This window comes from Sceloporus occidentalis, unplaced genomic scaffold (assembly GCF_023333645.1).
Source record: "Sceloporus occidentalis isolate IW3139 unplaced genomic scaffold, rSceOcc1.0.p SCAF_302, whole genome shotgun sequence".
Taxonomy (NCBI): domain Eukaryota; kingdom Metazoa; phylum Chordata; class Lepidosauria; order Squamata; family Phrynosomatidae; genus Sceloporus; species Sceloporus occidentalis.
In genome coordinates, this window is record NW_028317282.1 from 670,559 (window position 1) to 742,647 (window position 72,089).

At 41.5% G+C, this 72,089-nt stretch overlaps 2 protein-coding genes across 2 annotated transcripts; one reads left to right on the top strand and one right to left on the bottom strand.

Moving 5' to 3' along the window:
• Positions 1–6,723: 6,723 nt before the first annotated feature.
• LOC149275031 (serine protease hepsin-like) lies at positions 6,724–43,695 on the top strand. Its single transcript, XM_089504980.1, has 19 exons — positions 6,724–6,785; positions 9,240–9,344; positions 15,792–15,930; positions 19,237–19,361; positions 19,926–20,048; positions 20,207–20,247; positions 20,514–20,679; positions 20,841–21,031; positions 21,896–21,991; positions 22,419–22,561; positions 22,751–22,915; positions 36,582–36,602; positions 36,923–36,992; positions 37,096–37,170; positions 37,513–37,549; positions 37,677–37,717; positions 40,721–40,763; positions 41,767–41,841; positions 43,572–43,695. The coding sequence occupies exons 1-19, from the start codon at positions 6,724–6,726 to the stop codon at positions 43,693–43,695; spliced, it is 1,842 nt and encodes a 613-aa protein (XP_089361106.1).
• A 581-nt stretch (positions 43,696–44,276) lies between these two features.
• Positions 44,277–48,436, bottom strand: LOC149275032 (leucine-rich glioma-inactivated protein 1-like). The gene is made up of 8 exons (XM_089504981.1): positions 48,246–48,436; positions 47,398–47,469; positions 47,209–47,280; positions 46,641–46,712; positions 46,418–46,489; positions 45,724–45,902; positions 45,289–45,453; positions 44,277–45,139 (listed from the first exon to the last, which is right to left on the bottom strand). Exons 1-8 carry the CDS (start codon positions 48,434–48,436, stop codon positions 44,277–44,279), a joined length of 1,686 nt encoding a protein of 561 aa, XP_089361107.1.
• Between the last annotated feature and the right edge of the window lie 23,653 nt (positions 48,437–72,089).

Genomic DNA, 72,089 nt, shown 5'->3' on the forward strand with positions numbered 1-72,089 from the left:
TTCTTTCAGTTCTCCCCCAGAAGAGTCCAGATGATTTTTGTTTAAAACAATTTTTTACCCTAAAGTATTTAAAGATATTAGAATTAGAGAGGTTATAATATTGATTCAATATAGGAAAGGGTAAAGTCTTTCCGTTTGTTTCCAATCAGTAAATACAAGGTCAGGGATTATAGATTCAAGAGATTGAAAGTTCAAAGACTTAATTTCCCAAGAATCCTATTCTCTGGCATGTAGCTTCCCATACTGATCATTGGAACTGGGACGTTGTTTGGGCTTTTGGAGAAATTATTTTTCTCAAGGATTTTTTTGTTCTTCATTTTTTCGGCAAAACCGGATGGTCCGCGATGTGATTTGTTTTCCGGGCTTTTAGCCAAATCATCTCCCCAGTAGACGTTCTACGCTGCTCATTCTAACGGGGGTCTTCTTTGTAATTGAGGAGGAGTCATTTCCTAAAGGTTTAGTGTATTTAAAAAACAAAAACAGTAAGCACCACATTGTATATTTATTCAGTTAGAAAATATATCGAAGCCAAAGTGAAGGGGGGCGATAATGGGGCGTTACTTGCTTTATTGGGTGTTTCTTACAGATTACATAATTAAATCACATAAACACAGTAGTTATTCTGGGTACAGACAGAAGTTTGATGACATCATTACGTTTGATTAATACGAAAAGGATTGCTGTAATCTCAACTTGATTTCTTATGATACGGACAACGCATTCCACCAAGACTCCGCTTAACGTGCTTTTCAAGTGACCTTACAGGGTTGGAGACCCCAACACATTTTATTATTCATTACACCGAACCTACTGGCATACGATACCCTCTCTCGACAGGGAGGCTGACCGGTTCACCTTCCGAGCCGCCCTTCCAGGAGAGATTTGTTTGGGGAGGGAAAAACAATACGAAAAACTACTAATTGGGTTTAATTAAATTGGTCAATTTGTTAGTCCATCCTCATCCACCAGAAGCATCTCAGAGAACAGCTACACAAGGGTATATTTTATAGCAAGAATGTCTCCTACATCCACTATATTAGACATTCAAAGTAACAGCCTAAAATGTTAGGGTCCCTGCACTGTACTGACCCCCATCAGTGTAGCCCACTCAGCGATATTAATCGGTCGCACAGCACAGTCACGTAATACATTCACTGTATTGATCGCTCCCAATGACAGCAAAAGACCACATTCCGTAGCCTTCGGATCATGAAGTGCTCTGGTCTCACGAGACAGCGTGGAGAATGGGGGTTATTCTAGGAAAATGACTACTTTGTTGCCCTAAGCCAACTCCATTGGACCATCGGGAAACAGACACATGGGGCAGCTAGTCTTAAGAGGGCACAGCCGCGGCTGGTGACGTAGCCACAAGGAGGACGTTTCCACGTCACATCCATATGACATCATATTGACCTTGAAGTTGTCCGCGTCTAAACACAGATGCGCCAAACCTCGAAGGAGCCTCCACTACTTTCTAAACTACAGAATCAAAACGCCACAGAGAAGATCATCGCGTAACATCGGAGGAAAGGTCGCCTCCCCAACAGTGTTCTGTAGGCTGCTTTATGTGTTATTTCCAAGCTTGGCTGCGATGAAGGGTTAATGTAGGGTTTTCATGACAAAAGCCACACTTCATACACTCCCCAGCATCAGTGTTTTGAATCTAGGAAACTTTTTGGAATCGGTCCATGCTCGGCCCACACCTTTAAACCATCTTGGTCATTTTTTCTCTAATCTACGCGTATTTACTACGTCTGAATTGGTGGAATGGCCTCTGTATCATAAGACTTTCTGGAGAAGGTGCGGTTGATGCTATAATTCAGAGCCGTCTATCTGGAGCGCGGTGGGTCGGATTTACCACTCGAGGGTTTTCCATCAGGGGTCAGTTGTCAAGACCGTCGGTAAGCGAGATGGAACAAGTTCTAAACTATAAACCTCATAAGTTATTGTCCTGTTGGGTGGGACAGGAGAATAGCAAGAGGACCAAAAATGTGGGCAGTCCGACCATCTCCGCTGACTCCGACACCCAGCTCTGAGTTATAGGCGTATGACCAGCCACCTTACACAGCATTTTCTAGGCTGAGGAACGCTCTGCCTTTTTCCCAAACTTTTTCAGTCTTCGGTTTCCCTTCCTCTTCCTCTTCACTAAAATGTTCTTCCAACGTTTCTTGACGATGAGAGGTTTTAATCTTTTTCCTGAAACACAAAGAGAAACATCAATGAAATATTCAAATGTCTTCGAAACGGGAACTAGAAGCCATTTCGGGCCAAGTTGTCACCTGATTCTTATCTGCCTCCGTTTAGGTCAAGGCAAAAACATCAATTAGGAAAATACGGAAATGATTGATCCTCTGCGGGAGCCACAAGTCAAGGAACCCATGTGCTTCCCTTTCTCACCTCAACAGATAGATAATCAGCCCTACAAATAGTAGGGCTAAAAGTAGTAGTGAAGAGATCACTGCCGGTGTATGTGTTCTGCCGATTAGATGACCGGTTGGTTTGGTAACTGATGAATTTGAACAAACTAAAAAAAAAAAACAAGTCTTAGTGTTGATCACTCATTTTTTTTTTATTATAATGTTTATTATATATATATATATTTAGAATTAAGTAATTAAGTGAAGAGCTAGAAACTAAAAGACCTAAATCAACAAAACAAATTTATAATATGATTTTTTAAATTTTTAAAAAGATATTGAAATAAAAATGTACTGGAGCATTTAAAAAAAATAAAAAAAATAAACATTTTTAAGAGCACAGATTATAGACACAAAAGGGCACCTAATAATTATAATAATAATAATACACAGAATTTAGTTGAACAAATAAAAATGATATAAAACATTTGTTTGAACACAGGGAGAAAATAAAAGTCACAATACACCGGAGGCTGGCAAACATTGGTAAAAACTATTTTATTTTCTTTGTGGATGCCCAAAATAAATATTTGTATTTTGCATATTATTTGGAAATTTTGTGGCAAATCTCCTTGAGGGCATGAACCACTTTCTTTAGCTATATGTCTATTTGTTTTCTTCGTTCTGTTGTTCCGTTCTCATTTTCTGACATTTTGTACGAATGCTCGAATTAGGCGAAATTGGTCAAAATGAAAATTCACGTGAATCTTAGTGCACACGTGTAATAACAGAACATCGATGCCACTTTAAGAACAGCGAAGGACTTTATCATTGGGGTTTAGTAATCTAAGGAAAAACAGAGCTTGTTGTGGTTTTGTGGATTATGAAAAAAAAGTTGTTTGAATCTGATTCATTCAACCTAAAAATTCAACGTATGAAAAAAAAAAGGCTATCGGAAGATACAGTTCTTTTTTTTTTTTGTACTAGAACCTCAACAGGGTGTTCTCGAGTTGCGATATTTGTTATTAGATTATTTATATGGATTTAGACTTGGGTTAAAGAGTTGACTCAACTTGACCAATTTATGGGTCACCATTATCGGACTCAAACATAATAGGTCTAGAAGTAACGTGACTCTCGGCTCTACTCATCGGGTACTCTACTCCATTGGCTATGGAGACCATCTCAAAAAGATACTCACAATGCTTCTCCAACTTTGAGCTTTCACCGCGGCCCCTTCTGCCGTATTCCAGAAGGCAGTCTTTTTCTGGCCATTCCTTCATTTTGATTTTCATGCAGGTGTTGTTCAGTATATGGGCCGTTATGTTGTCTCCACAACGGTAGGTTTTTGGGGTGTCGGCCGTGCTTTTGAATGAACAGTAAACGTCGTGGTCATTCCGAATGATCAGGGTTTGATTTAGAAGATCCGACGCGAGGAACCATCCCTCACAATGGCTGAGCACACCTGTGAAGCGAACCAAATGAAATCCCAGCACGTTCCAGGTATATCTACCCTACCACCTAGAACCCAAACTAGAGACAACCATCATTAAATTATGATTTTTATATCTATAGTAAAGCATCAGTGACTCAGTATTCAGCTGTCTTTAACTCTTCTGTATGCGATACAAAGTTTCAAACCAGGTTTCTGTCCAGTTTCTATAATTATATCATATTTACCGCACGGATTTACTTACAGGGGAAATTCAAGAAAAGGTATGCGGCAAATACGAATCTACCAAGTTCGATCAGTTTGAAGAAATAATCTGTAAAATAAATAATAATTATGAATTATATATTAATGCCTTCTGATGTCTGTCTCGGGGGGGGGGGTTACTTACTAGTTACTTGCTGTACATAATCTACATTTATATTTTATTACTTATTTCTTTACTGACTTAAATGACGAAATAAACTCACTTGGCATCTTCAGTCTCCCAGAGGTCAGAACGAGCGCATACGCAAGGAACTGGCCAGCAAGTAACAGGACTCTGAGAAGAACAAGTAAGATGCCATGAAGACATCGTGGGATCTTCTTGAGAACCTCCCAAATCTCCTCAACTTTGTCACAGATGTTCTGGGCTGTCTTCTTCATCTCAGACAGCAGATATTCCTGCGCGTTCCGCTCCTCCACTTTCTCAGTTAGGTCCTCATTCCACGAATCCTGGTCTTCTTCATCCTTCAAACCGGAGTTTTTATCCGGTCCATTGTGCCATTTTTTTTCCGCATCATCCGAGGTACGATGGCTCGTCTCGGCGACGGACGTTGTCTCCTGAACGCTGAGTCGCACATTCCTGCAAAAGACAACAAGGAAAGAAAAAAAAATGTGCAGAACATCTGATTTCAGTTAAAACTATTTTACCTGGATCACCACAACTAGGGCCATCAAGCTTACGACGGAACTATGAGAGCTTAAAGCGTACATGACAAGTGTCTGAGGTCTATAGTTTAGATACAAAGCCTTGGTCTTGGATGAGTCCCACGACACCCCTGTTTGTGCTACGGAAACCTTCACAATCATGGCCCTTGAAAATGTCCCCCCCCCTTATTTCTACATTTTGCGAGTTACACATTAAAAGGGTTTTCCCGGGCTGCCATCGTCGCCACGTCCGTAACCATAGAAAATCCCTGTTTAAAATGTCTATAACTAACAAAGACGGGCATTAGAAGAGATAATATATAATTACATAATAAAAGTTGTTTTTAGGATTATGACATAATATGGAGGCTGTTTGCAATATCTCATAAGAGGGCACTTCCTTTGCAGCATAATTAGATGAGGGTGAGGGTGAGGATGGGATGGAATGAATGGCGGTTGTAGACTGTTTAGTGATACCTGTGAAAATCTAGTCTGCGTTTTCATAATTTAGGTCTAAGCTTTTTTTGGCATTTTCTAATTTTATTCTGAGTCAGCTCATAATTGGGATATTTGGCAGCAGGTACATATAATAAAGACATTATTGTTTTGTGGACAGATGGGGGGGGCGATAAATCATTCTGATAATGCAGGCAGGAAACATGCAGTTTCATAATCTGGGATCTCAGCTCTTCTCTTCTACTGTTTCCCCCTCAACCACCGACTAGATTGTAAGCTCCTGGGAGCCGAGCCCCTCTTCTCCTTTTGTACCAGTTTGTACCACTGATTGTAAAAGCGCTACAGTATCTGCTGGCGCTATATAAACATTCCCGCAGTTAATCAGGAATACTGAATCTCGGACATTCTTCCCGGGCATTATTCCTTAAATATATAAAAATCTGTTATATATATATATATATATATATATAAACCATGTTTAATATAAGATTTTATCGAAAAATAATGATATTTAAAAAAAAAAAATCACAAAAATATTAATTGATTTTGGGTGGGAATCAGGGATTAAAATTGGAGCATTTTCATATGATTTAGGTAAAGGATTGTCACAAAGCTATGTACGGTATATATATATATATATATATTTATATAGATTATATATCAAATTACATATTAAAATTAAAATAAAATATGTAAATTGTTTTAAAAATGGTCACTTACTCTACGACTCTAAAGTTTCGCCAGGAAGCCGCCATCGTCGCGTTGGGGACCAGGAAAAATTCCTACAGATAAACAGAAATTACAATAAATAAATATACATTTTTACCATTTTTTTTTTATATATTGTTGATAATTTACATTGCCCAGAATATCAAATAAATTCCTATTTAAGATGCCGTTCCACCTACTCTGCCCAATGGAACATTTTTGGTTAGCGTTGAATGACATGAACCTACTTTAATCGTATTATTACTGTTTATTTTTCCAGAGAAGGAGGCTCCGTTGTCAAATAAATTGTAAAATAGGTTTGTTTGATCTTCTTTGCGGGGAAATCATAACTCCGACCTGATAAGGTTTATTTGCTTAACACACAAGCGAGTGCCGTAATTGTTCCGATTACATTGATTTTGCACCCAAAGTGTTTGCACGATCCTTACGACTGTTTGTACAAAAAATATGATTTATCTAACCTCAGATAATGCATTATTTAATAAATTAATATATAAATAAATAAATATATTAGACTTGGGCGTCGGCGGAAAGTTTGTATTAGTTTTCGGGGTGGGGGGGACTCTTCCTGTTCGTTGAAATTCGGCCAACATTTTTCGTTTTCCGGAATCCTGTTCGTCCGTCTGGTTGCCGTGGAAACAAGATATAAACGCGTAGAAGAAGTTGAATTAAAATGGCGTGATTCGCCCCCTCTTAGTGGAGCTAAAATGGCGGCCGTGGTGGTGAACAAAGATTTTTGTATTGCGTGCATTTGTTTTTCGTTTCTTGGACGAAACGGTAAAAAAAAAATTGAGGGGGGGCTAATGTGCAAGTCTATACTATATGGATAACAGTATTGGGGTACCTGACTATAACATCAACACTGACTTTGATGACATCACATTGTAAATACATAGATATTAATATGAAGTCGGCCCCCCCTTTGCAGATATAACGGCTTCCGCTCTTCTGGGAAGGATTTCCACCGGATTTTGGGGGAGTTCCGGTGGGCTTTTTGCCCGTTCATCCAGTAGAGCGTCTGTGAGGTCAGGCGCTGATGTTGGACGAGACGCCTGGCTTGCCTGGCTTGCAATCTCCGTTCCGGTTCATCCCGTTGGGGTTCGATGGGGCTGAGGTCGGGGCTCCTTGGCCGGTCAAGTTCTTCCCACCCCAAACCCATCCAACCATGCCTTTACGGACCTTGCTTTGTGAGCTGGAGCGCAGCCACGCGCCCAAACTGTCCTCACAAAGCTGGAGGCCGAGCAGCGTCCAAAATGTCTTGGGATGTCCCCTTCAGGTCACCGTACAGAACCCGAGCTGATGACAGACCGTAGACTCCACCAAACGTTTGCTTAACCCCCTTAACCCTACAGCCTAAGCATGTGTATCTGTGTAAATCATTATTTAACCTCTTCAGTGCTGAAGGGCAAAGCCTCCCTGGTGGAGGGAATAAAAGAGCCGCTGAAGGATGCGTATATGAATGACTTAAGTCAGTATGAAGTCTTTTCACGGTTACGATAAGGGTGTATGAGCATGATTGTTGGATAGTTAGTATCCGGGGCTTAATATAAAAGAATTTAGGTCTAGAACCTCACAAACATGAATATTGCATTATAATATCCGGGGGGGGGGAGAGAACTTTTTACTCCCAGTCCGACCCCGAAGACATCACAGAAGTGAAATTCGAGTTGATGCTCCAATTCCTCTACCTCCTATTCATCCCGTATATCATATGTACTTTTAATACACGGGTAATATTCCGCGTATTACGTCTACATTACATCAATCAGCTTCGGAGGGCAGATATCTCCAAAACAAACAGATTGTAAAAGAAAAAAAGGAGTTTAAACTCTAAAAAAAAACAAAAAAAAGGTTTTATCAGCAGAGGCGGCTTTTCTGTCCACCTGGAAGCTCCGCATTGTATTTGTTTTTATCTTTTTTATTCTTCTTTAAACGTCTATTTACAAGTGTAAGTTCATTTATAACGTTTACAAACAAACCAAGGTATTAATCAGATGTCTCGTAAAGCGTCTTTATTGGGAGCGCAGAAAGGAAATGTGGTTTTTTTTTGTTCCCTAAGGGATGAAAGTAAAGTAAAACTTCATTAACCCCCTCTGAGCCTCTTGTTTTTTTATTATTGTTCTCCTCTCGGTGAGGAGCCGATCCCAGCCATGTACAGATCTGTCTCTGTTTCTGTAACTTGAGCTGGCATTAAGTGTGAACGACACAGTAAAAGCACATAGTGGTTTTTTTGACAGTAATATGTCAATTTGTGTCGCTCTAAGCAGAACTGGCCTTTATTTCTTGTTTATTTAAATTTTATGTCAGATCTTCAGTCCCGTTGGCCGACATTGCAGAAGGAGATGTGTTTTTTTCCCCGTAAGGGATGAAAAAAAAGTTATCTGTGTAACTTTGTTATTTTTGTATCATTATCCAGCGATCAAATGTGACACCGCGTGCCAAAACAGGGCTGGGCAGGGGCTCGTTCTGACACGGCCCCCGTCTAGTTGCCCGTTTCTCCTGCTGTAAAGACTCAAACCTTAATCAGTCGTTGGTCTCGTCTTAGATTCAGGAGCCGTATGTCTGTCCCATGCGTGTTTAATACCCTCACTGTATTACCCTCTAACCCTTCTACTGGGAGGCTGTTCCACTCATCTACCACCCTCTCAGTAAAGTAAAAGGTATGCCTATTCTGTGTATGTTCAGAAGGAGGGAGGGGAGAAAGCTTGCCTTTTTTTTTTTTTTTAATTGGCTCTGGAGAGAAGGGGAATTCCAGTGGTGTGATATATCAGGAGATCTGCTGATGGGTTACCACAGGCCATAACACCTATTCTCATTGGTTACCATGGTCATTTTTACATTACGTTTGTTTCCTGACCTTACTAGTAATAATGACCTTAAAATCGAAGAGAAGAGGATGAAAGTTTTCCCAAAACGTTGAAGAATGAGGAAGTCTTCATTAAATCCTAATCTATATGCTCTTATTATTATTATAATTATTGATTTTATTTTTACTATTATTGTTTTTATTATAATTTTTAGCATTATAAGTAGTATTAGTAGTATAGAATGTATTATTATTTTTAGCATTATTATTATTGATTGTATTATTATTTTTAGCATTATGATTACTATTATAATTATTGATTTTGTTGTTATTATTGTTTTTATTATAATTTTTAGGATTATTAGTGGTTCAGGGGGGTCTACAGGTTTTTAGCGCCCCCTAGTGTAGAGTAACATATTCCAGTTACATAATTACGCCCTTGGGACTCGTCTTTTCATTTCAGTTTGGGATACTATGCTTTGTTTTGATGTAATGACATTTAAACTGCAATTGGTCATTTTTATTTTGACAGGTTCCCGGGTCGCCGGCGGAGGATCCGGGCGCTCTGCGGTCTGATGTCTGCCGAGGAGCCCACAGGCTGGATTACCAAGCAGAGGCGAAACGCGTTGTCCACAACGTAGTTGGAGCGTTCTGTTTTGGATCCGGATCTTTACTGCTATACGGACTTTTATTAACTTATTTACTGTGTTATTTAATAACGTTTCAAGTTAACTCTGCTATTGGGGGCCAATAAATTATACTTTTTTTACGGTATTACGCTATGTCCGTTTCTCCCGTGATTTCGTTTTGACGCTTATTTATCCCGCTCAGTTGCTTGACTATTATCTGAAGGTTTCTATTTGAGAGATTTTTTGGATGGCATGCACCCTCACCATATTAGCCTCTACCACTTCAGCTGGGAGGCGTTTCCACTAATCTACCACCCTCTCAATAAATTCTGCCTACCGTGTGTTTTTATTCAGCATGCTTAGAATAAAGACACCTAGCTTCATGTCATGAGTAGTGTTGCTCAATGTACATGAGATTAACATGTCTACAAAAAACGGCATTTTAGAGATTCTTTGTCTTTCTCCGTAATCACGTGTTTTTTAAAAGATTGATAGAAGATTCACCAAGCAACATGACCCACAGTGCCACCTTTGCCCCAAACAGTTTGTGAGTGACAAGCATCCTATCAGTGCCATCCTAACCTCCCACACAGCTTATTTGGGTCATTTTTGCCCCATCTTATCAATGCCCCCAAACAGCTTATCTGTGCCATCTTTGCCCCAAACAGCTTGTTTTACCATCATTACCCCAAACACCTTGTCTGTGCCTTCTTTGCCGCTTACCCCCTTTTAAAATGCACGCTAGTACACATATGTAAACACACTTACATTCATTCTAAGACACACTCCATCTCACCCCACTTACACATACATGCTCAGAAACACAAATACACATTCATGCTCACAAACACATAATTACACATCCATGTCACACACACACAATCATACATCCATGTTCACAAACACATAATTACACATCCATGTCACACACACAATCATACATCCATGTTCACAAACACATAATTACACATGCATGTCACACACAACTACACATTCATGCTCATGTTCATATATATCACATGTTCTGGGCTCATTGCATCACGTCTGAGAATCAGCTTGTGAGTGCATGAGAGAGAAGCAAGTTGCTCCCTCGGCTGTTTTTAGAGGCTCAAAAAGTTCTGGGGTTGCTGCGTCCTCCAAACCAATATTTTGGGTCATTCGCCTTCATTGATTCTTAAGTAAAAAAATGCACTTAAGTCAACTTTTACTTACTTTTCAGTTCCGTAAACTTGGATCCCAGAAGACCTCGACCTCTTTTACGTCCGGGTTTTTAGTTGTGGGGGTCACACCTGACAGCGGAGTCGGACAGCTTGCTTTAGAGATACTTTGTAGATAACTGCGAGTGATATTTAGCAATAATCAGCGAGGTCTGCAGCACCAACATGCGTTGTGTTGACGCTGAGCTCGACGCTCGACGGCAGCCCTTCCCGTGCTCGCGCACAGCCCCTTCCTCCTCCCTTCTGGGATGACGACATTCTTTCAGTGCCGGTTTTTAATACATAGCTCAAAAAAACATTTATGCTGATTGGGACTTGAAAATCTAAAGCTGTAACTTTAATTAACCCCTTAATGACAAAGCCTGTACATGTACAGGCTCAAAATGCATTGTTTTCAATGGGTTTAGGGACCTTCCATTGTCCTAGTTTACTAATAGCAATAATAATAATAATAATAATAATAAACTATACAGAGGGACAAAGATATATAATCTATAAACACTTTCTTGTGGTTAGTGTTCAAAATACTGACAAGATTTATAAAACGGCTACAATGTTTTCAATTATCGTATAGTGTATGAAGAACCACTAATTGCCCCCCGCATTGTGTGAAGAACCACTAATTGCCCCCCGCATTGCGTGGAGAACCACTAATTGCCCCCCGCATTGTGTGAATTCCCAGTGCTGAAAGATCGAGGGTTAATCCAGGATTAATGACGAAATAAATGTATTTCACCGAAATGTTGATACATCACGCCACGTGCCGAACAGGGCTGGGCGAGGGTGCGTTCCATCACGCCTGAGGCCATGTAACCAGGTGTTCAGAACTTGGCGCGTGTATGAAGGTCCGCTGATTGGCCCCCCCCATGGTGTGAAAGATCGAGGGTTTATCCAGGATTAACGATGAAATAAACGTATCCTTCTCTTTAATCTCATTACTTCCACCCGTAAGCAAACAGAGTTTAGTCTTGATCTCTGATGGTCGAGTCTGGTTGGGCCACCCCAAAGTAAATTGGGTACTTACATGGAGGCTGGGGGCTGAAGTGCCCCTCTCGTCTGCTCGGATTGAAATTTTTGGACTCATGCCTTGTCTTTGGTACTAATAATGTCCCCGGGGCATCTAGAGTCAGCAGGATTATGAGGCAGATCCTTTCTCGTGCAAATATAGTGACACATTGTGGCCATTTGCTACAATTTCATCACTGCTTCCCGCTTCTTCCTTAAAGGGACAGTTTTAAAAGAAGAATATGTGTTAAAGTACTTTATCAGCCAGGGCCGGCCCAAGACAAAATGCAGCCGTCCTGCGGCGAGTCTCCCTGCTCGGTCTCGGTGCCGGCTTGTAATGCTGAGCGCCGGAAATTACTCCATCTTCCGGCGCTCAGCATTACAAGCCGGCACCGAGACCGAGCTAGAGGGCTCGCAGAGCAGTTGCCCCACTCGGCTCCATTGTCGGGCCGGCCCTGTTATCAGCACATTAACATGTATTCTCACCTGCGGAAATGACCTTGTCATAAATACACCACGTGCCAGAAGATGTCTTCGGCTGATATATAGGGGGTGGGGAAAGGGACAAAAGCATTTGGGGGCTTCTACGGAATCCATCCATTCATTTGCAAGGAGGACACGACAAACATTTAAAGGACCCTCTCAGCTCACATTTGCATTAAAGTGCATGCGATGGCTGGAGACTCCCTTAAACAAGACGTGCACCAGTCCATTGTGCCAATAAAATGAGGTCATCATCATCATATCCCTTCCAGCCCTCGCTCCAGTATGCATATCTCCAGTACAGATTTCTTCCAGGACCTCTAATTTATCTTCATCTTTCACGTTCTTGCTCTGCGGTCTGTGGGTAGTCTCATTCACCTCCACTGCGGTTCTCTTATCAGTCATGACACATTATCTTCCGCTTTGTTGGGCTTTTTTTGGCTGTAAAATTCATTTGATGAAACAACGTTGAGTCATAGTTGAATCATATAAGCTCCTCCAGACCTCAAACTTGATTCTTGAAATGGCTGTTACATTGTATCTCGTGCCCATTCCTCATATGTGGACCAGACCACAACCAGCCCCATTGAGATCAAGAAATTTAAAATAAAAGAAAGAATTAAACTCTTCCACCTATCCATCATTAGCTGCATGATATCACAACTAAAGGTTTCAGGTCGTTATCTGACGACAGCAATGAGCGTCTGATCAGTTTGTCCCTGAATGTGGATCTCTGGCCACGTGCCTGTTGAGTTAATCAGTGACCGACAGTCCAGTTGAAGGGTCACTGCTGACTGCCCATCATATCCACCAAGTTCCCACACGGAACGGGAGGCACATACGCATTTTTAATCCGAAATCCCCCCCACCTTCTGAACATAAAGACTGGAGGCTCAGAAGGTAAGTGACCCTTATTCGCATTATTGAACGCCGTTAGGAAGAAATTCCAAATAAGAACCAACTTAAAAAAATAATGCCATCAGATTGTAGATGGACTTTGAGTTTCTGGACTAGCCGTTAACACTTTCATCTACAAAAAGTGGAAAGTGTTCTTCTGCGGCACAAAAGGAAACAAAAATCGATTGATTAGATTGTTGGTAGTTGGAAAGTTCAAGTACCCCTGGCAACTAGTCCTTAAAACTCAATGCCGAAGAACAATATGCATTAGAGTCCGATCTTCTCCATATCTGTTCCACGGACATGGAGAATCTACACAGCAAACAAGTGACTTCATTTTTCTTTCCGGTGGGGGAAGAATTTTTTATGTACACACTCCACTTCCTAACGTTTCTTCCAATTTCCTGAAAACATACTCAAGTATTAAGTGCCGCGATAAATTACTTCCCCCATGACACTGTTTGAAAAGAAGTTCCTTTTTCTAGAAAACACTTCTTGAAACACTCTCGATGTTAGACAGATCTTAAATCAGCGTATTGTATTTGGACCAAACCCTTGTAATGGTATCAAATTAATTTTTCCCAGTGTTTATGGAATAGAGGTAAGTTCCTGGTGCCTCTAGCACAAAGCCTACCAGCTCCACCAGATAGTCCAAGACCTTTCTTGAGTAGGCCGGAGCATAGATGGGAACTCGGTGCCATATGCAGGTGTGGATTGTAGTCAGAGATGACTAAGTTGGGTAGATACGTTCTAGAGCTCTACTGGATCCACCAGTAGAAATCTAGAACACGACAGCTCTGCCCTATAGGAAATCCAGACCATATGTACAACCTGCTTAGTTAAATCCACTTCAAACCCGAGAAGCAAAGAAAGGGTTAAAGGCTGTGTTGCCCCGTATCAGAGCTTGGCTTGGAGGCATGACATCATTAAAACACATCACTGAGGAACTGAGCCGGCCAAAAAGTTGATTTGGGGGGGGTTTAATTTTAAAAAATCACTGGGGATTCTTAATTTAAAAAAATAAAAATTGAATAATTTGGCAGTTAATGAAGTTAAGTCGACGTCGTATTTTTTTATTTGTCGTATAATTTTTTTGACACTCGTCAGTCATCTTTCCTGTTATCTGCCGCAGACGGAACATCGCTGTTTGCTTATTAGTCTTTATTAGGACTTCTTGTGCATCTGTTTCGGGTACGGGAGGTTTATCACAGGTTCATTTACTTAACAAACCGCAAATTTATTTGAAATGCAAAGTCATCAATATTTTATTTTTGCTCTTTTGCAACGTATTAGTCAATGAAGCAACTTTTTCAATACAATTGCACAAATCAGGGGTAAAAACCTGCATTTTAGTGTGTATTTTTTTTCTCTCCATTTTTATTCTGCTTGGCTAATTAATACATTTATATGTAAATATTTTTTTAAATTCAGTGTTTATATATATATATATATAAAATCATATAATATTAATAATAATATAGTTAACCCTTTTTTAACTAAATGCAGCATTGGAAACGCCGTTCTTCATGCTATTCCCAGTGATAATTATATAATAATGGAAAGAAATTGTCAGGGAATATATAATTGTCATGTGATATAGCAAAATTTGAAAAGTTGATTTTTAAGAAAATACTTCTTAAAAGTTTCTGTATTGTATTTTGAAGATTTGATATGACCCACTTAATTGATTAATGGGGTGACGGGTCGTGTTTCTATGATGTGCTGTTAGAAAAGGAAATTGCCATTAATAGAGCGCCACTTCGATGGTATCTGACGATACAAAGGGTTCCTTGTAATTCCTCCCCTAAGGAGACCTGAGCTGGTCCTTGGTGGTGAATAATTAGTTCACTAACTTTCTGCTCCCGTTCTGAGATGTTTCAATAACCTCTGGTTGGCTTCTTACTGTCTCCTTCTCAGCACACCACCTGTCTTGGTGGCTGTATGAGGAATACGTCCCACGGCCCGTGTGGTGTGTCGTGTTTTGGCAGTGTGTGTGTGTGTGTGTGTGTCTGTGCGCAGGTGGCATCATGACCGCAGATTAAAGGATAAAGTCCTCTTAGAAACAGACATTTAGTTCTAGGCTAATCATTACCCACAGCTCGCACTGTAACATTGGGTTGCTTGGTGTTTGAGTAATCTGCCAAAGGCTTAGTTGCCCCAATTACACCATGGGGTTAATATTCTAGAGTAATAATGAATGGTATCCTTAGGTGGTCCAGGGCAGTATTAATTAATGTCGGGAGAAGACATTCTCTAGGCTCTTGGAGCCATCTGCTCTTAAGTAAGATGGACCTAAGATGAGACTGGTACCCAAGATAAGGAGACTATAGATCAGCCTTGGAAGATCATATAGTAGAACCAAAAAACGTCTAATTTCTTCATCTTATTTCTATTCCTGCAGGTGTCAATAATAATTGACACCTGCAGGAATAGAAATAAGATGAAGAAATTAGATGTTTTTTGGTTCTACTAGATGATCTTCCAATGCTGATCTTCTAATGCTGATAATAGGCATCAATTATCCACTTCATAGTAGGTGGTTGTTTTGGTCTGAGGTTGGTTTCTGCTCCATTTAGTTTGGTTTTAACGAACAGTAGAATAATAATAAGCTCAAGTTCTTCCAGTAATCGTTTTCCTGTGTTAAGTGACAAACGTTTAGAGAGAGGTAGATAAATAGAACAGCCTTCTAGCTGAAGTGGTAGAGGCAAGTAGAGCAAAGGAGTTTCAACATGCATGGGATAGGCAAATGACCAGGGCTACCATCATACATTTTGAGGCCCCTTACAGAACTAAAGGTCTGGACCACACACCACCAGGGTGTTTCATTTGACTCATCTTTTTTGGCACAAACAGGCTGTTCAGGGCACTCTCAACCTGTTTGGTGGCAAAAGATGAAACAGACAATCTGTTTGGGGGCACTAGCAAGCTGTTTGAGGACAAAAAGGCAAGGGCAGCTGTTTGGTACAAAGATGGCACAGGCATGCTGTTTGAGGTAAAGATGGAACAGACAAGCTGTTTGGGGTAAAGGTGGCACTCTGTCTATTAAATTAGAGATATGTTATGCACAATGTAAATGTCTGTATACATCAGAAAGAATGCAAAACATACCTGTTATTTTTTTAATGAAACCCCTGTCTGTGTGCTCCCTGCTGCCTGCGCAGCCACATGCTACTCACAGAGATTATCCAGAATCAGCCATTCTCTTTGTGACCTCCTCTCAGTTGCTATAATGTATCAGAGAGGGTGTCTGAGACTTCACTGTGTGTACGGGGGATGGGGCCAGGTGTTTTCAGGTCTATGTATTTCCTCCTCCCTTTCCCCTGACAGTCCTGCCCCTCTACTCCCCCCCTTACCTGCCCCCCCCCAAGGCATGCATACCTTCCTCCCCTGATCTCTCCTGGACACAGACATTTCTCTTCTTCTCTCCTTTACTTTGGGTTTCTGTTATATCTCCTTTTCTTCTAATTTAGCTATGTTTGTCTTCTTCCTCTAATCTACCCCTCGCCTGGGGCAATCTGCCCCTTCAACAGACTGTCAATTTCAAAGTTCTTTTGTTGGTTATTACCAGTCTTACCTTTCCTATCAAGTTTGTCACCAGTTAACCTCCTCTCGCCGCTTGTCGTTCTTGTCTTTAGTGGAATGGTTGCCCGTGACCCCTGGCCTCCTCGGCTGAGATTTCGAGGGGAGCTTTGCCCCCTCTCCTAAAGTACACAGCACTGACCCTGCAAGGTAAGGAAACATCTTACCCATCGTAGACACCTCATTTAGACACTTTGTTCTTTTCTTTACCTGTAAAGTGCCAACACATTTCAGTGCAGGGTAACCTCCACCTGCACCAACCAATGAGAAAAAGAAGGGTAATGGAGACCCCCAATTATATTCCTAACTAGACATTATTATGTAATCTTAATTGGCGGTCGTTCAAAGATTCAGAGGTCTCTAGATACCTCTCTCCGTACGGCTGAGAAGAAGACTTGGTAACATCAACAGACACAAAAATAATTTGTGACAATGTATCAAACAATGTTTGAGATAAGGGTGACTTCTGGGTTTCACAAGGTATTTGTGGGCAGAAAGGGGATGTATGTTATACATTTTTATTGATTGCTTTTTTTTATTTCTTAGAGATTTTTAACCTTCTGAATCTTGCTAGATTTTAATTCTTTGAAGTATAAGGGCTGGAGGCTCCCCTCTTGTCGGCCATCCCCGTCTTAGAAGTTAGTGGCTCGGGCTTTTACCTCTTTGTCTGACTTGATAAGGAAGTCGAGCCTCACCCTCCCTGTTTCCATCGCTGAAAGAGCTTTGAGACAGAGAACTTATTTAAGCGATTCTTGAAGACCAGTGTTTAGGGTGTGACTCACAGGTTCCCCATGGCCATGGTCGGCCCCTCTAAAGCACACCAGTTCTTCTACATTTCTTATTTGGAATGACCTGAATATCCCCAGGTTCTTTAGGTGATTAACATGTTCAGAGTCCCGTGTGTTTGACCCGTGTGCTTGATTCGCAGTATCCGACAGACGCCTGATCTAAACTCATAGTCCGGTGATGTTACATGTCCCATCCTCAGACATGGTAGAAAAGGAGGGTACGTCTCTACCTACTACCTACTTTCTCTTCTACCTACTTTATCTTCTGTTTCTTTAATATCTTCTCGGAAGCCAAAGCAACCACTTAATCACTCGGGCATATAATAAGGTGCGTTAACCCTTTGTAAACTAGAAAAAGCTCCACAAATCAAAGCTTTAGTAGCTGTATGGCCGAGGGTCCCCACCTGCAAGCCAAGTTAGATGAATCTTGAGTAAGTTAAGCTGCTTTGAGAATCTGAAACGATATATATAAGTATCTTATGACATTCCGTGTCCTGCCTCATAATGTGTTCTTTTTCTTTTTTTCCCCTTGTGTAATTTTATCTGCGCTAACATTCAGTTTCTTCTCTTGAACTTCTCCTCTTTCTAATCCTCACCTTCTCGTAATAATTATCGGGCAACCTGACCTCTGTTCCTCGAAAGGAGCTGGAGGAGGTTTTTGGGCCACGCGGTCCTGGATAACATCATGTTTTTGTATTCTTAGGAGTAGGTAAAGGCTGCCAATGGACCCCGCTGAGGATTCTGGGAGTGATTTTGTGTGTTTTGGTCTCCTTGGCTGGGATCGGGGTCACAACCTGGGTATTAGGTAAGGGCTTGCAAACATCCTGCAAGGTAACACATCGCTAATCATGTTATCTCTTTATGAGAGATGTCTATTAAGATGGAGACCATAATTATCTTCATCGCTGGTGGAAAATGTCTTCAGTCTTTCCTTATTCCACTCGATCGTTACGTAATCTTTGGTTGTAACGTCTCATGGCTTCTAAGAATTATTGTTCCGTTCAAAAGAGTTGAAACTGGATACCAATGAGTGCCTGTGAGCCTAGTTCCAGCCTCATTCAGAGTGATCTAAAACATTTCTAGAACCTTGGCTAATACTACAGTAACATTTTTATCTCCAGGTTAAAGATTTAGCCAAAAAACAATACTAGGTATAGAAATTAGAGTCCATAAACCACCGCATTCCATGACAAACCTTGGATTCTGTGATATTGTCCTCCAAATGCTCCCCTTTTCCATGAAAACTGCCAACGTCCGATCTACCACAGCATGAGATCATGGGAAAGCTGTTTGTATGTAACAAAGTAACCCTGTTAATGAATACATTTATAAACGTCTAATTGGCCAGGAACAATAATACATCTTACAACCTTTTTTTATTTTTTTTCAGTGAAGTACATTTGGAAGAATGAAATCTCAAATTTATATATAGGTAATAAATCATTGGGTGAAGCTGTTGGAATGTGAATAAAACGGGCATGAAAAGCTAATGAACAAATGATACAATAGGAGGAGCGATGCGTACTTTGTTGTTTGGTGCAATTTTTTCCCCCTACTTGAGTTCTACCAAGCTTCTTGATTTCTGATTGGTTATGTATTTCGACCAATCAGGATAACAAGAAATGAGACATTACTCTGCCATTGCGTTGGGTAAAAAAAAAGCTGATTTTAGTTAGTTTTGTCTTCTTTTCTCAATATTTTCTTCCTTTCTTCTTTCCTTCCTCTCTTGTATTTACTGCTTTTTGGTCTCCTTAACAAGTGCACCTATCCGAAAGTTTAGGAGTATCATTGCTTCTTTTCCTTGCCTGTCCCCATGACGTCATCCAAAAATCAAGTGGATCCACTCTTTCCTCTGGCACAAACATCTATTAGAAGATGACCATGCGCGTCTTCCTTCCACCTCTAATTGTCTTCATGTTGTCTCAGTCCAGGTGAACTCTCCAGATCAACGCATTTCTGTATACGATGAGGGAGAGAGAGTATGGCGTCTCATATGTTCATCTTCATCCAACTCCCGAGTCGCGACGTTGAGCTGCGAGGAAATGGGCTTCATCAGGTAACGGGGATCCCCGTCTTTCCCGCGGGAGGCAGGAAGCCTTTTTTACATAACCTTCTTGACCTTTTATACTAAGATGTGTAAATAATTCACCAATTATAATGAAAGTCACCAGGTTCAGCTGTAGCTAATTTGGAACATAAATCATGACTCCTTCTGCAACACGCTGGAGGCCAAGGTCTGTGACCTTTAGTCGCGTTTCATCAGCTTCCACACACACGGCTTGTCAGCAGAGATTTAATTAAACATACATTAGAGAGAATTAGAAGCTACGGCCATTTGGTTTTACGGGCTCAGATTTAATTATCCAGCTAACACGCCTGTCGGGAAGAGAAACCTAGAAACCCAAAACCCGCCAGCAGATCGGCCCCATTCGGCCCCCGTGTAGTCTGCTCGTTTCTTCTGCTGTCCTAGATTCAGTAGCCGTATGCCTATCCCATGCATGGTTACATTCCCACGCTGCACTGCTGGAAGAAGGTTCTATGTATCTACCATCCTTTGCTTCTCTATATTTTAGATAATTCCTGGGGTAACATTTCATGTTTTTGTGTCCCCCATTCCCAGGTCCATGTCTCATACAGAACTCCGAGTGGAGACGGCTGGAACCAACGGCACCTCGGGGTACTACTGCGTGCAGGAGTCTCAGATAAGCAGCGCCAAGAGATTGTTGGACGTCCTCTCCGTGTGGTGAGTCTCTGTGTCCACCAGGCCGCGACTACAAGATGGATCCATCCTCTACTTCACGCTTCCTTCTTCTTTGTGAATTTACAGCAAACGTTTATATTGATTCTTAATGCCGAATATTTTATTCTCATTTTAATTCTGGCTTCTGCTTTCATTCCCAGTGATTGTCCAAGAGGACGGTTTCTTTCTACCCAATGTCAAGGTAAACATAATACCTTCACTAAGAGTTTTAAGTTATTACACGGAAGCAAATGTAATATATATTCATGTAAATTAATTGTACTTAATCTTATTATGTCATGTGCTCATGTTCCAGATTAATAAAAGATAATAATAATAATAATTAAGAGAAATCGACTCATTATAATTATTAATACATTCTCTATCGCTATGATAGAAGTTGAGGGCTATGTATAAATCCTATACGATATCATGATTCGTACACTGTTTTTCTCGATGGTCCTTCAGAATGCGGCCGCCGGAAGCTGGCGGTGGATAGGATCGTTGGAGGACAGGACGCTACCCTGGGCCGCTGGCCGTGGCAAGTGAGCCTGCAGTACGAAGGTGCCCACCTCTGTGGGGGCTCTTTAATCTCCAGTGAATGGGTCCTGACGGCGGCGCACTGCTTCCCCGAGTGAGTAGCTTGAGCCCCGTTACCGCTAACTATTATACAAGGTCCATCAGATGCGCGTCCATCGACCCCGATGGACTAGATCCGCCAGGTTTGGAATTGGAAATAATGCAATTCTTCTGCTTTCTTAACCCAAAGCGACCCTTTCCCCTTTATTTCTATAGGAGGAATCGGGCAGTTAGTCAGTGGCGAGTGTTCGCCGGGGCAGTATCCCGACTATCTCCAGGGAGATCCCTGCAGGCTGTGAAGGGGATCATTTACCATGCTGGGTATTTCCCCTTCCTGTTTCCAGATAGTGATGAGAACAGCAATGATATCGCCCTGGTGCACCTACAGACACCACTTACCCTCACAGGTATCAACATCATTTTCCGTGCTCAATTACTTTATCTTCCATAAAGTGGACTCTCTTTGTTAAATGCAGAGTTTGTCCGACTCATGTGTGGTCCACATGTTCTCTCAGTGTCTCCCTTCCTTCTCCACTTCTTTGTCTGCTTCTATGCAGGTCCGCTTCTCCTTCTCAGATGTTCCTCTTCTCTTTCTCTACTGATCTGTCTGCATTATTATCTCCTTTTTTTCTGAGTACTTCTGCAACAAGGGACAACCTTTCCACCATTCCTCCAACTATGGTGTACAAGGAGGCTCCATCATGTTGCGGAAGTACTCAGAAGAGAGGAGAATAAAGCAGGGGGATCAGCGGAGAGGAAGAGCATCAGAGAAGGAGATGAGAAGCGGAGAAGGAGATATGGAAATGGTTGTCAGAAATGGTAGGGATAGATTGACAGAGAGTGAATGGGGTGCATAAGACGTAGAAGAACATTGCTACACATGAACCTTCTCTTCCCTTTTCCCACCCTCCCCATGTTCTCTGGTCGTTGGACCACGTGTGTCTATGGGTGCCTGGTTAGCAGAGGAATCCGGAACCATATAATCCAGTTTCTTCTGAGATATTTAACCACAGCTGCTACTTTGATAAAACAACGTTCTCTCCACCGCCACCTAGTTGTGTAAGAGCTTAGTCATTTCAGACTAGCGTTCTCTACGCCGTGTGGGTGTATAACGCCCAAGAGACTTAATGTGGCTTTTCATGGTTTAGTTTTTTTTCTGTTCGTGATAATATTTGAGTACTAGTACTTGAGTACTAGATTGGCCAGCATTTTTTTTTTATTGCTTGCTTTTGTGTTTCTCACTCACACAATATGTATCTCTGTTCTGGTAGAATACGTGCAGCCCGTCTGTCTACCGGCTCTGGGTCAACAGATTGTGGACGGGAAGATTTGTACCGTAACTGGATGGGGTAACACGGAATATTACGGTCAGTTAAACATCCAAAGACGTTCATTAAAGCGCCAAATCTTTCTTTTCTTAAACAATGGATTCTTTGAGTAGAACCCTTTGATGTCAACATTATTATCAGATCTTATTTCTCCAGCCAATCTCTGCGAAACCTAAATAATTATTAATCTGGAATGTTCTAATCTAACTAGGTGTTAAGGTTTTAAAAGACAGAGTAGCAGCTAAATTCATGTTAAATGGTTCCTACATTTTTTTTATTGGTGGCCGGTTGTGGCACCAAGTGGACAATTAGCTACTGAGGTTTTCTGTCCTTGTATTATTCTATGCAATTTTATCTTTGCTGTTGGGAGCCAGTTGGGGTTGGGTCCATTTTGTTCTCCTTCCCAGGACTTTCTTTACAGTCCCATTCTGGTTTGGTGTCGATTCAATGTCTTTGTACCCCGTAGGTCATCAGTCCGACGTCCTACAGGAAGCTTCGGTGCCAATCATCAGCAGCTCCGTCTGTAACCAGCCGGAATATTATCTCAATCAGATTACTGGGAAAATGTTCTGCGCGGGATACGCAGAGGGCGGGATCGACGCCTGCCAGGTAATTAAAAAAATAATTGGCGAATCAAGAAGCCATTACGATCCAGAGCGCTGGAAATCAAGAAAAAGAAGAAAATGTCTTTTTTATGAACGCAGTCATTATTGTTAACGGTCTTTGCCCCCCCCATTGTGATAGCGCTAGGGAATGTGTCGGCTCTCTAATGTGATATTTTTCACGTGTGTTGTATAGGGGGACAGCGGCGGTCCCTTTGTGTGTGAGGACACCCTTTCGCGCACTCCACGCTGGCGTCTATGTGGCATTGTGAGCTGGGGAATAGGATGTGCCCTTCCCAACAAGCCTGGAGTATACGCCAAAGTCGATCAATATCAGCACTGGATTTACAGGGTCATGAAGGTGAGTGAGGATCAAGCGAAATGCGTTGCGTACGCCATCTTACTTCTGGATTGTACAAGCTTGAGGCATCACTTTCTATGGCGTTAGCTCCGATGGACCCCTTTGACTTTTAGTTGAAATTTTCCATTATTTATATTATTATTATTTTTCCAGGCAAAATCTGAGTTCACTGGCATCACAGAGATGATATGAAGAAATACCGCCTTCCATCAAGATATGGATACAGACTTAAATCACGTAGCCGGGGCTTAACAGAGCATCCGAACACCTGGAACGAAAAACCATTCGGGACTGTGATGTACATTTAAATCTTGTAATTAGTGTTATACATAGTATACAATGTCACTGCAATGAGCTGCTACTATGTTACCGCCAGGACAATGAATCTCAGGAGCCGAAGTTCTATAAACCAATTTAGTACCTATAATCCACGGGGGGTGTTGGGAATCACAAATATGCAAATATCTCTTTAACCCCTTAAGGACAATGGGCGGTCCCTAAACCCATTGAAAACCCATTTTGTCATTAAGGGGTTAAAAAATCTCTTAATTTTGCAATAAACAAAAATGCATGGGCGTTGGGTGACCACAACCAGTCTTTATGGAGATATATGGAATTTCAATATGTAAAAGTCAAGGGTGGAGGTCAATTTGCAGGATTTAATGGATATGTTTTAAAAATACATGTAAAAAAGAGAAAAAAGAGCATGTTCACCAACTATAGTTCCAGTACATCTCAGCTATATGGTGGAGCCAAAGCTATTTCCACCCTCTGTTGTAAGGTCCTCCTTTTTTCTTAGTTCATCTAATAGCAGGTCGATACAATAAATAAAATCGAATCGATAACACAATTTATAGAATTGTATCTCTGTTTAACTTCTAACACCCGTACTCCAATAATATAATATAGAAGGAATACTTGAAAGATGGAACCTATTGTTATTTCCCCTCCAGAGTTCTCAAAGCCGTTCTAAGTTCTAAGTTATGCGCTCCTCAAGAACCTAAAGCAAGTGCTGTCTGATTGTATTAAAGGATCATGTTCAATATTCTGGTCCAGATTTAAGTAGTAGATTCCCCAATACGGTCCACTTTTAGGCGATGGAGAGAAGAAGATGGTCCAGACAGGACAAGTGGTTGAGGTTTGAGTGAAGTATCACCATGAGTGAATGATGCTTCCCTCTTGTCGGATCCTCAGAAAAGTTTAATCACATATTGTCTAGGTGATACCTTAATTGGCTGAATAGAAAAGGCTAAGAATGTTGACATCTTCAATATTGGGACTCCAGACCTTCTTAAGTCCAGAAGACACATCACAGAAGTCCACGTCCATAGAAGGTCCATGTCTACTTTTATTGGTTCCCCGTGTGTCCCTTCTCTCAACCTTCCATTTGTATGTTTAGGACTTTGTATTATTTCAATTAACCAATTTCTCAAAGAATAATAAATATTTTTTAGAATATTTCTTAATCCAATATTGGAAAAAAAAATTCTAGAGATCTAAGTCACCATAGAAACCAATGGGCGCCATATGCACCACCTTGTTGCAGACTAGCCTTTTCCAAACATAAACAATTGTTCTTGAAAAAAAAAATGAAATCTCAAGTTATGGTAAAATTTACATGTAACATCAATATGTAAAAAAGGAATAATTTCACGAGAACATATTTGCCTGGGATGGAATCGATGGACGACATTGGATGCCAAGCGGGTTTCCTTTGTTTTCTGCACACATGGTCATGTAATATCAAGGCATGTTCGCTTATGTCAATAAAGTATTATTACTTTGAACAATGAAAAAAATTGCAGTGTTTTTTTTTTTTTACTGCTGTAAAAGTACAGTCCGTAGCACGGGGGGGTTTACAATCCATTACAAAATGGCTGCCCGCGGAATAAAATCTGAAAAATTCAGAAGAACTTGCCGGGATGAACCACTGTTTCCTTTAAACTGACAATTTCATGATTTATTTCTTACAATTAAATATTGTAGCATTTTCTTATTTTATGGGAAAAACTTATGTTGTAATCTAAAAAAAACAAAACAACAACAATTAGCTGAAATATGTTACTAAAATGAATTTATCAGCTTTACACCCAAAATGCTGTTCTATTAAAATTATCACTGGTTTTAAAATCATGTTATTTACTCGATATACAAGTTTTTTTTCGGAACATTATTTTTCTTTTAATGCACATAAACGATTAAAAAAAATATATTATTGCATACAGGTTGTAGCGGTACATGGCCACAAGGGGGTGCTATAGAACATAGAAAAGAGACGGAGACCGTGTTAAGAAATATTCAACGAGTTTGGGTTCATACTAAATAAAGCACTGATTATTTATTCAAATCATGTGTCTTTTGCTTACACGGATGTTTTTATACATGCGCTGAGTGGAATTCTAACGTAACCATGGAATAAAACTCATTTAATCTCCTGAAAACTGAGATCGGTGGCAGTCTGTGGCACAGCCAGCATTACTTAATCACGTTTCTTATCCTGAAGATCTCTCCCTGACAAAGACTGCCTGAACCAATGAACACCTGGGGAGATTTAAATTAACGGGGAGGAATAATCATGTACAGATTTCCCAGCTATAATATACCGTTTATTTTAATCTATAAATATGTTTTTTTGGTATAATGATCTTCAAATGTGCGCTTTGGGAACGGTGACAGCTTTTATATGTTACAACGCATGGGCCCTGGAGCGATTGCTCCAATGTTAATCCAATCTGACGTATGTATCCATTTTATGTGCATACTATCGAAGCAGCCATCTTAACTTCCTGTTTACAGGGTGCAGACTTCCTGTCTTCAGAAAACCTCTTCCCATTAACTATTTCTTTTTAAAAAATAAATTCTATCTTTCTCCGGACACGAAACAAATTGTCTTAGTTTTATTTTTAAACCAGATGTCCCCAAAATAACTAAATTAACCGAAAAATGGCAGGTTTCACTTTTTACACAATAACATGAAGAACGAAAGCGTTCTCTGTGTCGCTAAATGACTCGAGTGGTTAGACGAGTTCTCACCAGCCGGACGGAACTCTCCTGCTACAAAAACACTTCTTTTCAGTAATGTTCTAAAGACAAATGAAATACTCCAAAAATGGGTGGCTCTAGATTATTACCTCCATGCTTACCCCCCCTCCTCCTTCTTTGAACTGTCATGGCTGACCATTTTTACATTTTATACAATCCCATAGGCCCTGGAACTGTGATTTTTACTCTCCAGGGTCCAAAAGACATAGAAATCGTTTTTGATCCAAAGTTTATTTCTAATGAACATTAATTGCGGATCCCACCGGGTCGCCATTTGTCTCCTTGCTATTATGTTTTATCCACTAAAGGGGTCGAGGGGTCGGTCAGTCTCATAATTTTAAATCTCTCAAATTGGTTTTAATTAACGCCATGTACGGGGGCAAAAAAGAGAAAAGCAGAGAAATCAGACACGGAGGGTCTATAAAGATCGAAGGAAGATGCCAAGTCCAGATGTGTCTTTCTCTCCTGCACGGGCTCCTCTGTGTCTCCTCCTATAGAAAAATCAAGTTTAACCAGAAAACACTTTCTTTGAATTGAAATGGATTGTTGGACAAACAGGTCAAAGTGGTCAATCCTGATCGTGGAGCCGATGACCATGAAAAGGCCTTGTCGTGGACACCTCAGATGCCTTCAGCCACATGGTGTCCTGTCTGAGGCAGGTCATCGGGAACCTAAACTACCAATAGTATTTGTCAATGATGTCATTTGGGATGCAGCCCAAAAAGACCATTTCCAGCACAAAAGTCAAATATGTTAACGCAGTCAACAAACATGTTATCGGCGTGGGAGACAGTCCCGTCTGGGGTTATTAATCGAAGCGGGTTTACAGGAATGGTGAGCAGACGGTGCTTCCACAGCCTGCCTGTTCTGTCTGCAATAAACATGTTCCAACCTCACATAAATTGGTGAAGAGAGGAGCATCCTTGCCTGCAGGGCTGTTACAGGGTGGAGCGAAGCTTCACGGAGATCCTTCACCGTGTACTCATACTCTGGGTACACAAAGGCCGCGCATGGGGAAAACAGCACCATCGACGTAGACCGTGGTGGCCCTGTACCCCTTTTATTATGGAGAAGGAGCATTAAGAGGCTTCTCCAATATTAACAACACCATTCAACTGATCGTATCGGTCAATCAGCCGTTGATCTTCATGATGGCCCTATAACTGCCCCGTGCGGGGTTAATTTTTCTCACTGTATTACCCTCTAGCTGCTGGTCCACGTATCCATCACCATCTCAGTGACCAAATATGTTGTCACGTGACATCTAAGCCTCCGACCCTCTAGAGTTAGACTATGGCCTCTTATCCTCGGACGTACACATCTCTCCTGTTCTTTGTTTAACCCCTTAATGTATGCACGTGTTTCTTTCACAGCCCCCGGCTTTAGGCGATCATTATGTTCCTTGACCACTGAATCTTCTAGGGTTTTTAGTGCAATAAGATACAAAATTAAGCAAAAGCCCCAAATGCATACATATTGATTAAAGCAGAGTGCACCCCAAGAGCTTACATTCCAAAGCATACATTGTATCAAGATTAAAACACACACAACACACAACTAATACTATTATTATATTATATATTATAGATGATATTTATGTATCCACAATGTAACATTCTACACAAGTGTTTGCATAACACTCCGTACAACAATCCATCACAAAGCAAGTGTTACCGTATTGTGTTACAACAATAGACGGACTGATACAACTAATGGCCGGATTGGATGGGAATCTTTGGTGTAAATTGTGTCAGGATTCCTGTTATATTCTCACTTCAAACATTCGCTATTTAATTCACAACGATGAGAGTCCATGGCCAACGAGCAGAGACTTTGCTGCTGTTACGTTATTACTGTATACAGCGCTGGGGTTATTGCTGTATATTATATACCGTATATTAGTGCTGGGGTATATTATTGTATACAGCGCTTGAGGTGAATTTCCGGGTGACACCTGTGAGGTCCGGACGCTCCGTGTTACTCTGATGCTCAGAGGTAAATCTTCTGGTTAAACCACATAGGACCCAAAGGTCAAGAAACAGGAGTGAACCGGATAGGAGCAGATCCAAACAGACAGTGTCACAATAACCATCATTACAAAATAGGTGGAATAAAGGAGGGTGATGGGGCCTGCAGAATGAGGACTCATAGTGAAGCAATGTGAGCATCTGAGCGTTTTACGGAGAGGGTGCTAGATAAGTGGAACAGCCTTCCAGCAGAGCTGGTTGAGGGTAATACAGCAAGGGTATTAAACATGCATTGGATAGACATATGGCTCCTGTCGAGACCAACGACTGATTAAGGTTTGAGTCTTTACAGCAGGTTCTATAAGAATTGGCCATAGTAGACATCATCTGGACTTTGGGTTGGGTTCCTTGGCCTCCACGACCCAGTTAAGTTCACTTGCATGTTGGGTCTGACATCCAGAACGTGGTAGGAACCCGTAAACACGTTATGACGATCTCCTAACGATAACCCTGGGAAGTTGGGGCCAAACGAAGCCAATGTCTACAACTCCAACGAAGGAAGTCCAGACCAACCTGTGCCAACGAAAGACCCAACTGGGCATCTGTAACAATGCTTGCCCTCGATTGCCCAAATTCATTAAACAATGCGATTAAAGGTAATGAAGGTGAAAGAGAACCCCAACGGGGCTGCTACCTTTGTGTGCTAAGTGAGTGGAGTTAATGATAACGAGAGTGTTAAGTGCTGAACAATGCGGAGGTGGTCCCGGCAAACACACATTCCGTGTTTTCTTTTGTTATCTCTTTGTCATCTGAAACAATAGCCCAGGAGGACCAACAATAAAGATGTCCGTGGGGGGGGTGAGGTCGTCTCTCATGGGCTGTTTATGGAAAGGCGAGGATGGTGAGTTCTTCAAACAAGGAAGAATCAAACCGAGATCATCAAAGGCAAATTTCCAGCATGGACCCCGTCCAACAGAGAGGCAGCCAGAAAAAACAAATATGTTAACCCTTCATGTGACAAGTTGCAAACGGCCGTCGTGATTGGCCAAAGAATTGGTCTTTAAACATAAACAAAATGAACGCAAAGATTCCAATGATCAGTTCCTACTTTTACCAATTGTTACTTTAGGACAGTTTCGTTTATTTTAGACTTCAGCTACTGTTGGCTGTCATTGAATATGATGTCATCTGCTTAGCTATGCAGTCATCAGAAAGAATCACCCCTCATGGAGGATTGAGTTCGATGTGGGGCATGAAGGGTGCGCGTTGGTTGCAAAATGTATTGGCGCGGCTTGTGCCGGGCAAACGCGAGATGCCGGTCACTGGGTGGAAGAACCTGGACTAGAAGTGCAGGAGGACATTGGACACAGAAGACAATCAGAGCACCCAGCTGTCCCATTACGGAGGGACTTGTGAAAAACGTGCAAGGCTGCAGTAATTTTAAGGGTGATAAATACATAATACACTAGTGCCCGTGGTGAACGGAGGGATCTGGTCGTCCCGTGACCCATGAATGGTATCAGAACCCCTTGATAGATTCCGCCTTTCTTATCCCTGTCAACCTACAATCACTGCAGCCTTGCACAATTTTGGCATAAATCCTGGCATAAAGGGACTGTCGGGTGCTCTGATTGCGGTCAATCTATAACCGCGGCCGGTTGGGTATTTAAATCCTGGAAACGCAATCTGACCCTTAGTTTTCCAGAATATGCTGTGTGGCGCGCGAAGGGTTAATGCCGAGCGATTTGTCTGGATGGGGCTGGACCCATCCCCTTTGGGTGGAGACCCCTGGCAGAGGCAGCCAGTAGGGCTTGTCCTCACCTGTATAGAATGGGGCGGATCGGAGGAGGGAGGGTGGTAGGCTAGGGGTAGAATTAGGAGTGTGGGGCAGAATCATTCAGCTTCTGGTTCTGTCTGCTCTGAGCTGCCTCGCTCCACACTCTGCAAACTCTTCTTCAGGAGGGTAAGTGCCTCTGCCTCTGGTTAGTCTGCCCCTGTTTAAACTACTGATACAAATCCCAATTTAAATGGTTTAGCTTTCATTCCTGGTTATCCTGTGTTATGTGTTTTAACCTTCATACAATGTATACTTTAGACTGTAAGCTCTTGGGGTGCGCTCTGCTTTAGTGTGTGGTCCCCCCCCCATCTTTAATCAATAGGTATGTTTTATTAACCCATTGTGTGCCAGGCAGAGAGGAGAAACCTTGCATTTGGGGCTTTTGCTTGCAATGCGGGTGGTTTTGTATCTTTCTGCACTAAAAATGTGTTCTGAGCAAAACTTTTTTTCACCCAGATTTCTTCTTTTTTGGGGGGGGGGGGGTTGGTTTTTTTCCCCATGAATTTTACAGAAATTGTTAGAAATGGTTAAATGTCTAAAGGGCTGATTGCTTACAGCTGTTGGTCTTTCATTTTTCTGCAGGTAAAAATACCCAGAATCCCTCTTTTTAAAACCTATTTTAAATTGCATGGTTTTGTTAATTGCCATTTTCAGTTACTTCCATTTTTTTTTTTTTTTTTTTTTTTTTTTTTTTACTTTTTCCAGTTTTTAAACTAGTTCCTGAAATGTTAAAAATAGAAAACTTTTTTTTTTTTTTTGTTTTTTTTTTTTCTCATTCCTTTCCACTTTTTTATTGTTTATTGTAAAGACACTCAGAGCCTCACCAGTAAATTGTCTAATTTATTTAAAAAAAAAAAAAATTAACTCCAAATCAATGGAATCACAAAACTATGATTTCTGACTATGTGACCAATACCCCCCAAAACTGGTTGGAGATCGGCTTTGAACCTCTGTGTTTATTTGGCTCCTCTGTGTCTTTATCTGTTGGCTTCATATCATCGGCACAAACAGAACTCGTCTTGGGTATGTCTACCCCATGCATGTTTAAATTCCCTCGCTGTATTAGTCTCTACCACCTCTGCTGGGAGGCTGTTCCACTTATCTACCACCTTCTCCGTAATGTCACATTTCCTGACATTCCATTTAAACCTCTGACCCGCTAGCTCTAGATCCTGGCCTCTTGTCCTAACATGTCCACTACTGTGTTTAAGGGGATTATTCGTCTTGGGTTTCAGGGGCTCTCAGGTCACCCTAATGTCCCGTTCCAGCAGGCAGATCCCCCATAGCTGGATCCGTTGTACATAGACAACTCACTCATATATCTTCTCTAAAGGCTTGTTCTCTCCAAGAACCCATTGCTTGTCCTGACCCAGCTATTCTGGGGTTGTCAGACGGGCCGCCCCGATCTTTAGATCATTCCTCTCCACAATCTCTATTGTTCTACTGGACGGCTGCCCCCCCCCCCCCCCTTACTGGGGCAAAACTGGTTTCACAGCATCTTTTTCCCACGGGGATCTGCAAGATACTGAATAAAATGTTCCCACAGTAAAGTGATGCTTATCACCCCTCTTTTTTCTTCTTCTTCATTGAGGAGTTGGATATTTTGCAGTCCGGGCGCTTCCACTCCTCCCTTTTTTTTTTTTTTTTTGCAGATTTCCCGATTTAAATAGATCGAGAACAATAAACGGGACGTCTTAAGAAACCGGATGTTTGTTCTCATCCAAGGACACAATGTATCGGCTTAAAGGCAGAAACAAAGCTTCAAATGTATTTGCTACTTTTTCCAGTTGAATAACTTTTTGATATAAATATTTGTTTTGTTATATAGGTGTAAAGCTTCTATGCATATTGCTGGACAGTGAGCATTCTATAAGATTTTATTATAATAAAACGGGGGGGGGGGGGGGTTGGATCTTGTTAAAGGATGCTCGGCGGGTATCATGGCTTTGCTGACCACCCACCAATCAGATAAGAGCTTCTTGCGCTGTGATGGTTTGTGGCTGGCGGTTGTCTAGGCTGTGTTTGGCTTGACAAGCCGTTCCCCCTTGGCCATCTTCCAAGTAGGGGGTCAGCGCCGGGGTGGGGGGGGTATGTGATATTATTTACGTGGTGTTTGAATCGAGACGCCAGGTGTCCATCGGTGGCAGTTGGTGAGCCGGAGATGTTGGGAATATTCAGTTACGGAGTATCGTGTCCTCTCTGACTGAGGGTTTAGCAGATAATTCCCGGGTCTTGGTAACCGGTAACGCCGTCCTGTCTTACAGTTGCTTCGGCCATGTTGATTTGGGTGGTGGGGAGTCATCTACAAAAAACAGGTTAGGTTTTAACATTTGAAGATTTCATCGTCTGCGCTCCGGTCCTGAAGCCCAAAAATATAGGTTTTTACATCCATGATTGAGCTATCGCTACATATGGGCCTACATAACGAAACCCAAAGCTGTTCTGGGCCTTGGCCACTAACCTACCAGTAACACGACGCGCTTATGTTTTATTAGACTCCCGGAACCTTCCGGCGGATCGGCCCCATCCGGTCCCCACCTAGTGCCCTGCTTCTCCTGCTGTAAAGACTCAAACCTTAATCAGTCGTTGGTCTCGTCTTAGATTCAGGAGCCGGATGTCTATCCCATGCATGTTTAATACCCTCACTGTATTACCCTCTACCACTTCTACTGGGAGACTGTTCCACTTATCTACTACCCTCTCAGTAAAGTAAAACTTCATTACATCCCCTCTGACCCTCTCATTTTTTTGATTATTGTTCTCCTCTCAGTGAGGAGCCGATCCCATCCATGTACAGATCTGTTCTTGTGTAAGAGGTACGATTTTGTTTCTGTAACTGGATTTTCTTGTCTGTCTTGAGCTGGGATTAAGTCTGAACGACACAGTAAAAGTACACTGTTTTTTGTTGTAATATTCCCCGAGGGGAGGAAAAATAAAGCCAGAGTATCCACAATTCTTCTGAATGGCGGGGGAAAGGGCTTCTCCGATGTACGAAAGGCACCGGGGTCGTAGATGCCGTGGGAAGAAGGCTACTTTGGGTAAAGTTGTGTCACTCTGAACAGAACTGGGTTTTATTTCTTGTTCGGATTTAAATTTTATGTCGGATCTCCAGGCCTGTTGGCTGCTGTTGTAGGAAGTCATGTGATATTCAACCCAACATGGTGTTTGAGTTTGGATTGTTTATGGCCATACTAAGAAAATCCTGCTTATGCTGATGAAGTCCCTTCCACCATAGACCTCAGTTTGTTAGAGGGTCCCTCAGGGTGATTAAGATCGAGGCATTCATTTTGTCTTCCAGAGTGAAGTGGTGATATAAGCTTAGCGCAATCTAAACAAACACAAAAAGCCATTCATTGTAAAAACTCCATCCTGAAAACCGATGGAACGTTTTATCCTCCCCTGTGGAGATTTTATTTATTTTTTTTTTGTTTGATACTTTTTGGCTCATGGAAAACCTTATGAACACCAAGAATCTTCTGCTTTTGAGCAGAATATGTTCTACAATGGAGTCTCTTACTGAGAACCATCATAATCATCAACCTGTTACCCTAAAATCCAACACCCCTCAGTTTCTTGCATTCATGTGTCTGTGGTTCTAGATATCATGTTTCTTTTCATCCCTCTGTGATTATTAATTGTTTTTATATAGCGCCATCAAATTCCGTAGCACTGTACAATGGGTCCACTTTTATTCCTTCCCCGCGGTCCTTAAAAGACCTTTTTGGCATTGTGTTTCTAGTTGGTGGCCAGGAGAGCCGTATGTGTGGGTGATTTGGGGACACTGACAGAAGAGCTGACTCTTCCGGGGAAAGGCATTACTGAGAGATGATTGTTCTTGTTTCTCTTTAATGCATGCCAACCGTATGTCTGGTGCTGGATTGTCCAATTCTCACTTGAAGCTCTATGCTCATTCATTCACTTTCTTCCTTGAGCTCCTTTGGCACTTCCAACCCATCACCAAGCCAACCGGACCGAACAGCCTTGTTCTTTTTGGCCGATGTCCTTTTGCTATTGAAACGACCCCGCTCGAAATCCCCCCCCCCCCCCCCCCACAAGAGCTGCAGCTCTTACTGTTGCGCAACAGCGTCGTGGAGTGTTAACCTGCTGAGGACACTGCTCACCCCTCTGGAACTCAACAATGTGTGCCAAAACTTTCTTTTGATCAAGTCCTCTTTATTTATTTTCCTTTCCTTCCGCTTACTTGCTATTCTGACCAGATGTAGAGATCTGTGTTTAATGTGAGGCTATACGTATGTGTACAGAATGTAAAAGTCTCATTCTAGATCCTTCAATTGTCCTGCAGGATCACAGAACTAGGGGTTTATTCTATAAAAACGTGAGTAGTAGAGGCGTTGGAATATTCCCTCCATGCTGCTGTAGGATATCCTGGTGTAGTTTTGAGGGTTAGAAGGTCTTGGTAGGATCTGCGTAACCCAAAGAGTAACTGGTGGGATTATCCTTGACGGTGAAGCTGCCTGAGGTTGGAACCTTCCAAAGGCCTTGGTGGGAAATCAGTTTAGTAAATAAAACACTGATTGTGTGTCTGCTTATGGGATTTGATGTTGATGCATAGAAGGTTTCAGAAGAGCAAACAATCTATCGAGCAAGAAACATAGAATTTGCCCCCCGTCTAGTCTCCTGCAGTAACGACTCAAACCTTAATCAGTCGTTGGTCTCGTCTTAGATTCAGGAGCCGTATGTCTATCCCACGCATGTTTAAATCCCCTCACTGTATTACCCTCCACAGCTTTTGGTGGGAGGCTGTTCCCCTTATCCACCACCCTCTTAGTAAATTAAATCTTCCTTGCATTCCATCTAAGCCTCTGACCCTCTAGTGTTGGGTTATGGCCTCTCGTCTGCTGCTTTGAAATACTTCCTCCCTTTTATGTATTTAATTGATTGTATTATTGCCCAAGACAAACACCAGTTATAAATTTCTAGTGGATTGAAGTAGTTCCCTGCCTGCGCACAGGTGGTGTAATGACTTCTAAAAGCCAACAAGCTGATATTTGTCTGGTTACGAACCCTGATCCGTCCTCGGGATCTCTGGTTTTCAGCTGGCGGGATCCTGATCGCGGCAGTTTCTGGGCAGAGATATTTCCAGAAATGTTTTATCTGGCGAAGCTCCATCGTTTCTAAATCCTGACAATAGAGCAGATTAGTGCATGTCTGTGGAACGCTCGGTCTGCAATTAAACCAAACCCCCGTTGTGTTTTCTCCTGTTCTGTCCTGTCCGTATCTGGGGAAAATGCAATGCCGATTGTAGCGGTACCCATGGAAACCTCTATAAAGTTCTAATAGCCTGTTTGCAATCTTAGACTGGTGAGAAGACCGGTGATACATTTGTATCATTGTTAAACTGTAAATGTTGCGCTTCATGGGGTAAGGTGGTTATCCATCCATGTTTAAGGTCTAGGGTAGAAGGAAGCTTCATCTCCGATAACCCATTCCAGATCCCGCTATAACCTTCCTGCTGTGAATAAATACATAATTTTATGCTCTAACCTCACTTTATCGTGAATGGGGATTTTCTGTTTCCTTTTTTGGGGGGGGGGGTTTGTGGCCCACAAGAAAAACGCCAACGTCGACTAAAGTCCCCATGAGCTAGAAGACTGTGCCCCCCCTCTAGTCATAGAGAATGGGTTTATTACCTCTGTCCTTTACCCCTATCAGACTTTTTCATGTGGCGAGTCCAATAAACCCATTACTAATACTCTCCAAAATTGTTTTTTTGAGTGGAATTTTTATTTATTTAATGGTGTGTTTTTTTTTTTTTACTGACTTTGCGAGAGATTTACGGGAAGAATGACTGAATTGTGAAAAGTACTTTAATTTTGAATACATACCTTGCAAACAGAATAGTGCGTTGTGTATGTGCAGCGGTGATTGGCCTTCGCACAATGTCTGCAGGGTATGGAGGAACTGGTTTCTGGTGGCACATGTTGGGGTGAGGGAAGGGCGAGGTTCGGCAAGCATGGCCAGAAAGTGGATTAACCACCTCGTGATCATCGCTTCTTGTGACGGGGAGCAAGAATTATCAACCTTCTCTTTTCTCATAAGACGCTCATCGTCTGAACCTTCCCTCTTTAAACTATCATGCTGATTAAGTCTTAACCATTTAAAGGGTTAAAAAATTAATTAAACGCAAGTAGTGGGTGTCAACGTGAGGCTGCCTTATTGAGCAAATATCCAACCCATGACGGTACGCCTGTTTACTTTACTTTCTTTTGTTTCCCGGCAGGCTTGACTTCTGCTCCACCTGAAAATGCAAGACCTCTCCGTCGCTCTGTTCTTGATGCTGGCCTGTAAGTAACGAGGATTCGTCTAGCGGAACCCGCTGCGGGGGAACTGCTAAGATAGGAGGAGGAAGAAAATTTGTGGAGCTGAGACTTTTGGGGGGGGGGGGGAGCTGGATTTGTTTTGTGCAAATGAGAGAATACATAATCTAGATACCCCCACACACACACCTTCTTCATTCTTCTGAGAATGAGCAACAATGTTCTGCCACCTTCCATGTTCTAGCCTTCGTGTGTGTGTGTGTGTGTGTGTGTATAGTCAGGGGTGCAAGATCCCCCAAAATATCTTGTGAAGGGTATGGGAAAACAATAGTAAGTCGGACGATTGCTTTCTTCCCCTTGTTGTATAAATAATGTATATCATGGCCGCTAATATATCGAGTTGTAATGGATATATTTTTTTTTGTTTCAGATTTGCCATCTCTGCAAGCCACTGGACCTTCACGTATGTAAATAACATATTCACAATTAAGAACATACTTTGTAAAAGTTTTATTTATTAATCTTTTTTTTTTTTTTTATAGATGATCAGCAGTTCTATTACGGTAAGACCCATTTAACTGTAAAACCCGTGGAGCATGAAATTCATAATTTAATTCTAGTTTGGGACGATATGTATTATAGTTTCAAATAAATAAATTATCCCATAACAAACAGTAATTCCTTACTTATTAGTTGTGGAGGTTTTAGTACAGTTGTGTCTATTATATCTGTTAGGGGTACAAATAGTCCATTAAACTGGTGTTGTGTAAAAGATGCTCATCACTCTTCAGGTCCCCTTACATACCTAGAATGTGTGTTTTTTGTTTGTTTGTTTGTTTTATCAAAAAAATTGCAACATATTAGCAGTTGCGTATTTTCTCAGATATGCGGCCAGACGTCATCGCGAGAAGCCTACATGCTTGTGCTCGACATACAGACGCTGACATGCCCCTGTACATGGCGGTCCATGAATGGCTAGAACTTGATTAAATTGCAGTCGTGCCCCATGTCCTAAGTCTCGTTTTGTCTCTTTTTTTTTTTTTCCTCCCCTCTTAGATTACGAGTCTCTGAAGATCGCGGGGCTGATAGTCGCTGCCGTGCTCTGTGCGATGGGCATCATCATCCTGATGAGTACGTTTCTATTTCCCATATAGCAACACATTTACTGACTTTGGTGCTCGTGTTCCAAGACTACCCCTTTTTCAAACGCCCCCCCGTCTAGTCGGCCGTTTCTCCTGCTATAAAGATTCAAACCTTAATCGGTCGTTGGTCTCGTCTTGGATTCAGGAACCCATAAGCCTATCCCAATCGTGTTTACATTGGCCTCTACCACTTCAGCTGGGAGTCTGTTTCACTTATCTTCCACCCTCCTACTAAAGAATCTTCCTTTAAAAATAACTTCAATTATCAAGTGTTTGGTTTTTTTTTTTTTGTTTTTTTTTAATAAATCCTGCAATTTCTTATAAATTCTAGGTGGAAAATGCAAATGCAAATTCAACCAGAAGAATGAGTAAGTTACCGTGTGATGACATCACAAAGATCTTTTTTTTTTTTTTTTTTTTTTTTTTTTTTTTTTTTTTTTTGTTACAATTCAGCCTCTATAGTCTTTAACCGCTGTTTTTGGTTTTGTTTATTAGGCGCAGGAACAGAGCACATGAACAGCAGCTCATAACACCGGGTAAGATGGGGTGCAGAATAAATAGTGCGGCGAAAAAATATATCCTACATAGTAAAAGCCTCTACGGCACATTGGTGCCAAGCCCAAAGGGGTATGTACTGAAAAGGAAGGGTGGGAGAAGCGTGTGTTTGTTTATGGGGGGGGGGGTCTCCCCTCACTGATGACATCGCTATTCCCTATTGCTTACGCCTCGTGATTGGTTGATTTATTCATATGTCATGGGACTCTTTTGCTGGTCCTACGGACTTGCACTTTGTAGTTTTGTTACGATGTTTCCCTTGTCCTGCTTTTGGAATGAGGCTCACCCCTTCCGATCTGTCGTTTCAGGGAGCGCCAGTTGCTGAAGACGCTTCTGTGTATGCAGGAACATCGTGCTCTCCTCTCCATGATGTCTGACTACTCCACCCCTTCCCCTCCCCGTTCATATAAACTATTTTCGTTATTGTGTTTTTGGATAGTATTTCAATAAAACTTTATTGTTTTGTTTTGTCACAGCGTGGTCTGTTTGAATGCGAACGGCAGGTGTTTAAGTCAACTTCCTCCGGGTATCCTGTTCCTAAATGTGTTTTTTGGCAGAATAATAAGATGTCTTTGTGGGGGAAGGGGGGGGGGGCGACTTCTCCAGTAGTGCGGATCTTGGATAAAACTTGGAGACGTCCAAAATACACATCTCTATAGATGACTGGGAGTCTTCCAACCAAAGATGGCCGCATTTGGCATGAACGGCCTCTTCCAGGGCCTGTAAGCAGACCCGTGACGTTCCACGCTCCGGCTATCCGGAGGTAGCGTTGCATTTGGAGTGGGGTGGGAATCGTCTCCCGTGACTTGGCGATCTCAGGCTTTGAGTCGGAGAAGCTTCACCCGGAGCCTCTGGGCAAAACCTAGAGTGTCCCCAGGGATACCAGTAAGTAAACTGTCCAGGAAAGCCAGTTACTGGTATAAATTTTGAGAATTTTTTTTTTTTATAGAAATACTATCCTTCACCAAATGGTGGAGGTTTTTTTTTTTTTTTTTTTTTTTTTTTTTTTTTTTTTTTTTTTTTTTTACATCAAACCAGTTTACATTCATCCATAATACAGACATCTAGTACATGCGCAGGGTAGGCAAATGGCGCCTCAATCTAAGACGCGACCAAGGACGGATTGAGGTTTGAGTCTTTACGGCAGGAGGAACGGGCGACTAGACGGTGGTCGACTGAGGCCAATCTGTCATCAGATTCTAGGCTGCTATGTATTCAATAGATTAGACGGGTCATCGCGTATTGGTTTCCCTAATGCGAGACCCGTTCATCAACGCCATTGTTTCCTGTCGGGTCGACCTCTTGACATTTGATGACCATTCTTGGTTTTATGGATTGACCGAATGTTACATCCTGGACACAAATGCTGGTCTGTCTGCACGATCTGTAAAATGGTGAGGGGTGTTATTTGGGGTAGAACATTAACTTCTCAAAGTTTGTCTACTTCTCTGGCCATTTATTTATTTATTTATTTATTTTTTCTTTAATAAACTAATTCATGTACTTTTCCTGTCCGTCTCTTGTCTGCTTTGGTCAGCGAAGACTTCTGCCTCAGGCTGGTTAAATCTCGAGTTTGTTTTCAGTATACAGGATTTCTTGTTTTTGGTTGCTAGAACCACGGGGATATATAGATGTGTAAAGTGCCGCCTGTCTCACAGACAGGAGAGACTTCTCGGAGAACCCGTCATGGTTTATTCGGTAAGAATTCTCGGCTAACCTTTACATATCTTGCTATAGAATATATTTTTTTGAGGTTTCAAAACCTCAACTGATCTCTTGGGAGGAAAAGACTTTCTATGACTTTTTTCTCCTTTCTCACTTTCATTCATCTTGTGTTATTATTTTTCAATAACAGAAGCTCTGAGTCAAATCCTATTCTTGGTGGTTTTTAATTTAATCATTCTAGAACATTTTTAAAACTTCCCCTTTATTTCTATTTGTTCATGCTTTTCAGTAACAGAAGCTGTGTGTCAAATTATCTTTTCATAGTTTCGATAACTAATTCTATTTTAAACACTGTCTAGTCAGTTACATGTGAGGCCTTCCAAAATAAAGTGAAACGTCTGATTCCAAATAAAAAATTAGGGTTTTTCTTTTATTTTTTTTGTACTTTTTAATAGGCTATCAAAGAGGAACTTATTTTATTAATTTAAAGGTATTTATTTTATCGAACCACCTTTTTTAATGCAATCTGTTTTATCTAAAATAATCCCACTTGCCAATTAAACGATCGAGTGGGACAGTTTTGTTTTTTATAGTTTATTTGAACAAAATTTCCAAAATCATTGAAGCTATAAAAAAAAAAAATACAATATTCCATTTAGAAAAGTAAATTCAAAAATGACAAAAAAAACCCTTGAAAGGTTCGTTGTTTTGTTTAAAGCTAAACTGTAAGGTTCTGATGTAATTTTCAAGATTCCAGGAAGCTGAATGGTAACATAGAAGCAGCGAGTCAAACAATAGGAGCCATGGTTCTTTCGCTGGTTTGGTTTGTACTCGGTTTCTTTCCACAATCTCTACCGTCTTCACTGGCCCCCAATGAGTCGGCTTTAGAACATTGCCCGACTATATCCTAGAATTTATACTTCTAAGGCGATCGCTTTAGCCTGGCAATGCTCTGCCACGTATTCGGTATAGAGAACGGGCGACCCGTGTTTCAGACACAAATGTTTCAAGGACGATTCCCCTTTGGAGTCTTCGGCTGGGAGATTTTCAGGAATGTTGGATGGAAAAACGTTCCTCCGCTATCGCAACAAAAACACTTTCATTCCGTCAACAATAAATACGTTCTTTCGCACGGCTGGGGAAATCTGAAACGACTGCGCCCGCCACGCACCTTCTGATCTGGACGAGCTTCTGCAGGAAGCCCAGAACATTAATATTTTATGACTAATACAAAAGGGTTTTTTTCCAAGGAGATGTTATCTAAACCTTTGGGAGAAGGAGTTCCTTGCGCTTCCTCATAAATCTCTGTTTCATTTCAGGTTTCTCCATGTCTTGTACTTCTGGCTCTGCTGATCTGCGCAGGTACGGACAGCTACGATAGACTGATTGCCCCGCTTGGGTTTTAGGGATGGCTACGGGACTGTTGGTTCCTACACTAGGGGGATAAAGTCTGGGCAGCAATATCAAGTGTCCCTTTTTGTTTGGCCAGTCCTTCTTTCCTCCCCTGGTGCTCTTCTTTAATGCCCCCATGTGAACTCTCTCCCCCCTGAGTGCCCCTCTTTTCTAGGAGGTCAGAATGTTTGCTGGGTATGAGGGTATCGCAGGGTTCTACAGCCCTAAAAGCCCCGATAATGTGTATAGAAACAGCAGGAGGGGGCTTATTCTGATGCATCACATCCATCCCTCTGAAGTTCTGCTCCGAGCCGAGTTATGACTTCAGCCCTAAAGCCAAAATGTTCTAGTTGGCAGGTTTTTAACTGTTGGCATCAGTGAGGTTGTAAAATTACTAGAACATTGGATTTGCAGAACGCACAGATGTGAGAATTATGGAGGGCTGAGCTCACTTTTGCCTCTACTTAATTCATACTGGAGTAAGACCTTCATAAGGCCATTCTACTCATCCACCACCCACTCAAAGTAAAACTTTAATCATGTTTTTTTTTTTTTTAATACAGTCCCACTTTATATCTGCTTTCAAGGTATTTGACCGTTGCTCGGTAGTCCTGTTCCTCTACAAGTTTCTCTTACCATAATTTTACCTTTTGCAGGACCCGCATCTGGAGGCGATCGCTTTACTTACGGTGGGTGAAATAAGTCTTTTTGTCTATTAAATCTCAATCCAAAATACACGCGCTGCCGTTCAAAAGTTTGGGGTCACTTAGAAATCTCCTTTTGGTTTTGAAAGAACGGCATATTCTCCCCATTAAACGCCATTGACGTAATTTTATTGAGACATAATGGTTTTGACTTAAGGTAACAATAGGGGGAAAAGTGGAACGTTGAGGATCGTTGTGCATTTAGTCTTCACTTTGGCCGTTTTGAAAAGTTGAATTTTCTCTTGATGGGGTTATTTGTCTCTTTTCAGATTACTGGTCTCTTCGAGTCGGAGGTCTGATCTTCGCTGGAGTCATGCTGGGGATAGGACTGTTTGTGCTTCTCCGTATGTGATCTTAATGCATTGTTACGCTTTATAAATCCAGAACCCGTTGTCTACAGCAGTGACGTGTCCTGGCCTAGGGTGGCAAAACCAAGGGGAAGATCGCCTTCTTGGGTGATCAAGCCCCTCCTGTGTGTTTTTCGCTCAATGGGTTTGTTACAAGGGAAATCTCTGGCCTTCCCAACCGACCCATTTACAATATGGCGGCTTTGCCGGTTCAACCCAACCTCTGTAGACATGCAATGACTTATAATACAGTGAAGATGGTGGTCTCAGAAAGGAGTGGCCTGTGGGTTTGCCCGTGGCAGCACCAAAGGTAAATACATGGGTGTTTTCTCTAGAATATTTCTGACTGTGTCTTTCTTCTCTTTTAGTTGACTTTAACGCGTTTAAGTGTAACAGAAGAGCAACAAAATAGGTAAGCAAGGTCTTGAGAGATCGTTACCTTGATATTGTTCCACCGTAATCTGGTCTATACAGCAATGTTTGAGTTCCAGCTGCCGCCCCCTCCCTACTCCCGGCACAGAAGTCAGATAAGATTTCAATTAATTTTCTTAGAACCAAGATTTACACACAAAAGAGAGGTTATTGTTGTTTCAGGAAACTCGACAACTATGTTAGAAACCTAGATCGGCCCCCTCACTGTATTAGCCTCTACCAACTCTGCTGGGAGCCCATTCCACTTATCTACCAACCTACCAGTAAAGTAAAAAATGATTTAAAAATATTCAGTGTAGATACTAATTTCATTATTTTATTAATCCATGAAACTGTTCCTTTTAATGCATAAACAATGTTTTGCCATGCGCCAACCTCTTTCTAAGTAATGCCTCCATGACTCCATAGGTTTCTGTAGAACCTGTTTACGTCCCGAATGTCCTTCATGCCGGCATCTATTTTCACCTTTTTTAATTTTATACTAGATGAGGACAAAAATGCAAATCGCACATGGTTTAGTTTTATTAACTCTTAAAATGCTGGTTGCCCACATGGACATACAAATAATCCATGTGGTGGAGGGACCGTGGGTGTTTTTTCATTGGGGCAAAAGATCTGACATGGATCGTTACTTAGTGGTTACATACTATAAAGTGTATTCTGATAGGATTAAAAACCCAGTCCAGAGGAGAAATGAATGAAAAGATATGAAACAAGACCATCGGGCGTATTCAGAATTCTGCGTTCCTTCTGTTCCCTGTACAATGTGCGGAATTGTGATTAACTCTGTGAAACATCCATGAATACTCTCCTGTTTTTTGTTATTGCAGTCCTGTTTTTCTGGAAGAACACCCGCAGAGCTTGCACAGGAGGAGAATGAGAAATGCAGGTGCTTCCACCTGGAGTCTATTTCCGGTACTGCATTCATTCATGCACACAATGGGGGAAAAACTAATTGAGGACTAGAACCACCTTTTGTGCATTTCTGTATTGCATACACTTAATCCAAACAGTTTTCTTAACTTCTGCATACAGTATTATGAGCCAGAACAAAATCTTGGTGGGAGTAAACATAAAATCCCCAAAACATAGTTTAGTAACTGGAAAACTGTGTTCACATTTATGGGATGCTGGTTGATTGAGACTCCCAATTATCTTTTTTTTCTGTATTAGAGGACTGGGGATTGATAGCCCAATTTAACTTAGTTAAATTTAGTCTTATAGTTAGAACAAACTATGTTTGGCTAATAATGTACCTGTTAGATGTATTTTTTAATCTTTATTTTATATTAAAGAATCATGTTTGGATCTGACAGGTTTTTGACCATATCAGAAATAAAATATGAGAAAGTAAAACATATTTCCATCGTCATCTGTGACCCAAGCAACACGATATTTATGTCACGCGACCATTTGTGACATCATAACGCATGTAACATTTTTGGAAATGTGAGGAGCTACTCAGAAAAAGGGTTGGTCTTATGATCACTTTTGACCCCCCTATAACTTAGAGACAATTATAAAGAATTTTAGTGACCAAATTATCATGTGATAACTTTGTAATATGACATAAAAAATATTATAACAAAAAAAATTAATATTAAATTTGTCCATAAACATTGAGTCATTCTCATTTTTCGAATAAAAAAAAAATAAATTTCAATTTTAATAGGTTTGTGGTATTTTGTGTAATCAAAGTGTCACCATGGAAACTTTCCCAAACATCTGTAAATACTGTTTGCGGTAGTTGTAGTATTGTTGGCATTTTTGTAATATACATATATTTTCAGTTTTTTCATATTGCTTTTCATGTGCTGGATGTATTGGGTTATGATGTCATTTTTCGCTAGTGGAATCCACGTAACTTCATACAGTTTTGTTCCTCATTGTGGATCTTCTGATATGGTCCACGATGGGAAAGCTTGATATTTAATAATCCATATGTTTGTATCCAAACTTCCAAGTTAAACAGCAGATTTTTTTTTACCGATGTCCTGGTTTTATATGTTGTTTTCATACTTTACATACTCGTAGACCACAGTATCTCCTCCAACGCTGGCCACGAAGACAAATTGTCTACCTCGCACCTGCACGGCGGAGAAAGCCCGTGCCGCCAGGACACGGAGCTCCTGAAATGGCACCAGAGGTCCCCGTGGTCTCTCTCTGTCACTTCCTTCCTCTATCTCCCAATGCTTCCACTTCTCTAACTGGTAGACAAAAGCGTAACCAAAATCATGGCCCAGAAGAGCATGCCAATTATCCCCTATCATCAAAGGCTGGAAAACATGAGAGCCTCTGGACGGTAGTTGCTGGAGCTGCCGGAACATTGAGCCATCCCAACGCACAAGGGACGATTCGCCTATGTAGCTCACCAAGCAGGCAAAAACCCCATCTTCTGGATCTGTGAAATGCTTCACAGCGTACACATCCCAAGCTTCCGGGATGTCAGTGAGGCGTCGGAGACGTTTGTCCTCAAACCGATACACAACCGGTCTCTGGGATCCGCTGCTCATGATCAGGTGTGTGGAACCTGAGAGGAGCAAGGGTTCCGCATCTGTATCTCGATGCCAATGGGGAAGCTTTTGGTGGGTGTAAAATCCACGTCCGTCCCATTTGTACAAAGTGCTCGCTCCAGATTTGGCGCTGTCTGCGATCACGAAATAATGTTCGTTGTCTGTTGACCTGAAATATTCTATGTCGTTGGGCTTGCGAGTGTCGGGGAGTTTCTGGAAGAGGCGGAAAGAAGAGAGGGTTCCTGGGTTTGGGTCAAAACGATAGATGTACGAGCCGCCGAATAACTGGGCCACCACGACAAATAGCTGATCTCCAATCACCAAAGGTAGACAGGAGACAATTGAAGCACCTACAAGATGAAGACACCAGTTACATCAACACTAACATACAAAACGTGTCACAGATTTGGAAGAAAGATAAGTCAATAAAAATGGAATCTCTGGCCTGCATATTTCTCAGATGTATGACACGATGTGTACCAAGACAATCTGTTCTCACCTTTAATGCTGTCATACTGTCGGAAAACATAAGCGACATGGTCCCACTCCATAAATGTGCAACGTCCCTCAAAAGGATGCGTTATGACTACGTATTGGTCTGATAGATACTGAAAGGATTTCACAGACAAAGATGGAAGCTTGAAGGTCCAACGCTGGATTAGGTCTAAAAAAAAACAAACAAAAAAACACCTCAAGGTCAACTTCTCGTCAGTGGGTAGAAACTGCCTGTTTTTGTTGGCCTTACTGTGGAAACTGGTGAAAAAATCCAAGTTAAGGTCAAGTTAATATTGAACATGTACTTTCCACTCCCTTTAGCCGTATACATTGTATAAGAATGATCTCAATGATCACCAAACGATAACTTTTTGATTATCCAACCACCCTTGCGTATTGAGCGATAATGGCTGCTGTCACCACCGCCTCGTCCACTTACTGCTGCTCACGCAGTAGAAGTCGTTCACCGTCAGGTCGCTCAGATTGCGCCCGATGAGTTTAGAAGGTTCAGCGCATGGTAATGGAGGCCACACCGCCACGTTCTTCCCAATCCCGTTCATCCACTCGATCAACCATTTCATTTGGCAGTTGCAAAGCATTGGGTTTCCACGTAGGTCTCTTGAACACAAACCCAAAAAACGGGACATTGAGATTCACCTGTCACCAAATGTGGTACGATTTTATTACTTCGCTCAACAACATCTACATCTCACTTTTATAACCCTTTGCACGTCATATGACAACACTCATCCCTGAAATTCTACTCTATAATCACACTTATTGGTTCCTGGTATGCAAATAGTGGCCATTTCCCACTGTTTGTGGGCAACCCAGGCTAGCTTTAGGGTTTCCAATAGCCCCCTTAACAGCTAATACCTTTTTTGTGAGTACCCCCCATGGGAGAAAGATCTCCTCCCTTCTAGATGCTAATGTTTTGTGCTTGAATATTTTTGCACGCAGCTTGAACAGAGGGGCCGTGTAAAACTATAACTCAAACCTCTGTGGCCTTATTTTTAATGAAGTCTTCTATATCTCCTGAAACTTTCTGTTATCTCCCAGTTATCTCACGTATTATTCTAAGCATTGTGTATGGCACTCGTCCATAAGCATATCCGTCTTCATCTGCCTCTTACATTTGCTTCACAGCCGGCAGGTGCAGGAACAGCCCCCGCGGGAGGGATTCCAGGCGATTATTTGCCAAACTCCTGCAAAAATAAGAGTTGTCATAACACATCCACCAGAGTACCAGCGTTAAGATTATACCCCCCCTAAATCTGTGTTCAAAATGGCTTCCATTTGCTGGTGTCCAGTGGCCTTCTTTACCTCATCTTTGCCATTCTCAGAATTTATACTCACAAGTGGACCAGCGATTTCAAGCCGCGAAATGCGTTTCCGGAAACTGCTTTGATTTTGTTGTTTTCAATAAACCTAAGAAATGGACATTGATTTTCAAAATGCTTAAAACATTGATTTATCTGTATGTTAGGCCACAATAGTTGTTGTTGTTGTTATGTGGCATGCCAAATGGGGGAGCACTAGCCAATCTAGTTACGCTGCCTACTCTTCTCGCGTCTTGGGCCTGCCATTTCCAATGGGGGAGACTATCTTGGGTTGACAAACTGGACAAGGGTTGACCAAACTCAGTTCATGGCCCCCATGGTCAGCACACTCATGCCTAGCGTTGTGTGGAGTGGAAGGGCTATAACAAATAGAGATTTACGATTGCCCATCATCTATTTTTTTTTTTTTACATTTACTTATAAATTACCAACACAGACAGAAGGTTTAAAGAGGTTTATTCACTGGAACAAACAGGCAGTAATTATCGATCAGGAGATTGTCGGGCCCATTTTATACGATCATTGTAAAAATGAATTATTGTTATGTAAATATTCTGACATTTCGGAGTTAATATGCAACTTACAAATATTCCAGATGTTTGAGTCCCAGGAAAGCATCGTCTGCGATCGTATCAAAGGAACTTGATGTAAATAATCTATAAGTAGACAAAAAAATGTTAGATATACACAATAGGCCATAAGCTTAATAGAGGGTAGATCTAAGATATATGTAACGTTTTGTATTTTTATTATTGTTTTTTTATGGTTCTTACAAGATCTGCAAGGTCTGGGAGGGGGCAAAGCTTCCAGGGGGAATGTACTTGAAGGAACATCGTCTGAAGGACCTGTGAGAGACACAAGTAAAGTGGACATGGAATGAGGAAACCGTGTTGGGTATAAATTCACGCATACTCCCTAACATTCAAGTTTTCCCAAGGTGAGGGGGGTGGTTGAGAGTTTGAACGTAGGTTATGGAGTCTACATTCTGGAAGGGCTTAGGAGGCAACAGATGGTGGTGGACCTCTCTACGGGGGGTAAGGATACAAATGGACTGGTAGAGGTGCTACAAATTAAGGATCTCAGCTATGGAACCTAATGGAGACATTTCAATATGTTCTCAGAGACTCGAGGTGATGGAACTGTTGGGGTCATCGGCAGGATAAATCCTATGCATTTTTAAAACTATTATTGGTGACCCACCAATTTCTGGCATTTTCCAAGCTTTAACATATATTTTATATAACAACCGTATCCCCGTTAGCCCGTCAAAGCCAATGTTTGGATGTAAAAAGTCACAACTAGCCCCCATATACACGTCTCAGGAGGAGATCTTACCATCCAGATATTAATTACTCCCAAATAAGCATCCGCAAAACTTGATACAAAATAGATGATAAAATCAACCCCAACCTCTCTTTTGTGTTTTGATGTGTGCTATAAGAGACATTATATGTGCTTTATTAACTAGGCTTATCCAGAATTCCTTTTGTTAATTTAAAATAAAAGTGATGGGGAAAGTCTTAATCGGAATAATGGGTACTTTTGGGGAAAAATATCCGAATCTTTCACCCATTAACGTTCTCGTGTGTAATTTTCAGGTGGTTGCGCTGCTGGTTCTTACACAGAGATGACGTTCGAGGGGTAAGTGTTGGGTATGAAGCTGGATCCGTCACAAAGGACACTGTCACCGGTGCAGTTGCAGGGTAGGGGACATCTCCATTTAGGTGGTCGGCGTCCGGGCCGTGTTTGGCCAAAAAGAAAAAGACCCAAAAGGAAGATAGTTCCAAATGACACATGGATCGAGAGACTCATTATTGTTGGGCTTCCATATGGGTTTAATTCATTCTGTCACTTTGTAATACTTCTCTTTTTCCTCATATCGATGTCTTGGAAATTCCTCTATTCATTGTGTCTCCCTCTCTTTAGTTTCTGCTGTCATCCTCTCTCTTTTAAGTCGACAGTGATTTGTTTTTTCTTTTCATGTTTCTTTTGTTTTCCCTTCTGATTTTGAACCAGGACAGACCTCCCTTCTGGGAAAACAAACCGATATATTTTTTTTACATTTTTTTTTTATACTTTTCTGAGGTTTTAAATTAGAATTATTATTCAATCTTTATATATATAGTTGTTTTCAGCCTGAATATTCAAAGCTCTATTCTCCCGACTATGACCACTAGAGGGATCGAGCTAGCTGGAAATAGCTATACCCTTCATCTGCCACTAGGCGGTGCTGTCACCTTCCATGTCAGACACAATTCTCTGTCGATATTATGTTATTCAGCCTAATCAGTGATGGAGACTTGGAATTAGCCTTAAAAAGTCAACGTTTTCAATACATATGAACGCAAGACTGAGAATTGACATGTATTACTCTGCGTAATCTGTATATAAAGTGTGCAGACAGTTTAGCATTCTTATCTCACATATTCCTTGTTTATATCTCAGAATGTATGGTAACAGTTACCCTGCGTCTCAAACTGTCCTGTTGGCCAACACCAGGGCTAATAAGCTGTGAATTCCCCTAGCCTCACACTTTTCTATACATGGTGTCATGATCCATTTATCCTTAATTTTTCAGCCGGCCGTTACACCTGAAGGGACGACCACTGCCATACTGAAAATTGCGCCCCACCAGCTTTTCCTGTGAAGATGATGTCCCACCAGAAAGTGGAAAAAGGTAAAGGTCACTGATGTGACTTATTCTGGAGATTAATACATTCTGTACTCCTAAATATATATATTTAGTTCCTCCCTATACATTAAACAAAGTCAACCAGCCCCCCCCCACCCACCAGGCTCTGGATATGGTCAATGTAGAAAATGGAGCTTAGTGCTATACAAATATTTACCGAAATATTACCGTCTATGTTAAGCATTATTAAGTCTGAAGAAAGGAGCATTGGGGTGTTGACTATACATATTACTGAGAGGGTGATAGATAAATGGAATGGCCTCCCAGCGGAAGTGGTAGAGGGTAATACAGTGAGGGGTATTAAACATGCTTGGGATAGACATACGGCTCCTGAATCGACGAGACCAACGACTGATTAAGGTTTGGGTCTTTACAGCAGGAGAAACGGGCGACTAGACGGGGCTGGAATGATCTGATCAGTGGTGTTAAGAAGCAAAAGAAATAGAATTTATAGTTTCCAAAAAAGTATTCAATCCACATAGCTAAAATTAATGAGTTTATGCTAAATCCTCTAACATTCCAACATAATTCATGTAACTTATCTGCAAAAGTAAATGATATGGGTGTGGGGGGCAATGGAAGCCAAGGGGTGAGTCAGTTATGATGTTGCTGTAACTTACCATCGATGGGCTTCTACGTCTTTCTCCTTTTCTTTACTGTCTGGTTCACGTTGTCATCTTCCTCTTGAAAGTAAGTAATTTTTTTCCCTTTTTAATGACTTTCTCTCTCTTTATCCCTTTATCCGCATCCAATCTACTCTTCTCTCTGTCCCTCTTCTACCCAATCTATTCTTGACGCTCCCCACTCTCGCTTGTTGCTGTGCCAGTGGCTCTGTGATACAATGCGTTGTTTGACTGTTTCCTTGGGATGGGTCGGAGGGAAGGGCTGGATGATTTCAGTTCAGATTTTAATTCCAGCGCGTTCACTTTGTTCTCCATGTTATCGCTGGACTGTGACATTTTTTTGGAGGATACATTTTTGTTTTTTATTGGCGGTTGTTTCTTTTTTCATATTTAAATTTACAAATAAGTTATTTACAGTTACTTTGCAACTTGAAACAAATTCATTGTAACTCATTTAAACCAAAATGTTTCCACTTGGCCAGTAAAGCAAACGTTTAACTCCTTCTAGGGTCGGATTAATTATAAGATCTAAGAATTGTTGAATTGGGGTTTATTCGCTAAGCCATGAGTTGGCCATACGTTTTAGTGTCTGTTGGTGAGTTGGCCGTACGTTAAGCCTTTAGTTGAGTTTCTGGAGGAGATTCTCGTCGGGGATAAGATTCATAAAGGGTAATGAGTTCCGAAATGAAATGTCATCTCACCTACAACTAATGTTTTTGAGGAATAAGGTCACTTTGAAAGCATTTACTAGATTCACAGAAATCATATTGAAGGTATTCACCTCTGGGGTGTCATTGGCATACTGCTTTTATAGTATGAGGCTCTTCCCAGCAGAGGTGGTAGGGGGTAATACAGCAAGGGCATTTAAACATGCATGGGATAGACATACGGCTCCTGAATCTATGACGAGAGCAACGACTGATTAAGGTTTGAGTCTTTACAGCAGGAGAAACGGGCGACTAGACGGGGGCCGGAATTAGAAAATTATATGGAATTAGAAATTTACAATATGCAACTGTTAATTAGCAGCAGCCGGTGGGTTAATAAACTATTCTTTGCTCACCTTTTATAGCCTTTACATACTTCATTTTCCTAAATTTACCTTAATTTATAGAGTTTCTCTTTAAGAGCAGAAAACTGTCCTTCTTTCCCCCCTTCTCCTTTTACTAAAAGCTTTTCCACATCTCTGCTTCTGGATTTTGGGGGGGGATACATATTTTATGAGTGTTTCTAAAATAAGGACGTCGTCATGCTAAAATAATTTCAAAATCAGTGTTAGAACAAAAGTACCCAGAGAACAGAACAGAACAGAACAGTCTACTTTAGGATGAAGAAGCATTGAAAGATTGTGGAGTCCATGTAAAGGAGACCAAAGAAACTTCCAACCAAAACAAATGATCAGAGAATATATTTCTGATAATGAAAACCTAAAACAAAGTGACGATGTCGGCTCACACAGTCTGCCATCTGGATCTCTGACCCAGCAGTAGAGTCCTCTAGGTCTCCACTTTGAGGTCAGCAACCCAATATGTGGTACTGAAGGGCAAGGCAGAAGAATGGTCAGGTGGTCTGAATGTCAGGGCAGGTGGCTTCACAGGCACGGTCAAGGCTTCATCTATATATATATATGTCTAGTTAAGGTTATTTTTCTAAGTAAGATTTATGGGTTGTCATCGGGGATTTTGGGACATTCTGATGTAAAGATAAGTTCCGAAAAGCAGTTGTACTTGAGAAGACATCAACCAAGTCAAAAGGGGGCTTTCACTAAATTCACTACTGAAGTCTAAAATTCTTATGTTGGATAATAAAACATAGTGTAATTTAACAAACGCGACACAAAGCATGGGAAATGTCAACTGGGAAGAGGAGGGTAGAAAGGGGCAATTGGAAAAAAATCCCCCCCCCCAAGACAGAAGAAGAGTAAATGAGAAAGCCACAAGGAAGTCAATTTGGAGGCCACCGAACTATCAATAGCAAAGTGCAATAAAAGATACAAAAGGCCTTTTATTAAAAAAAAATGTTCCAGATCAATAATGATAGAGATGCCAGAGGACGAAATGCCCCGAAACATAGAAGGTTTAAAAAATAAATCAGAGACAGAAATATCTCCAAATGGTTTAAGTTTGGCCGTTGGAAGCCACAATGTGTTATTGTGATACTTGGGGTTAATCAAGATTTCCGCAGTCCCTCCTCTCGCCCCATCTGCTATTCTTCCAGCACATAGAGCGTCCCTTTGTCTCCGACGCCTCTTAGCACTAATAGGGTCAATCGAGGCCTCCGAATCCCACAACCTCTCCTTGTGTCCAAAATAACCGGTCAACAGGAAGAAAACATACACTGTTTATTGTGCTCTTCAGTTTTTGGTGCTAGGGGAAAGGGTTAAGTGAATGCCAGGTTGGCATGTTCTCAAGGGACCAGAGTTAAGCTCTGACACGGACCCCCTGCCCTGACACGGACCCCCTGCCCTGAACGCCTGTGTACGAGAGAAACAAAGAGGCCTTCAGTCATCCTCCACACTTGGGCCACAGAAGGTGGGGAAGCCCTCTACAGTATCGGAAGATGGGACTTCTTTGTAAATGCCCTATATTAGGTTTATCCACAGATTTTAGGGGGGTGTTGGCTTCCATTTTTTTTTTGTATTCTTCCATTAAGCTCTAAAATTGGCTGAATCACTGGAAAAATATTCCTTAAAACATCTTAATTGTTCTTTTTGGTGGAGACCGTTGGATCATACTTGGTTCTTGGGATGTACTTGGTTCGTTGAAATAGTTTGAGGATATCTCGTGGGAATTTACCAGAATCCATATTCTGGGCTAAGAAGCCAAGAACCATTCTTTTTTTTTTTCCACCCTCATTCTTGTTAGTTTTTCTATACCGTGCACACGAGAAGCAGGAGTTATTTGGTCAGCGCCGTGAGGCCTCTTCTTAGTAGGCCACTTTCTTTGAATACAAAACAGAGTTTGCTTTATTCAGAGTTTTATCCGATTGCAAACAGATGGATTAGTGTTTTAAGTCTCTGAAAAATGTGCGTGCTCCACGTTCTTTGTACTTAATCCATTAACGCGTGGATGGCGCACACGGCCGAGTCAATGGGCAGCCAGTAGAAGACACTTATGGAGACGGTCAATGTCAGAGGAGAAGTTAATAATAATTCATGACACGGGTATTCTCCGCTGCTAGAGCTGGATCTTATTTTAGTGAGTTGGTTCTTTAGTGCCATGCTTCTTCGGTCAATATGTCAGTTAGGGGCTCATAGACTAAGATGTAACTCTTTTGAGACATTCTTGACTCAAACTATTTGATGTAAATAGAGGAGAAAGAGAAGAAAAGGAAGAAAGATGTGAGAGGCAAAAAGGAACAAAGGGAGGAATTAAGTGAGGAAAGGAAGATGGAAGAAAAGGAGGTAGGGTAGAAGAAAATAAAACGATGTAGAAAGGAATAAAAGAAGAAAAAAAGAGTGAAGAAAGATGAAAGGAGAAAAACCTATAATAAAACAACAATTTTGAGATTAAATGAAGGGGGTTTAGCTGTTCCAGGCTCGGCCTCCATAACACCTGACAAGTTCTCTTCATCTAAAATTAGACCTGCTCGGTTCTGGAACAGAACCAGACATATAATGTTTAATCACTTACCAAGGGGAAAATCCTAGCCCCCGCCAGGAGCTTTCACGTAACACGTAGAGGACAGTAATTTCATGCTTGGCATACGGTAGCCAAGTTTTCTTTGCTAGTCGGCAGGGTGACGGTCATAGCCGTTCTATCTCATCAAGTGAAGGCAACTAAATTCTAACAAATACCATAGATATTTGAGTCAGTACCTAGTTACAGCCTAGTAAAATAGAACCCCCCCCAATCACCAACGTTAATTAGGCCAAAATGGCTCGGTGCCTGGCTTCGGCAGCTGAACTGAGCCTGAAGGGGGCAAAGGAAAAAAGATCAAGGTCTTTAAAAACAAATATTGGCTGCTGGGAAGAGAACACAAAGTTGTCACTTTACAACGATCCCTGCAGAGGCAGCGTGTTAGCTTAAACAATGGGGGGAGGGGGGGAGTTAGGGACACAGCCTCTAGTCTGTGATAATGAGCAATTTTTGTTATTTTCGGCTCATCTTGTCTCATCCTGATGAAACATTAATGTATGTACTAAAAAAACCTGACATTGCATAGAAATGGCGGATCGGCCCCATTCGGCCCCCGTCTAGTCCCCTGTTTCTCCTGCTGTAAAGACTCAAACCTTAATCAGTCGTTGGTCTTGTCTTAGATTCAGGATCCATATGTCTATCCCATGCATGTTTAAATCCCCTCACTGTATTACCCTCTACCACCTCTGCTGGGAGGCTGTTCCACTTATCTACCAGCCTCTCAGCGAAGTAAAACTTCCTTCCATTCCATCTAAGCCTCTAGTTTTAAATTGTGGCTTCTTCTTCTAACTTATACATTTTCATCCTTCATTTAGAATCGGATTTCTTGTTAATGTTTATAAAATCTAATAATTGTTGCATTAATCCCCAGAATCTGACTGTTTTTAATTATATCTCGCATTTTAATGAAATATTTGTTTGAAGACATCCTTTTGTATCCATAGCGATGTTCATTTTAATGATACTTAAGATGTTTGGCTCCTTTGTGTTTCTACTTTGTTACATTTCTCATATGTTTATTGTTTCAAGAAATTGCAACATTGTAAACGAAATCAAGAACGAATCCCAGTTTAGGTACGTCGACGACATATTTCATTAAATTATTCTTTTAACGGATATTTGGGGGTTAATTGGGGGCTCAGCAGAGAACAAAAAACATAATTTCACCTTTTCTTCTTTAAATAATGATTGTTCTGCTGATATTTATAGACAATGATGTTGATGTTAACCCAAACAAAGATGAATTCTTTATATAAAGGTCGAGATGAATGCTCCTCGTTGCCGCCCCCCCCCCCAGTAGGGAGCGTTCATCCATGAATTTGAATTTGGGGGTGATTAGTGGAAGAGGAGGAGTGCTGGAATTTTATATTTTTCTGCAGGAACAAAGAGGTCATTTAGGTATCGGAGTTCCTGCAAAACAAACCGCGGCAGCTTTATAACAGCGCTTCGCAGCTAAAGTCATTCGGCAAAGAAGTGGGATTAGGCTGGAGACAAAGGGACTTATTTAACCCTTTCATGTTACGAGAGGCACATGTTTCTGTGAAAAAAAAGTCATATACTGTCTCATTTCTGTCCGCCGTTGGTCATGCGCCACCCGATCCAGCACTTATCCTTCTCGCTGGGCTGTGAGATTTCACTTTTAAGGGTTTGGGACAATCTGTCACCCTTTGGACAGCAACCTCTACTGAAATTGTGACTTACAAATACTTTATTTTTGGAAAACCCGTCTCTATGGGCGCCCAAGTTATTTATAGAAACCCAGAACCCGCCAGCAGATCGGCCCCATCCGGCCCCTTCTAGTCACTTGCTCCTCCTGCTATAAAGACTCAAACCTTAATCAGTCGTTGGTCTCGTCTTAGATTCAGGAGCCGTATGTCTATCCCATGCATGTTTAATACCCTCACTGTATTACCCTCCTATGCTTCTGCTGGGAGACTGTTCCACTTATCCACCACCCTCTCAGTAAAGCAAAACGTCCTTAAAAGTGAAAAAATCCATTAAATTTAAGTTGAATCGTCATCGATACCACTTACACACCATTTGTGCTCCCCTCTCCCCCCCCTTTCGCTCTCTCTCTCTCTCTCATAGAGAGCTGTTAAAGAAGGGGGGGGTGGAATACACACTGACAGAATTTGATGTATGAATGGAATCTTGGAGAGGAAAGAGAGGGAGAGAAACAAAGAAAAGGAGAAGGAGAGAAACAAAGAAAAGGAGAAGGAGAGAAGTAGAAAGGTGGGGAGAGCGAATTTGGGGCGCTAACCGTGATGGAAAACAAGGCTGTCTGCGAAATGTAGATGGGAGAGGCAGAGAAAGTCCGAGTCATTACGGATATGGAGGGGAGGAGGGCACCAGAGACGGTGGGTGGGAAGAGCATAGAAAGTGTAAACAGAATCCACTTTTCGTGTCCTTTTGCTCAGGAAGCAACTGGCAGCTGATCTCCGGACACGATCCCCCCGACCTCCGGACGCGATCCCCCCGACCTCCGGACGCGATCCCCCCGACCTCCGGACGCGATCCCCCCGACCTCCGGACGCGATCCCCCCAATCTCCGGACGCGATCCCCCCCGATCCCCCGGCGACCTTTTCACCATTCCTGTTGTTTTCAAGGACTTGGTGAGAAACGTTATTTGGGAAGACCTTGCCCCCCCACGCGTGGAAATCGTCGCTGCCGTTGTTTGTGGTCGGTAACCGTCGGCCGGCGCGTGCCGGGACTCTACGGAGCTACAAGTTTGTTTTTTTTTGTTTTTTGTTTTTTTATCAGCATCGACCGTAAAAGACGTAAATTTTCTCTTTAATGGGAAAAATTGTTTAGCTTTCCCTAAATAAGGTTTTTAAAATTGAAATCGCTAACACTGTACAAATTATTATTTATTAATTATTTTTCATAGCACCGTCATAGTCCGCAGCGCTGTACAATAGTTATTGAACTAAAATAATGAGCGTACGTTAAAAACAAAATAGGATTTTTAGTTGCCCGTTTCTCCCACTGTAAAGACAGGAGCCGTATGTCTGTGCCATGCATGTTTAATCCCCTCACTGTATTACCCTCTACCACTTCTGCTGGGAGGCTGTTCCACTTATCCACCACCCTCTTAGTTTCTGCCTATCTGTGAAGGCTTTGGGGCTTTATCTGCACGCACGGATCTGCTTGTATGTTTTTCTTCTTAGTATGTTAGTTTTTTTTCCTGTATGTGTAACGGCGGCTGATAAATGGTTAATACTAAATTTGGACTTGATGTTGTGAGCTGGCAGCGTCTCTCGGTCTGAGTGCCGCGTTTAATCCGCTGCTCGACACGCCCTGGAGCACGATGCCATATTTCCATTTATCCAAGAAACATAGAAAATAAACTGTTTTTCGGCTGCATGACAATAAGGGGGGGGGCGCCCCTCAAACCTGCACCCCTGAAAAAGCCGACGACACCGAACTATACCTAATTTTCCTGCTGTAAAGACTCAAACCTTAATCAGTCGTTTGTCTCGTCTTAGATTCAGGAGCCGTATGCCTATCCTATGCATGTTTAATACCCTCACTGTATTACCCTCTACCACCTCTGCTGGGAGGCTGCTCTACCTATCTACCACCCTCTTAACAAAGTAAGACACCTAAGTGAATGAGATTCCCACATCCGGGGGTAACAGTATGAGTTTTTGCAGCAACAGACTTATCGAGTTTACTTTCTCATGCTTTTGCATATAATTTAGAATTGGAAAGAATGGGGGTTATTTTGTTAAAATATGATCCTGGTGCAAAGTTTGGAAATGGTGCAATCTCCATAGCAACCAGTGGTATCCAGAGGAAGGAGAATGCACCAACCAAGATCTTGTAGGCATTTGCAAAAATTGTGGAGCTGTATCTGCCCCTTAAATAGTAGCATACGCATGGACCGCAGTTGGCTAATAGTTACCCCCCCCCCCCTCTGGAACTATATAACACTAATGCCCCTGCTGGGCTATTTGTAATGGGGGGGGGGAATAACCAAAGGGCAAAATAGGCAAGAATATCTGGGGCAAGTCGGAAGAAAGGAAGAGGATCATAACTAAGGTGAAACGCGTAGGCATTAGGGGCAATGGAAAAAATCTATAATACTAATAGAACTCTCTCTTTTTTGGGGGGGGGCTGCCTCAGAATCTAGAAAATAATTTCTGATAAAAATAGAGGTAGGGGAGTGCAGGGGTAAATGTGTTAAAGAATTATCCGGTGGAGAGAGGGGATCTGTTCGGAGAAGGGCACGGATTCCTGGCATGGAACGACTTGTTACGGATATAAAGCTCTGACCCGTTGCCAGTGTCTACTGAGAATTTGTCTTTTAAAGGGTTAATGCAATGCCCTGAATTATCAAGGACAGATAAGTGATTCATTTCCATAACCCTAGCCCCCTTTGCCCCACTTAGAGATTAGGAGGGATCCAGAATGGAGGGCCATGCGAGAAACGGGGTATTATTTTGCATGTTTGGGCAGAAAGTTCCTCGGCTGCTTATATGTTGATGATAGCCCCGACTAGGTCTATCAGTATGGGCTTTGAGGGCCACGTTGGACAGTCTTGCTCCAGAAAGGATCGTTCGGCCTGCTTTACTTGATTTTGAAGTTATTTTGTTCCTGGGGAGGTTCTCCATTGTGGTGGACCTCAGCGTGACTTCTTGATACTTTTGTAACAACGTTGTTAGAAGGAAGAACCGCCCGGTGCGAACGTCGGTCCTGAGGCTTCAAAAACATCAACCCAAAGGGAGTAGCTGAGCGTCATAGACTGTTTCTAGAAGCAGACATGAGCTTTCAAGAGAAGGGAGGATGCCTGGATTCTTTTTGGTGTCAGGTCGATGGGCTCTGCCCTCGTCCTAGAAGCAGAGGTTGCTTAGATGTCACATTTTCGACGAGTCTCCTCCCAGCTCTCCTGTTGAGTTCAGATAACGGTCTAGAGATGTCGATGTTATCTCTTATGGCTTTGACTCGTCTCTCCTTTCTTTCCTCCAGAGTCTCGTTATGGAAGTCCCACTCCTCATTTTCTTCTCGTCCATCGTGATCACCGCAGCGCTCGGTATGTGCCAAATATTATTGTTGGACGAAATGTTGTGTATCTTCCAGAGAATGTGGTTTTATAAGTAAAAAACCCATTTTTTATATGTTTTGTAGGTTCTCACACACATCATTCATTTTGTGTCCTTCACAAAGCTGGTCTGCAAGACCTTTAGCGAGCAAATAATCCTTCACATGACTCATGGACTGGAATTGTCTCTGGTTCGACCTGGAGATAACATTTTTGTTGGATGCGGTTATTATTTTGGATGTTGTAACATTCCATTATTTATGAAACATTTTTCTTATAAGCCAGATATTTTCTCTAAAGTCTTCCAAAATATTAAGTCTCCTTCCTACAAAACCAGCTGAAGAACCATCGAGGCTCCTGTTGCTCCCGATCTGATATAGTAAATTATGGTGCTGAGCTATGACATCATACCTTTACATCCTCCATTAATATGATGTAAAGTCTAAACTTGTAGATTAGTCATGTAAATTAAATATGCTTCAACTCTCTGAGAACATCGGAGACCTAGCCTAGCAACATTTTTATCGTATGTCATTCCCGGGTTAGGCTGCCCTTGTGTTGGAATGCAACTCTCACGACTCTCAGCCATCAAAAGCTATGGCTCAGAGATATATAAACATTTATGGCATGCCTGTAAGTATTCGCAAAAAGAGATAATGAGCTCATATTGCCTTTTTTTTCAGAATATTTAAGGGACCTGGTTTCCTGATTTATTATCAAATCATTAACCATTTGTTAGCCAATTGGTAGGGATTTGAGAGGGGAGCCACAGCATGAAAGTACTGATAAGACATGGTGTTAAAGTTACATAGAGGCTGGGTCAGTGCTTGCAACTATGTAAAGAGACCGAAAAGCTGTCCAAATAAGGGAAAGGTATCGGCACCTTCAGGCAAACGGGGCAAGGAAGATTAACCCGTTGAGTGCTGGATAGGTAAAAAAATGATTCTTGGCTGCGAGATGCCTCCTAGACGCAGAAGCGGCTGCGGTTCCTCTGTATTCACTGATCTCGGTCTCGCCAGAAATGTATTGAGATGAGATTTCTTGACTTTTTCTTAGGAGCAAGCTTGTTAACCTCTCGGGTGCTGAAGAGGTGTGCAATGCATACGCAGTGCACTGCGTCGCTCAAGCCATCGTCGAACAAAAGGTTAAATAATATAATAATATTAATGGAGACTTTGTATTTTGTCCTCAGATTATGAAACGGAGAAGAAAGAAGAGGAGGACGACCCGTTTCATTTTGGTGAGTGTTTTTTTTTTTTATTTTGCTCATAATAGTCTTTCAAGTTTATCTCATTACTTATCGTTAACCTAAATTACTGCGTGATCTAAAGAGTTAATCCACCTCAGACCGTTCAATGAAATACATTGTTGCTCCTTAACGTATATAAGGAATGATCCGGCACATATATAATCCATAGCGGTTCCTCTGAGCAAGCGTTATTCAATCATCCTGCAATTTCCACCAACTCGATAAACTCTCTGTACCCCGGCTCCCGACTCTTCAGAACCTGACTTTCTATAACCACCGGTCTTATGAATGTCTCTTTCCTCCAGCTGTCTGATCCTTAACTTTCTCCATCTCCCTTTTCCACCCATCATATCCTCCATTTCTCCCCCCCCATAATAAACCCGATAATCACCTTGGTTCCCCATCCAACTGGTAAATCCTAAACGTCTGAGGCAATGCGGACAACGTCCAGCGGCTTCCTAAAAGACTCCAAACTATTAGCACCTTTTGAATTTCTCCAATAGAGCGGAAAGCAGTGTAGCGAACTCGCCATTAAATCATTTTTAATGATCTAAGCCTTCACTCTACAAAAGCTGTACTTTAGTCTCTCTATTCAAAGATCTGGAACAAAACCCCCTTTTTTTTCTTGGTCACTGACCATTGGTGAGATCCTCAGCGTTCACTAAAGCATTGACCACCGAAGCAAATAATATTCAAGATAGAAGAGACCTCATTAAAAGCCGTTCATCAAAATGTGAGCACTTTTTGTCCGTACCCCACCCCGAGTTTTTTCTGCGCCCATGCTGCCTCTCGAGTGGAGATACTATTTGGGGAGGTAAGAGTTGGAACTATAACCCTCCATCAACTTGGCTGTTTCGTTTGATAATGAGGGTCATCTACCAGTCAAGATGGGCAAAGTGACGCAAATGGGGCTGAAAAGTTTGTCCTTTAACTTTTAAGGAGAATTTATTTCTTCAAGGACCACGTCTACAGGTCTACTGGTCACCTTGGAAGAGGTGGCTGTGGAGGACAGCAGATAACTTGGATCTCTATAGTCATTGTAGTCATTCTTTTAAGTAGAAAAACGCAAGGCTTGGGTGGTCTTTATATGGGCCGATGGACTCTTAATTACGCCTCCCACTTGGCAATATTGGAGAATCTATATAATAATATCTCATTCCTACACAAACGAGGCTCTTTGGATAATGGTCCATGTTTAGACTGTATTTTTGAAATTGGCTCCTTTTCTCGATTATCATTCTCGAATGTTTGTTTTGGGATTGGTGGAGTAAAGAGCGACGTTTTATAAGATATCTTTAAAAAGTACTAGACCTCTTTATACAAATGTGTTTTTGTTTTTTTACTGTTTAAGTTGACATTCAAGCTTCCATTATAATTTTTTTTTTCCATTTGCAGATTATTTTTCTCTCCGTGTCGGAGGTTTGGTCTTTGCCGGAGTCCTCTTCATCCTCGGGATCCTCGTCATCTTGAGTGAGTGAGATAGTAGCAGGGGCCCCGTAATATTATATAACATATCTATATAATGTAGCATCACGGTCACTCTTTATATTCAACATCTAGTCTTTTTCTCTCTGGGGTTGAAAGGCCAATCGATCTACATGGATCTTTGTGCGGCAAAATGGCGGCAACCGGTTTGGTAATTAATAAAAAAAAAACAACACAAGCTACTTTTGGCAAACAAGTTGAATTTGTCGAGGGGTAGCAGAATCTTCTTTCCAGTATACCCCTGACAGTGACAATCAATGACACCGTGCAGAGGCCAAGTGGTAGCCAAAAAGAGAATGGGTGTAGCCAACCCATTAATCAGTCATTAAGTGCAAAACTTAGAGAAAACAACAAAACCATAGAGATTTTTTTTCACCGGGGTGGACATTTTCCATCTTATCACATCTGATTTTATATCCTCCATCGAGGCACAAGCTAAAACCTCCAATGGAGGGATGGTCCAAGGGGGTTTATTCATTAAACCATGAGTTGATGGTAGGCTGTGGTTTGACCTCAGTGCCTTAACCGTACATTGTGAAGGACCAAACCCAGTTAGTTTCTCCTGCACGTAGGGCCCTTCATAATGCATACGTACAGAATCTTAATGTTCTCTCTATATTATATATGAAGACACCGTGGACCTCCTTACAGGAGAAATGTGAAGGTGTTGGACCTCCATAATGCATAAGAGATCAAATGTGTCCTTCAACTCACGAGTTAGTGAATAAGCTCCCAGGGGTCACAAGCCTCACTGCATACCCCCTCTGTTGGTATTTAAAACATTAACAAACTGTGATAACTATGGAAGATACGCCATCCAGATTACTAACGCAATCAAGAATACGAATTGTTTCAATCTCTGTTTTGCATTTATAGGCCGAAAATGCCGTTGTAAATTCAACCAGCATCAAAGGTAACACCATCCCCCGTTTCCTTGTGTTGTTAGAATGTATCCATTTTCAGTTATTCACATCTCATTCTAAGTTCCGAGGGGCAGACTCGGTTGGAGGGTATGACAACTTGGATATCAGACTCGTCCCTAAGTGTCGTCGAGTAAAATAACCTAAAAAAAAGAGTTAAAATTGGTCTTCTCCGAGACAATTTCTTGAACTGTCAAAACTTTAAGTAGTTTTTGAAATTTTTAGGACACCTCTCTGCTTTTGTGGCAAAATGCTGAAAAATTAAGTAAATAATTCAAACTATTCTTTTATCTTTGGATACGGGTTACATTGTTTCATTTTATGTTGGGGGTGAGTTACAAATGTCCTATTTTAGGCAAATTAATTATCCTAGGATTGAATTTTTTAATATTCTGGATATTAGATGAGCAGCTAATTTTGAAGACCGCCAATTAAAAAAGAAATCATTAAATACGTCTCCGCTTAAAGTTTGGTCTCTGCGTCTGACGTTAGAATTTGTGATTAAAATATATAATTTTCTTAACCAATATTTCTTTATTTTAACCAAAATTAACCAAGCTTCTTTTGTTTTCACAGAACCGGGGAACCTGTTGAAGAAGAAGGTTCTCTCAGAGCATCCATAAGACGTACGTACGACTCTAATAGCGGGTTACTGTTGGGTAGATTTGGACCACATGCCGTCTTTGAGTTTATCTTCCAGGAATTCCATTAAACTCGAGGGCCGTTTCACATTCCATCGTCCTCTACGTATTGGAATTTCAAACGGTCTCTTTCACATCTGCTCTGCTGGCTTTCTAACGTACGAGAGCATTCTAATCGAAGAATTTTTTGAAACAGGAATTTTTTTTCTTGATGTCTTTACCTTAGAATTTTTTTTAAATAAATATATATATATATTTTTTTTTTTATTTTTTATTTTTTTTTACAGCTCAATTTAAGTATTCAAAGATCTCTAGTGGATCATTCTCTATAAAACTTTTACAAAAAAAAAAATAAAAAAAAAAATGTCATATTCATAGAAACTTGAAAGAGAGAAGAGGTTCTAGATTTAAACAGCATGAAAAAGAGTAGGGGAAAGAAAAATTCCCCAGAATATATATATTTTTTTTATAATCCGACCTTCTCTTCCAGGTCTTTCCAGCAGGCGGTTATAGCTTTATTACTTAGCATGAGAAGGTAAGATCATCACGAGCCAAAGCAGCTCAAACGCTCCCTCTTGTTTAGTTTTGTGCTCTCCGTGTCCCTCCATGACGAGTCTAGAACCCGCTTCGCCTGCCTCTAGAATTGGTTACGGTTTCTCGTTTGTTGGCTACATTTTGGATACGTTTTGGCTTTTGTTTTCAACGTAACGAACTCTACTTTAACCCTTTCCACTCATTTAACAGATGTGTGGCGTGTCGCCGGCTTGGATCCTTGCTTCTTGTATCTACTCACCTGATCCGCCTCAAGATCAAGGTCAAAATCTGCAACAGAATTATCCGCTGAATGTCCCTAAATTGGTTAAAAATTTAACCCCATATGATGCAATATGTAACCTTCAATTAATAGAATAGAGATGCTGAAAGGAAAAACATTTATTCAAACTCTGTCTTGATGGGGAGGTATATTACACATTTTGATTTAAAAAAAGCCGATTTAGGGTTTCACGTTTTGGCTCGATATGTAAGTGGTTCCTTGTCATAAAGTTAAATGTAAATAAAATAAAAATGCCTCTTCCAGAGTACCCTGATGACTTCTCTTACACCAACAGTGTTATTAAAGGGACAGCCATGTCTAATTTTTTTTTAAATAAAATAATACTTTTAATAAAAAAAAATCAGGTATGGCTGTTTCTCGGAAATGTTTATTATTTTTTGACATTTTTTTTTTAGAAGGTCATATTGATATAAAATGTAAATGTTACATAATATAAAAAAATAACATCAATATTCTGTTGCGAAATATGTTTATGAAAATAGAAAAAATAATTCCTACAATCAAGAAAAGAAAAAAAAAAGTTTAGTTGTATAGCGTGTGACTTAAATACAAAAATGCCGCCATTGAATAAGAGTGTTAAATATGTAGCATAATATTTATTTTTTTCAAATTTTATAGACCATTGGTGTTTTTATTCTTTAAAAGCTTTAATATTTCTATATTATAAATAGAATATTATATATTACAAAATTCTATGCTATATAAAACTATTATGCTGTAAAAAAATAAATAATGTAAAAATGAACGTTAGCGTAAAAGGTCTATTTTAAATGCTACACGCTATAATTACTATTTATTTATATAGCACCTTCATATACAGTAGCGCTGTACACAGGAGGTACCACATATGGTTTAACAGTTTGGACTTGATGAGGGTCAAGAGAGATCTGTCTTTTCAGGTGAGCCTTGGTTTGATTTGAAATAATTAAAAAAGTTTTAAATTCTGTTAAAAAAAAAAAAAGTTATAAAAGTTTAGAGGTTATTTTCCATTATTTTTTTTTATTTTTTTGGCATCTTGCCCTCCCCCTCCCCCCGACAATCAAAGCAGAATTGGAGAAAATCTCTCTAACAGCCAGGAGCGCCCCCAACACTAAATGCGCACCATGCTGTCCGAGCGGGATCCGCTTCCCATCGTTATTTCTAAATTAAATCTGTTAATAATTGGCTTTATTGTTCATTTTTTACACAATTAAATGTTTTGTGTTTTTTTTTCCTTTTTTTCCTCAGAGAATCGGGTTATTTTTTAATAATTCCCGATTAGTTTTTTTTCTAGAAATAAAGTTCATGGATGGTTTGTTATTTTTTAGACATATTGTTCCAAGAAAAGGTTGGGGATCCTGATTTATTTGCGTGAAGAACAATGTGCTTTGGCTTCGTCCGCACGATATCAGTGACAGACGGGATCACCGCGACCCGACGCGTTTCATTTGGGGGGGGGACTGAATTTACAAAACATAGAAACTCAGAACCTGCCGGCAGATCGGCCCTATCCGGCCCCCCGTCTAGTCGCCCGTTTCTCCTGCTCTAAAGACTCAAACCTCCTATGTGGATTCAAGAGTCTGTTCTGAAATGTTTCTTCTCTCTGTGCCACTCCTGGGTACAAACCATTCGCTGTCTATACACGCTGCTGCCGACCTGCCGCCTCGGCATAGCCATCCCATCCCCCGCCACATCTTATCTCCTTCCACATGCAGCGATAAACTCTTAGCGTTTCTGGGACATGAGATAATGAAGCCAAAATAAGCTCATTACCCATTGTCTCGCTGTAACGGCTGTTTTAGAGGATCTGAAGCTTAGATGTAATATAAGAAAGTTTCCCGTCAGGGTGGTAGATAAGTGGAACAGTCTCCCAGCAGAAGTGGTAGAGGGTAATACAGTGAGGGTATTAAACATGCATGGGATAGACATACGGCTCCTGAATCTAAGACGAAACCAATGACTGATTAAGGTTTGAGTCTTTACAGCAGGAGAGACGGGCGACCAGACGGGGGCTGAATGGGGGTCCCTTAAGACTCATGGGTTTCCCATCTGACACCCGGGGAAGAGGTTAAATTTCTTCTCCTGCTTGAAAACTAAGGTGGGAATCGCATGCATCTGACTCCTCCGGACTGAGACTCCCATCATGCTCATCCGAGCCGCCGGCCTGTTAACCGGAGCTAAAAATACCCGGATTTATTTTGGTTTCTCGCTCATTAACACTTCTTTTTTTCTTTAGAGGGATTTTTCTCAAAGAAATGACGTCTTCGGGGTGTTTTATTAATGAGCTATTATTAGACCCAGGAACGCGTCTCGCTCGCCTGCCCGCGGTCTCGGCCCGTCAGCTTCACTTAGTATGTGATAGTCCTAGGGGCCCCCCCCTGCATATCATCGCTCGTTGACGTGTTGGTACTCGGACCGCTGAGACGCGGGTTATAATTCTGCCCAGGAGCACGGGGGGGGGGGAAGCTTTGTGCTTTAACCCTTTCTGTGCCGAGGCAGTTGTGATGCCAACTACCCTGATATTTTTTGGTTGCATCCGCTAACGCCGACTCCCTAAAGAAGAAGTTATAGGCAAATTTTGGTTATTATTGTTTATTGATTTATATATCGCCATCATATTCTGCAGCGTTGCACAAATAGATTAAAGAATGTCGTCGATGTATTTGCTGGGCACTGTGATGAGGGGTTATCCTTGTTTCTGCCTGCTGGGTAATTGAGTAATGGCATTTAGTGGCACCAGGGGGCAGTAACGAGCCAGTTTGATGTCTATGGAGGAGAAAGCTGTCATGTTTATGTGATTAGACGCCTTCAGGCTGAGTCAGCAAACTGCCGAATGCAGACATTTCCGGGCAGCCGCTCACCGGATCCCGTTCCAGGGTCATCACCAGCCGAGAGCTGCTTCTGCTGCACAAGGCGATCCGATTGGATTCTTACAAGAAACCCAGCAGATGCAATTGGCTCTTAACTCTAGATTGTAAGCTCATGAGCCGAGCCCTCTTTACCTAATGTATCGGTTCCAGACACATTGAATGTATGGACTGTAACAAGTGCTGCGGGAATCGCAGACACAATTTAAATAAAATATAATAAAAACAGCAATGATTTTTTGTTATTTTGATACATCGTTTTCAGAATCCCAGCACATGGGGGGAAGTTACATTTTCTTTTAGCTAGTTACTGTGCCAGAGAGCACCGGAATGCTACACCCCAGGCCAACCAAAATACTGGCTTTATCTAGCCATTTCTTACACTAGGTGCATGGGCAGAAATCGAACCCAAAGTGTTTAACTTTTTCACTTTACTTAGTAGGTGGAAGATAAGTGGAACGGCCTCCCAGCAGAGGTGGTAGAGGCTTATACAGTGAGGGGATTTAAATATGCATGGGATAGACATATGGCTCCTGAATCTAAGACGTGACCAACGACTGATTAAGGTTTGAGTCTTTACAGCAGGAGAGACCGGCGAATAGACGGGGGCCGACGGGGGCAATCTGCCGGAAAGTGCCCTGTCTTTGTGTTAATTACGAGATTGGCTCTTTAAATGTGGGAATTCCAATCAGGACTTTGACTCGGCCTCCATAACCTTTATTTTGTTTCTTTTGAGCAGTCCAGAGGTGGACTCACTTTTGTGCTTCAGACCTTCCTCCTGCTTCAGAACTGATGGACGGACGTTCTTCGTCTGGATTTTCTTGTAGAGCGCAGTTCCTTCAAGCATGGCAAGTCGTCCAGACCATCGCATGACCACCACCACCACTGGTATGATGTTCTTAATGCTGTGTTATCTTCATGCCAGATGTAACGGGACCCTTGTTTTCCCACTTTTGACTCATTAATCCACCCATCTTCTGGGTCATCAAGATGTTTTTTGGCCAATATGAGACGAGGCTTTGTGTTCTCTTTGGTCAGCGTTGGTTCTTGGCTTGCAGCTCTCCCACGGATGCCATTTTTGAGCAATCTCTTTCTTATGGTGGAATCGTGAACACCGACCTTACCCGAAGCCGGCGGTTCTTTACTTGTTGGTTGGGGTTCTTTTCTGACCTCCCGGAGCTCTTGGAGGACTTTTGGTTGGTCGGTTACTACTGGGAAGGTACTCCACTGTTCAATGTGTAGATAATGGCTCTCACCATTATTATCATTAAAAAAAACGCATTTTGTGTTATCTCGGGTAATCTTTGTCTGACTCTTTTTATGACATCATCATATATTCTTATATTCAAATAAGCATCTACCCTAATGGATTTGCATATAGAGGCTCATGTTGGAGACATAGTTAAAGAGAGAGGGAACATTTCTTCTTATGTGATTATTGGTCAATTTTCCTCTTAATATAATGATTTTTTTATAAAAAAAATTATAAAAGGTAACGCGGAATGAAGAGTCATGTTAAAATTTGACCTTTTGCTGTAATCCATATTCATTGTACCATTTAGCAGAATTGAAGATCGATCTGGCGATGTGTATTGCGAAATATTCTCTTGGTAATTTTTACCAAAATCGTATAAAATGTTCAACAAATAAATGTTCTTTTATGTATTTTTTCTGGATAAATGGAGCTTTCCAATCAAAAGAGAGGCTGTCATGGTGATGAATGGAAGGAGGCTGCATGCGAGGGGTTAATGGGAGGCTTACTTCAAACCTCTGGGAAGGGCAGTATGGATCCAGGATGAAGCTTAATGAGAATGAAGGGTGGACGAGGGGGGGGGACTGAGGCTGCATGGAGAGAAAGGAATGTGAGGATGATACGGTGGATACCCAGGGTGCGAAATCCAAGAGAGAGGGTTAAATGAGGATACGAGACGCGAAAAGAGGATCAGGTGGAGAAAACTTGAAAAAAAATATTAAACAGACCAGAAAAGATTAAGATATTATAACATATTTAAAGTATTTCTATGTTCAAAGAAAAAAATAGGGAGAAGGAAAAAAGGAAAAAAACGAGATAAGATTTCCCGCATCCCATCTGCACTCAAAGTATTAAATCAGCTGCAACAAGACGAACCATCTCCTATGTACTGAGGACCAATAGCAGCCCTGCCAGTGTCCCAACCCGCTTGTGATTGGCCGATTGAGCCCCATGGGAGCGAGGGAGAGTGATAGAATAAATGTAGAATAGACCCCCCCAATCCAGCTGTGACTCCTGATCTGCAGTAACATACACAATATACATCATACAGAACCGAGCACACACTCCAAGCATCCTCCACACTCACCACACACATATACATACACACGCTTATACGCACACGTATGCGCGCTATCTCCAGGACACACACACACCGTGCAGATCCACACAACCTGTATCTCGATCATTTTCATTAGAGGCACCGACAGCCTGCCAAACAAGCACACAACGCTTACACACACACAGACACGCAACGCATTGCAGTCTCCGGCATGGCTACCCCAACAGAACGAACCGAGAAAGGTAGGGTGAAGCATGCGTTAACAGGGAACCAAAGTGTGGGGGGGGGTAAAAAGAGTTTTTAACCCTTTACCGTATTCAATTCCAATGCATCTGGAGTTACATATTGTCAGTGTAAAGGGTTAACAGCTTCTTGCCGGCGAATTTCCCCGCATGCTACTGCATTGCAGCAGGGGAGGTTAATGTATGCTGGTGATAATGGGGTTAGTCCAGCTTTCTAGTTCATTTGAGGTCTTCTTTTTTATTCCATTGTTAAGGGACTACTGTTCCCGTTCTCCCTTTAGCTCCACTGCAGCGAACGAGCATAACCCCCCCCCCAACCTCCATCTTTACTGCAGGTGCAATGCAGTGTCCCAGCAGAACATCGCAAACCTCCCCCACGCTTACCTTGCTGCAGGGGAAAACTGCAAGGGGTTAACGGAACAGCCCCGTCCCCACCGAGGGAGAAATAGACCCAAAATAATTAAATATTTAAGATTTCTTAGAATAATTAAACGCATAGAATGAGAATGTTCCTTATTAAATGTATCATTATTATTATTATTTTATTAGTAGTAGTATTATTAGTATTTTTATTTTATTAGTATTATTATTAGTAGTATTTTTAGTATAAGTATTTTTATTATTATTTTTGTAATATATTTAAAAATATATATATTCTACTTATCCCTCCCAGTAAACCTGTGGTTTCAGCCCACTATGAGTTAACAAAACGCTAAGTGAAAAGGTTTTTGTTTTTTTTTTTATACTGAAATACACCGGTATTTTAACAATTTGTACGCCAGTGCCTCGTGTTTCTAAAGGAGAATGCGTTCAAGGGGTTAAAAAATGGCTTTGAAGTATGCGGCAGAGAAGATTGAATTTCCATTTAGACGTGTCCTGGAAGGATTAAGGTATTGGGAATTTGGGAGATGGATGGACGCTGGAAGAAGTTGTCCTAGATTCCTTGTGAAATGGGACACGGCTGCAGTGTAGGATGAGAAGGAGCGTCTAGCAGGGTGGAGGCATGCTCTGGAATGCTTGGCTGGATTAGGATCATGGGCATTGTAGTCCAGTGGGAGTTGTTGGTATGGGCTTCCTATTCTTGACTTTGGGGTGTCTTGGGTACTACTGCCTCAAGATTGACCAATTAATGTGGGCCAAGTGGCTAATAGATTGGGTCCTTAATAACTAAATGACAAATAGTCATTTGACTACAACTCCCATCAGCCACAATGGAGGAACATTAATTCAGCAACATGGGCTGCGATTCTAAAACCATTCACCAGGGTAACAACGCGAAGGGGCTTTTACTTAAATATTCCGCATTTACTCTACAGTAGCTTGACTCCCAGGTGTCTATAAAATGGTTTGCCTTCCCGGCCTTAGTGTCCAACAAGGGAGCCGTGATACAATTAAACATCAAACAAATGGCCGTGGTTTATCGGCAGAATCTTCATTCTCTTTTGCCTGGTCAGTCACCTAGCAACTGATCCGATCCAGGTTGGTCGAGGCTATCAGTATATTCCGCTTGTCCTCCTGCATGGCCACCGGCGTGTGACATCCTAGAGGATAAGACTATGCTCCTCATCCGTATTTTATTATGGTGACACGTGCAAAGCTCTCAATGATTTTACATCCTGTTCCAACAATATTACCTCATTAGATTACCAAACATTTTATCTCAAATCAGATGATGCTAGGATGGCAAACGACGTTATGCTCGACAGTTTGGACAACTATTTGGAAGGGGCTGAGATGTGCCAGTTTTCTTCACGATATAGTCATTTAAACTGAAAAGGCGTCATAGAAGAGGGCCACTTTTTGCCAGGGTGTTGCCAGACATGGGATGTTGGTGAATAGCCAACCTTGGTCTTTCCATGCCACGCCCGGTCTTGCCGATGCCCCATGTTGGCATGTCACCCGAGGTCTCACATGCATCCCACCCATAAGGCCTTTCATTTTAACTTTTCTTTTAATTCTTGGAGAAATTGGTGCAAAAGTATGAAGCATAACAAGGAGTCTTCGTTCCACTGGCAGAAGCTGGGCCATGACTTGGCTTTTCTTGCCCCCCAAATGAGGATTGTACATGTCAATGATGTACATGATCATTCCTTATCAGCTCTTTAGTCTATACTTAGGTGGTAAATCTACTAATAATTCTCCTATTTCTGTTAGTCGGTTGCCCTCATGTTATTCAGTTTGAGGATTTTTTTTAAAGGGATTTGATGAGTTCCCATGATTGACCCCAATGAAATTTTTTCTTTGGTAGGATTCCGAGATTAGAATTTCCAGGAAAGAAGAATCAGCTTCTAGCAGGAATCCATTTTTCTTTCTGTGTGATCATTACAGGCTTTCTTTATTTTGATAGACGCCATATTAAAATAGACTGTTTGGGGGGGGGGGGTATTGGTAAGGAATATATGTATTTGATGTCTGTGCACCCTACATGAAGTTCAGAGCTGTGTAAAGTATCTGGTGTCTACCCCGTCCATGGAGATCAAACTCATTTATATGAGCATTTCTGGAGCTTGATGTGCTCTTAGAGATTTTTGAGGATAGGATGAGTTGTGAGAATGGAGACGATAATGGACCAGTCGTCTGGTTTTCTCAGAGGGGGGAATATCCAGAGATGGATCCCCCGACATCTCTGAGATGAAGTATGAAAGATGCAGTATGTGAGCCTGCAGCCCGACGGCACGCATCTGATATCACCCTACTCTGTGGTTAATGGAGGGACTCCTCGAGCGCTTGTCAGGGGCAGTGAGGTGTGAATGTGCTGACTCTGAGTATTCCTAGACTGAAGATATGCGTTCATCATTTAACTAGATTGAATTACTGAAATGAGTTCTCTCGCGTGGGTCTCAGAGCTGCCTGGCTGTCTCCAAACGCCTTCTAAGTTTCTTAGAGTGTTCCTTCTAAGACTTCATTCATTCATTCATTCATTCATTCATATTTTTATTA

Coding starts and splice junctions, on each gene's coding strand:
- LOC149275031 (XM_089504980.1), top strand. CDS start 6,724: ATGGATAACAGTATTGGGGTACCTGACTATAACATCAACACTGACTTT. Junction 20,680..20,840: donor GCGGCGCACTGCTTCCCCGA/GTGAGTAGCTTG, acceptor TTATTTCTATAG/GAGGAATCGGGCAGTTAGTC. Junction 21,032..21,895: donor GACACCACTTACCCTCACAG/GTATCAACATCA, acceptor CTGTTCTGGTAG/AATACGTGCAGCCCGTCTGT.
- LOC149275032 (XM_089504981.1), bottom strand. CDS start 48,436: ATGAGTCTCTCGATCCATGTGTCATTTGGAACTATCTTCCTTTTGGGT. Junction 45,903..46,417: donor CTGCCGGCTGTGAAGCAAAT/GTAAGAGGCAGA, acceptor TTTGTGTTCAAG/AGACCTACGTGGAAACCCAA. Junction 45,140..45,288: donor ACAGTATGACAGCATTAAAG/GTGAGAACAGAT, acceptor TTCATCTTGTAG/GTGCTTCAATTGTCTCCTGT.